The 72,089-nt window shown below is 39.2% G+C and overlaps 1 protein-coding gene across 1 annotated transcript; it reads left to right on the forward strand.

Moving 5' to 3' along the window:
- Positions 1–17,313: 17,313 nt before the first annotated feature.
- On the forward strand, positions 17,314–59,100 carry PCSK1 (proprotein convertase subtilisin/kexin type 1). Its single transcript, XM_040622068.1, has 14 exons — positions 17,314–17,493; positions 20,326–20,430; positions 23,669–23,779; positions 26,438–26,584; positions 27,891–27,967; positions 33,225–33,313; positions 36,387–36,559; positions 37,637–37,849; positions 40,303–40,403; positions 48,743–48,976; positions 51,400–51,557; positions 52,874–53,007; positions 54,693–54,854; positions 56,494–59,100. The coding sequence occupies exons 1-14, from the start codon at positions 17,314–17,316 to the stop codon at positions 56,869–56,871; spliced, it is 2,262 nt and encodes a 753-aa protein (XP_040478002.1). The 3' UTR covers positions 56,872–59,100.
- Positions 59,101–72,089: the final 12,989 nt, after the last annotated feature.

The raw sequence follows: 72,089 nt of genomic DNA on the forward strand, positions 1-72,089 counted from the left end.
TGCAATATCTTTCCATGTATTTAGGTCTTCTTCAATTTTTTTCATTAATGCCTTACAGTTTTCAATAGACAAGTCTTTCATCTCCTTGGTTGAATTTATTCTGAAGTATTTTATTCTTTTTGACACAATTGTAAATGGAATTGTTTTCTTGATTTCTCTGATAGTTCATTATTGGTATATAGAAATGCAACAGATTTTTGTGTATTGATTTTGTATCAACTTTACTGGATTCATTTATTAGTCCTAAGAGTTTTTTGATGGAGTCTTTAGGGTTTTCTATTATTATTATTATAATCCATTTCTGCAAATAGTAATAATTTAACTTCTTCCTTTCCAATAGAATGCCTTTTCCTCTTTCTTTCCCTCTCTCTTTCTCTTTCTTTTCTTTTCTTTCTTTCTTTTTTCCTTTTTTCTTTTTCCTTTCTTGCCGAATTGCTCTGGCTAGAACTTCCAATACCATGTCGAATAAAGGTGGTGACAGTAGGTATTCTTGTATTGTTCCTAATCTTAGAGGAAAGGCTTTCAGCTTTTCACTATTGAGAATGATATTAGCTATGGATTTGTCATATACAGCTTTTTTCTTATGTTGAGGTACCTTCCCTCTAAAACAACTTTGTTTGCAGATTTTATCATAAAGTGATGATGATTTTTATCGAATACTTTTTCTGCATCTATTGAGATGACCATATGATTTTTATCCTTAATGTTGTTAATATGGCATATCACATTGACTGATTTGCAAATGTTGCATCATTGGGATACATCCCACTTGATCATGTATATAATCTTTCTAATGCGTTGTTAATCTGGGTTGCTAATACTTTGTTGAGGATTTTTGCATCTATGTTTAGCATGGATGGACATTCACCTGTAATTTTCTTTTCTTGTGATGTCCTTACCTGGTATTGATATCAAGATCATGCTGGTCTCCTAAAATGAGTTTGAAAGAGTTCCCTTCTATTGTTTGGAAGAGTATAAGAAAGACTGGTATTAATTGTTCTTTGAATGTTTTGTAGAATTTACCAGTGAAGTCATCTTGGACGTTTTTTTGTTAGGTTTTTGATTACTGATTCAATCTCCTTACTAGTAATCAGTCTGTTCAGATTTTGTCTTTCATTATGATTTAGTCTTAGAAGATTGTATGTTTCCAGGAATTTATCCATTTCTTCTGGGTTATTCCATTTGTTGGCATATAATTGTTCATAATAACATTATGATCCTTTGTATTTTTGTGGTATCATTTGTAATGTTTCCCCTTTTATTTCTGATTTCATTTATTGTAGTCTTTTTTTTTTTGATGAGTCTGACTAAAGGTCTATCAATTTTATTTATCTTTTCAAAGAGCCAGCTCTTAGTTTCATTGATCTTTTATTTTAGTCTATTTCATTTATTTCCACTCTGATCTTTTTGTTTCCTTTCTCCTACTAACTTTGAGCTTTGTTTGTTTTTCTTTTTCTAGTTCCTTTAGCTATAAAGTTGGGTTGTTTATTTGAGACTTTTGTTGTTTGTTCAGGTAAGCATTTATTGCTACGAACTTACCCCTTAGAACTACCTTCCCCTACATCCCACAATTTTTGGTACGTTATATTCCATTTTTGTACTTCCATCAAGATATTTTTTTTTTTTTAAAGATTTTATTTATTTATTCGACAGGATAGAGACAGCCAGCCAGAGAGGGAACACAAGCAGGGGGAGCGGGAGAGGAAGAAGCAGGCTCATAGCCGAGGAGCCTGATGTGGGGCTCGATCCCATAACGCCAGGATCACGCCCTGAGCCGAAGGCAGACGCTTAACCGCTGTGCCACCCAGGCGCCCCTCCATCAAGATATTTTTGATTTCTCTTTTGGTTTCTTCTTTGACCCACTGTTTTTTTTTTTAGTGACATGATGTTTAATCTCCACATATTTGTGAATTTTCCAGTTTTGTTCATATAATTAACTACTTTTTTAAAGGATTTTACTAATTTACTTATTTTGAGAGAGAGAGAGATAAACAGAGNGGGAAAGAGAGAGAGCACATGCACAAGCAGGGGGAGGGGCAGAGGGAGAGAGAGAATCTCAAGCAGAGTCCACACTGAGTGTGGAGCCCAACGTGGGGCTCAATCCCACAATCCTGAGATCATGACCTGAGATGAAATCAAGAGTCGGTCTCCCAAGTGACTGAGCCACCCTGGTGTTCCCATATAATTATTTTCGAATTTCATACAATTGTGGTCAGAAAAGATGTTTTATATGATTTCAGTCCTCTTAAAATTATTAAGACTCATTTTGTGGCCCACATGTGATCTGCCTTGAAAAATGTTCCACGTGCACTTGAGAAGAATGTGTGTTGCTTCTGGATGTAATGTTCTGTGTGTATCTACTAAGTCCATCTGGTCTAAAGTGTCATTTAAGGCTGATGTTTCCTTGTTGATTTTCTGTCTGGATAATCTATCTATTGATGTAAGTGGGATATTACAATCCTCTACTATTATTGTATTTCTGTTTATTTCTCCTTCTAAATCTGTTAATATTGCTTTATATATTTAGGCGTTCCTATGTTGGATGCATAAATATTTACAAATGTTATAGCCTCTTATTGGACTGACCCATTTTTCATTATGTAACACCCATCTTAATCTCTTATTCCTGTCTTTGTTTTCAAGTCTATTTTGTCTACGTATAGCTACTCCAGTTTTCTTTTGGTTTCCATTTGCATGAGATATCTTTTTCCATCCCTTTACTTTTGGTCTGTACGTGTCCATACATCCGAAGCACGTCTCTTAGAGGCCGCATATAGTTGGATCTTTTTAAAATCCATTCAGCCACTCTATGCCTTTTGATTGGAGAATTTAGTCTTATTTACATTTAAAATAATTAATGATAGATATGTACTTACTGCCATTTTGTTAATTGTTTACTGGATGCTTTTTGTAGTTCCTCTCTGTTCCTTTCTTCTTCTCTAGCTCTCTTCTTTTGTGCTTTGAGCCTTTCTTTAGTGGTGTGTTTATATTCCTTTCTCCTTATCTTTTGTGTATCTACTATAGGTTTTTGCTTTGTGATTGCATATATTATACATAACAACTTATAGCTCTGACAGTCTAATTTATGTTGGAATCCTGAACAAAAAGAGATGCTAAAATGCAAAGGATTACTTGAATGTCTGTTTTAGAAGCAACCAGACTCCTGATTCCCCTCATCACTCTCCACTGGAAGGAAACCAATCATTTGCTACCCTAGCCAAAGACAGAAGGCTTCTTCCCCAGAGAGAGTAAAACAGGGATTCTCCAGGGATTCACAGTCAAAGTTAAAGGTGGAGGTTTCATATGGAACTAAGTGAGGTCTAAGGAATCCTGAGTTCTCCAGGCTTCTTTTCCCTCTGGCAGCCAACCCCTCTGCCTCCAGATTGAAGGTTAGCAAGTCTTCTCTGTAGGACCTGACTGACCCAAGAGGAAAGATTAAAAGACTCTGACTTACGAATTTTCTCAACTCAATTATTTGGCTAGACCATTCTACAGCAAAGCTTGCCACTGTCAGTACTCATTGAAATGATCACAACTTCTAACTGGCTTTTCCTCACCTTATTCTTTTTTTTTTTTTAAAGATTTTATTTATTTGACAGAGATAGAGACAGCCAGCGAGAGAGGGAACACAAGCAGGAGGAGTGGGAGAGGAAGAAGCAGGCTCACAGCAGAAGAGCCTGATGTGGGGCTCGATCCCATAACGCCGGGATCACGCCCTGAGCCGAAGGCAGACGCTTAACCGCTGTGCCACCCAGGCGCCCCTCCTCACCTTATTCTTAAACAAGGCCCAGCAACCAAGGATCACCAGAGATCAGAGGAATGACTTTGTTATGACAGAGGGAGCCGAAATCAAACGAGAAAAAACAACCTGATGGGTGGCACAGGGGGAGGAAAACGTCAAGAAAACAAAAAACCTGGTATGAATATTCTCAAACACATGGAAAAAAAAATATGGCAACCATAGGAGAAAAATAAAGGAACAAATAAAAAGGAATATTCCTAAGACAAACAAACAAAAAAGATCTCTTGGAAATAAACAATATGATGGCAAAAATGAAAATGAAAAAGTCAGTGGGAAGAATGGAATATGAATTAAGAAAAATTTCCAAGTAATAACAGCAAAAGAAAAAGGATTGTAAATGAGAGAGAAAAGAGAATTTTTATGTATTATAGACAATGATTTGATGAAATATTAGAGAGAAGAAAATTCAAATTATATAAACCAGCAGATTTTGTAGCATGAGATAAAATCAGGAAAGAATTTAATGTCTAAAACGTCTTTAAAAATACAGAAAAACAAGTACTAGAACTCTATTAGCAATCTTTCTAAATTAAACAAAATTTTATGCCTGGCAACAACAAAATTAAAACAAAAAAAATCTGTTACCTAAGGCTTATTGGCAAATCATGATCTCAGTGCACCTATTTTTGATGAGAACTGAAAAGGCTTAAACCAGAAATGCAGACCATTCAAAGAATACCCTCTTTCTGTAAATCTCCCCAGCTAGTCTTCACAAGCTCCAGGAAGGGTGGGGGGTGGTTTGAATAAACTTTTAACTCCTCTGGCTTCTCCTATGACTGCTGTGTTTCAGCCAAGAGACATTATTAACCAACAGACTTAACTTTTTTACCTTCATTCCTTGTATCGTCAAGATTCATTTGGAATGTCTGTGAGGTTCTGTATGTTATTAGGTGCTGAGAGTATTTTGACAAGATCAAGGATACTCTAGCAAAATAAAATGGAGAACTGAGACAATTAGGAAGAAATCCTAGAGCTAATATTTCACTTTCCCTAAAATATGCAGAAATGGAGACTCATATGTTCTTAGAATTCTCTGATTTTACTTCTAGCCTTAATCAATATCTATACCTCGCAGAGGGGTGCAGAGAGCAGGCAATTATCAAGTAAATCTGATTGATGTATATTCACAGTCATGCACTGATGCTCAATGGAATCACCTAGAACACTCCATGCCACACCAATTCAATCTTAATCTCTGGGTGTGCCAGCAGTGCTGTTTAAAAGCTCCTCAAATGATCCTAACGTGCAGTAGGAATTGACGACCACTGATAATCGAAACCATAATTGAGGCTAAAAGAACACTTGGAAGCCTGTGCTTGGCATTGGCTGTTTTTATTTCTTTAAAAGCCAGTTATTGCCAAATATCTACTTTTTTTTGAAGTTGCAGATATAATGCCCAAGTAGGTGACCATACTTTTTTAGTTTAAGTGGTTTCATATTTGGCCCTGGGCCCTCTTCTCTAGTTTCCCAGCACTTAGCCGACAAGCAGGTGGGGGTTGGGGTGGGAAGTGGGGACTGATAACATCTTTCTTGGAGTGCCTGGCTGACTTGAAGGGAAAGATATATGTAAGATTTCTGTTGGATTGCCAATAAAGTGACAATGAATAATGATTCTACGTCAAGTTATGCATCTTTATAGGAAAGACTTGAAAACTTACTGTCAGGGCATTACATTTGGGTCTAACATTAATAAGCTCTGGACACAAACATGGGCTGTTTTCCTCCTTGTGAGAGGGCTGGAGCCCTGCAGTGAAGTGTGAGCAAATGATCACTTCAACCTAATGATTGTCTTTCTAATTGGTTCCAGGGAAGTTATATATATATTTTTCCTTTGAGTAATTACTCTGTATTTTTCCCCCAGGTTCAGTGGCATTTTCTCTAAAGAGATAATAATAGAGCTAGCCTAATAGTGGAAAATAACCTCAGGCAGTCTATTTCAAATGCTTAAAAAAAAAAAAAAGAAAGAAAGAAAGAAAGAAAAGAAAAGAAGAAAAGGAGGATGAAGAGGTTATGATGACATGAGCACAACAGAGGAGGAGGTGGGGGGGGGTGGTGCTGGACCAACTCCAGTTACGGGCCTTTCATATGTTTCTCATGACCTCTCAGGGTATTTGCTAAAGTCTGCAGATTCCTAGGCCCCACACTATCCCCAAATCATGATGGAAAGACGGATGCTAGGAATGTGCATTTTAAACAAGCTCCCCAGGTGAGTTTTATGCATTATAAGCTGAAAATTATTGGCTGACCATAGGCTGGTACTAATGCCAGGGATGCTCTCCAATATATCCCATTTATTTTTTTAAGCTTCCAGCTTTCCAAAACAACAAAGGGCAATAATATTTTGAGATAATATAAACCCAGGGACACAGTGCTTCTGGGATTAATCCCAGACCACGGGCAGTTCTCTTTGATGTGAAGCCGATAAAGTGACAAGAGAAGACAGACCAGTAATCATGATGGTTAGCCTTTACTGAGCACGTGCCCTGTGCCAAACCCTGTTCTAAGTGATTGACATCAGGGTCACCTTCAGGTCTCATAAGTGGTTCTCAGTAATATTTTCCCAATTGCGCAGAGGAGGACGCTGAAGTTTCAGGGGAAGTAAATTATGCTAATTAACAATGCAAGCAAGGGGCAGAGGACTCACACCCGCCACCGCGCCAATTATGACACGTCAAACGGGTCCACGCAAACGGACAGAGGAGCACTGCCACCTGAACTGCAGCGTTAGCTCTGCCAGACGAACTATGCAAACTCGGGTGGCCTCCCTGCCTGCCACTTCGGTTATTTGTCTGTGAAATGAGAATGGGAACAATGACGGAGTGAGAAGCCAGTAGCTGTGAAATCTTTGTGAAAAGCATAAAGAACCATATGAACGTCTGTTATCACTATCTTCCTGTAATCATGGCTCGTGTGAGGCAGATCTAAACCTTCCCACACGAAGTTAGGAAATAAAAAGGAGGGAACTGTGTGACTATTCAATCACACAGACTCACAGGCTGGTTCTAATATCAGGAGGACAAGGTCAAGGGGTACATTTTTTAAAAATTTGTCTATTTTCTTTATGTGACTCGAGGTCTGATGGCCGCGCTCAAGGCTGACTGTTGGACACACTGACTCATGCTTGCACACAATACCCTTCTAGCATACTTGACAGCATTGAGTCAACAGACTATCTTATTTTTTTTAAGGTGCCATTTTTACAGAATGTGTTGAGAAGGAGCAACTCTCTAGGTCTTCCCATTACCTTGAACTCTGTCACTGTTTATCTTCCACCATGAAATCAAATGCCAAATGTTCAAAGAGGAAGGATCTGCTACCCAAAGTTGGTTGTGTGAGCTGTGGGGAAAGGACTTCCCTCTTCTGCATTTCAGTGAACTGGAGCTAATCAAATCTGTCCTGCTTCTCTCAGCAGGCTTACGAGAAAAATCAACCGAGAAATATGCAAGACTGTGATAGAAAGAAATAAAAGAGGAAGAGGAGCGTGCTGGAAACTAGTGAGTAGGAAAAGAGGAGGGAGCTATGAGAAGTGGGTGTCAGAGCGAGGCAGGCTTAAGCTCTGAGATCACCTCCCTATCCAATGTGCCACCACAACCCCACAACCCCCTCTCCACTTGAAAACTGCTTTTATAACGAACAGGTGTTTTCAGGGAGCTATTTTCTCAGTAAAAATAACTGTTATTATTTGCACTGGAAAATGTTGGAGGTATGTTCTATATAATAACTGCATCAAGAAAGTTCCTATTGTAGCCCCATTTTACAAATGAGGAAACTAAAGCAAAAAAGGGTTAAAGACACATCCAAACATCCCCAGCTGTTAAATGGCAGAACTGAGATTCGAACTCAGGCAATCCGGCCCCGGGGTCCGCTCTCACTTCTGTGCTTACTGCTTTTTGAAACAGTGTCCATCTAAGAGTTTGGGCCCAGTTTGTCAAATGCCGGTTTTCCAGTGAACTCTCAACTAACCTTACAAATGAAATTAAAGCCACTGCTTCTGCTGTGTCCAGCAACAGAACACAAGGAGAAGAGAGAGTGGATCGCCAGCCATGGCACCCCACAAAACATTTTCTCACACCCATTTTGCCCCCAGCTTTCCCATTGCCAAACTACCACATTCCCCCACAAAAAGGTGTGGCCCCACCCTTGGTCCCTGATTAGTCCGGAGGGCAGAGTCAGAAGAATGTAAATAGCCTTAAATTGACCTCTTTGTCTTGCTAACATCCTTCACATCCCCCAAGCTCATCTCTTTCCTAAGTTCGTGGCCTGGGAATGAACTCTCGCCACCTGTTAGTTTCTCGCTGGGATGTAACAACCCAGACCTGGTTAATTCATGTTTGCTTAAGATATTGGACCCACTGATCTTTGCTTCTTTCCTGTTATGATATGGACACAGCATGGCCAAGTCTGAATAGTATAGGAAAGAGTGTGCAGGTAGCTCTGGGGAAAGGGATGCAGACACAAATGTTCAGACGAGACAGACAGATACCATAACTGAATGGAGGAAGTCAGGCTTAAGAGAATATTGTCTTCTGGGCGACCTGGGTGGCTCGGTTGGTTAAACGTCAGCCTTTGGCTCAGGTCATGATCTCAAGGTCCTGGTATTGAGTCCCGCATGGCGGGGGGTGGGGGTGGGGGGTCCCTGCTCAGCGGTGAGTCTGCTTCTCCCTTCCCCTCTGCCTGCTCATCCTCTCTCTCTCTCATGCTCTCTCTCAAATAAATAAATAGAATCTTAAAAGAAAATAAGAGAGAATATTGTCTTCAAACACTTGGTTCTTTCTGCTGTTTTCTTATTTTCCCACTTTTGATAGAGTTAAGGATACCTGAACTTGACCATAAGAAAAAAAAGTGGAGGGTAAGCAGAGCTGCAGAATTGACACTTTGTCTGCTTGTATGAGAATGTTGGGGATTCCTATTGTTGTAAGGGAATTCAGACTTATATTTTCCAGATTTTTATGAGACATGTCTTGAGTTTGTCAGAAACCACTTTAGAATTTTAAAAGTACTGTGCTGCGGATTCTGCTTTCATGGATTTATTTTGCCCCTTCCAGGAGGTGGTGGTCAAAGAGGCCCAGGAGGGGAGAGTAGAGATAAGCAGCTGAGAATTGAGCGGTCTGGTCTGTGCTAGGGTGGGAAGCAGCTGAATTCTCCCCTCCCCCAGCACCAGACTGGTCTGCTTTAGGTTTTCTTTCTAGCAAGGCTACTGAGGGGCATGCACCAATGGACTGAACCTAACTTTACCTTTGCTTCTCATCTCCCTCCTGTGAATGTTGGAATTAATCTGCTTATCATTGAAATAAATGCGCTCACTTTAGAAAATCAGAACAAGGGATGCCTAGGTGGCTCAGTCGGTTAAGCCTTCAGCTCAGGTCATGATCTCAGGGTCCTGGGATGGAGCCCCGCATCAGGATCCCTGCTCAGTGGGGAGCCTGCTTCTCCCTCTGCTTGTGCTCTCTCTCTCTGACAAATAAATAAAATCTTAAAAAGAAAAGAAAAGAAAATCAGAACAAGAGGCTTTTCAGAGAGCTTTGAGAGAAAGGACAGATAATATAGTATATATCCTTTAAAAAAAAAAAGAAAATTAAGGCAATAAACTGGATGATCTTAACTATTCAAGAGATTCATAATGTTAGTAATTGAGTTTCTCTTAAGATGGGACATCAAGAGAAATTTAGGAATAGAAGTCAAGCACAGATATGTTTACCGTGAAATGGTAGCATGTCTCTTAATGACTGTAAGGGTATTTCTATTGTGTGCACCTATTATCTTTTAAACAAAGAAAATAAACTAGCTGTAAGAAGAAAACAAATAAATGCAATTCTTGAAGGATTGCACTGAAGCTATTGTAAACAAGCAAGGAAAAGCAAGCCTCAAACAATTGTCTCTGTAAAAGGGTGGGCCAGCCTTGATCCCAGATATGACAAGCAACACAACAAGACTGAGAAGCAATCTCCTGACGTGCAGAATGATAAATAGTTAGGGTCATAAACACAAATATCTATGGCAGTGAAATTATTTTTCTTTTATCTAAAAATAAAAATTTCGATATTATTAATATACGGTGGCTCTTCTCCTCATGACTTCAACGATTATTTTTGCAGTGATATATTCTTTCTCAAATAGTAATTTGATAGTGGAGAATAGCCTGGCCAATGCCACCTTGACCAAGTAATCAGAGATGGCGTCACGAGTAACTAGACATATGCATACCTGTGCCTCCTGATACAAGGCAGTGAGAAAGGCAAAACATGACTTCTTGCCAAAAAATGCATAACTCCAATCTAGTCATGAGAAAGCGTGAAGAAAGATACAGATTAGTTAATAGTATTGCATCAATATTAATGCCCTGGTTTAGCTGACTGTACCACAGGTAAGATGTAAACTTTTGAGAAAGCTGAATGAAGGATATATAAGAGCTCTGTGTACTATTTTTGCAACTTTTTGTGAACTTAAAATCATTTCAAATTAAAAATAAGAAAAAGAAATTATCTTTTTTTCATAACCCTACCCTGAAGTCCTCTTGAAATAATTTTAAAGGATTTAAATCTATTGTGATATTTATATTATTTTATCTAAATTAACCCAACATTGATATTTTAAAGTTTAAATGATGCTATAATGCATGAATTATAGGAGGGAGAATATTCAGGATGGAACAATAAGGATTGTCAATGCTTATTCTTTACTTATTTTCTGCTGAAGGGCATGATGATTGTTTATGTTCCCAAACACTCTGCCTTCTGTTGTTATAGGGACCTCCACCTTGCCCTTCCTTTGGGGAATTGGTCCTTTCTTACTGAAAACACATGATGTGGCTGCAAATCCTAGTGAAACTAATACAGTCCTCCCACTTTCAAAAACAAGCTTGGCTACATGGCCTACAGTTGGCCAATCAAATACTAGCACTTCCTGGCTACAGTGGTGGGTCCAGGGTGGACATATTGGTCAAGCCTAGCACCTAGAGTTTTTCTCTAGAAATTTTATATTGAGCATGGAAAAGAGATCCTCTTTTTCTCCTTGTATTATCAACTGGAAAGCTCCTGATCCCAGAAGCGCCAATAGTCATGTATTCACCCCATGGAAGAGCCTGAGAAATGAGAGCTACAAAGATGTAGAAACTGGGAAGTGAGGGAGAGAAAAAGAGAATGGAAGAAGGAAAGAGAGACACTCGCTAATGCTATTTAAGTCTCTGGGTATAGTGTCCTTGGCAGCTCTTTTTCATCCTTCAATTACACAAACCAATAAATTTCTTTTTTCCTGCTTAAGCTAGTTTCAGTTAGGATACACCTCTTTGTCTTTTGAAACCAAAATAATTTTGATTCCTATAAGATGACTTTTGTTTTGATAGATGACAATGTTATATGTATCAGGTGATGCTGTTTATATTACTACTAGTTGGGGCTGATTCAAGATGAGGAGGCAGGTAGTATGGGTAAATTTCAATTCAAGAATAAATTCATTCTAAAAGGGAGGAACCTGAACGTGGTGTCAGAGATTACTGTGCAATATTAGAAAGCAGAACAAGGATGAGTACTAAAAGACTGGAGATGGTCAAAAATTCTCAGTTTCAAGAATAAAAAGAAGGAAAATGCCACGAATGAGATCTGCAGACTACCATTAATTTCAGAACAAATTATTAAAATTTTGGTTTCTATTACTCACAAAATAAATATTGATCACTGGCCCCTAGCATGACATAGAGCAAGTCATACTAATGACAGCAAGACTTAGTCCTAGAGTCACCGTATATCTGGACTTCAGCATGTCATGTGACAAGGTCCTTCTGCTATCCTTTTGAACAGTCACTAGTAAGGTAAATTAGTAACTGTTTCTAATGCATAATAATTATTAAGTCAGTCAACTTGCAGGGAAGTTCCTGGTGGCTCTATCTTCAGTCCTGTCTTTGCAAATCTTTTTATTAATAGCCTGAATGAAGGCACCAATGTGACTGACTATATTTGTATATAGCATAAAGCTAGGGGAGAGTAACTGGATGATGAAATCCAGATTCAAAATACCTTGAGAGGCTGAAATGAGTGTTACACTTAGACCCCTGCCTCCATACAGATAACAAAACCACAAAAACTGTACAAGTCTGGGTGAAGATGTGACTTAGAAGCACATGTGACTATGAATAAAAATCCTAGTCAACTCTGAGTTCAATAAGAAAAAAATACAGCTGCCTCAATTTTAGGCTATAGAGGCAGAAGGATAGTTTCCAAAAAGAGGTGAGATTCTTGCCCTAATTGGCATGGATTTAGCCAACTATACTACATTACATTTCAAATGCCATATTTCAAAAATATATACAAAAGGATCCTGTCCAGACAGCACCAACCAGGACGCAAAATCATTAAAAAGACTGAGGATGTTTAACCTAGAGTAGAAAAATCTTAGGCAAGACATAATCTGTCTTCAAAGTCTGAAGAGCTGTCATATATAAAAGAGATTGAGACTTATCAGTGTAGTACTATAGGGCAAAATTAGCATGCTTGACTGGAAGTAGGTAATGAGGGAAGATTTATGTCATTATAAGGAAGGACTCTGTAACCACTTGAGCCAATTCAAACTAAAGAAAGGACTGTTTTGGGAGACCATGAATTATCTCACTCTTGACAGGAATATTCCCAAGGAATGTCATATACTGGGGTGAGTGGGCGGGCTTAACTAGATCAATGCTTCTCAAACTTCAATTGCATATGAATCACCAAGGACTTATTAAAAATGCAAATTCTGATTTAGTAGTTCTGGGATGGGGGCTGAGAGATCGAATTTCTAACAAGCTCCAAAATAATGTCTATCATGCTGGTATGTGGACCACACTCTGAGAACCAAGGAACCAGATAACTTTTAAGATCACATTTCACTACTGGGAGTCTATAATTCTCATAGAAAAATGCACTTCAGAAGCCTTGAAAGCAGTTATATCTTGGACTTTCCATATGAAAATGTCAGTATTTGAGAGCATAAAGGAAGCAGGAACATGCTTAAAATGGAAGCAGGAATACTCCAAAACTCAGTCAGTAAATGTATGTTTTAAATGAACTGTTCTAAAGAAAGAAAAATTGTTGATAAATACTTGTATGTGACTACGTTTAATTATCTACTTTCACTAGAAACAACCATTTTTAATAATTGGGATTAATAGCACTTATTTCTTCAATTTTAATAATTCAATTCTATATTAAAGTCAAAATTGTCTGGTTTATTCAACAAAAGTCCTTCGTAATTATTCATCCACCTCAAATCAAAGTCTTTCAGTGTACAGACTTTGCTTTTTCTCTTATCTCCATTTCTGTAGATCAGAGCTTTCCAAATGGTGGAATTAATAGACGTCTCTCAAGATATTTGTCTTCTCAACCATTGAGAAGGCCAGGCAAATAGCTTTATCCTGGGTTCCTGGGTAAAAGACCCAACTAGATTGGCATTTAGGCAGTCATGAGTATGACTAATTGGTGTGGCCTCAGGGCAGTGAGTTGGACCTAGCTGAGTGTCTATCACCTTGCTATCTACGTCAGCAACTTGCGGAAAGCATGTCCCTTTTCATCATGAGAAAGGGATTTGTGGATTCGCTCAAGGAGTTCATATTCTAAGTGCTTAATTAGCATAACATGCCTACCAAAATTTGGCCATAGGAGAATAGATAATGAGAAAGAAAGTCAGGAGCTCCTGGTAGGTGTATCTTTAGGTATCTTCCCATATGTTAAATACTTTTACCCATTCGTGGCAATGTAGATGCAGGGTAACATCTCTAAAGAACATGTATTTTCTAATTTAGAATTTCAATATCATTTTGTAATACTTGACATATAAAATTTAGGTTAATTTTAGATATATATAGCATCCCCATGAAATTCCAAGGGTAAATTCGGAAAGGAAATAAGTGAAAGAATTGCTATAAAATCAAATGTTGAAAAATTTTTAATGGTTGTAAAAGTTGTTGCAAAATTTTTAATCTCTACTTGTGCAAATACAATTTTTTTGTGGACAGCAGCTATAAATCTGAAAAAATCATTGTTAAAGTGTTTTGATTAGAAATGCTATGTAAGCTTTCAAACACAAAAACTGAGACAAAAAGTTATATTGATGGAAGTATATTCATATTTCTAAATTTAAGGTTATATATGTTCCATTTTATATCTTTAAATATTCTATTTTATTTTCTTAACAAAACTGTATCATATGAAGACAATGCAGCAAATCTCTCTACAGAATCCCATACACATGGCCCCAAATTTCCTCTAGTTTACCCCAGTTTGCCATACAAATATTGCTATTTTCTATGTTGGGAAACACTGCAATAGGTAGATTTGCTTCTATAATATGTTATTTTACCAAGTATCTTCAACTTCAATTACATACTAATTAATTACAGACTTGTCCTAATGTATAGTTACTGTTACTCAAAGGAGACAAGTATACATAACAACTAAAAAAAATGTTAAGCCTATATTTCCTTACTCCTCCTATGCTGCTTGAAAATAAATATTGGGATATTGTTCTGAAGGGTTAACAATATTCTTTTTCTTGACCTGAATGGTTACACAATGTTCACTTTGTGATAAATCATTGCTCACATTGTTTTATGCCCTTTAGTGTACATATTTTATTTCATAGTAAAAAAAGTTTTAAAAAAATTTGTTTTCTAATACCAAAAAGATATGGTGATTACTGATCTCTGAGTATATTCTTACTTCCTGCTTATACTAGCCTTGCTTTTATTACTCTCCAAGAAAACTTAATAAATAATTAACCTTATTCCTCTGCAGTTGGGAGCGGTCATGAAAGGCATAACACTCACTTGATAATTCAGAATAGGAACACAGTTTTCTTCGGTTTTTGAATTATCCTGTTTTCTATATAAGTTAATCAGATGAATCTAATGCTGTTCAAACCAACTTAATTGTGATAATTGGCTCTTTTACTTCGTGGTATAAAATATAACACTGATGGGCCTGGAGGTTATTACCATGATGCACATAGCAGAATAGGGCTAGCCCTTGATACGACAAAGATGACTTCTATATCTATTTGCATCTTTAGCTTTGGCAGACATTCATTTCTTCTGCATCCCAGAAATTGTGGCAAATAAGGTCCATAAGATAAATTGAGACAATTTCAAAATAAATCACTGAGATAATATGTATAGTTTGGATGGGAATATCCTGCTTTTGCTCTGAGAGTTAAGTTTACTCTATTAGACATGTCAACCAAATGTTTACTCCAAGTTTGTACTGTGCTCCATTTAACACAAATGCCTCATTAATGAGACACTCATTGCCAACACTCTGCCAAACTGATTTACTTGAACGATAATAAGAAAGGGGCAAATCTATTCCTGGTCTAACCATACCTATATTTATTAAATATGTACCAGGAGTTTCTTTGCCTTGCTAGCACACAGTTAGCATCTGTCTGCTGTGAGAATGAAATACCCTAGAGAGCTTGAGGACACAACTCGGGCTGAGACATGAAAGGGAAAAAAAGGAAGCTCACCCAGCCATCAACACTCACACATGTGAATTTACAGAGCAGACAGAAGAGCTATTAATCTGAGCCTATTCCACAATATCTCATGTGAGAGTTACACATTATTATTATACACTTAACTGGATCACATGGCTTATTAACCCTGACATTTGTTTTTGTTAAAAAGCTTTATGTTTAAAGAAATTATCAGTCTACATTTCTGCAAACATGAAAGCAAATGAAGAATTAGCACTATTCAGTGTCATCCTCCACCAAGTCTTATTTGCTTCCTGTATAGAATATCTCTTGCTTCCTTTCTCCTCAATCTCCTATGCCTTCTTTCCATTCTTATCCTTTTTCTTCTTTCTCTATAATAGGCTGCGCCCCCCCGTGGTCGGAAGCTTAAAAAAAAAAAAAAAAGAGGGGAAGGAAGGAAGGAAAAGGTAAAAAGAAGAAAGAAAAGAGAAGAAAAGAAAAACCTTTCACAGACAAGACTTTTTTAAGCCTCCGCAATTTCACTTTTGGGATGAGTCCAACACGTTCCTGGGAGCTCAACGCAAGTAGTCACGATCAGGAACCTAACCACAGTTCCCCCCTGCAGTTAATTTCCTATTTTTTTTTTTTTCTGTTTTAAAGAGGGGAAAGACACAGAACAAATGAGAAATAACTTGGTGCTGGCTAGTTGCAAAAAGAGCAGTTTCTGAGACTCAAACGGAAGGGCAGCTCTGGCCATGGCCGCGTGTGGCGCTGTCCATTGTTTGGTGCTGAATACTACGCACTGGGGCTTTTCCAGACAGATTTCACCCCCTCAGGATCGAGATAGGCTCAGTCAGCCAAGATAGACTGAACCCATTTTCGAGGTCTGTGTGGGGGTGGGCGGAGATGCGAGGCGGCATTTAGACTTTTGCTAATTCTCTTTTCATGAAGAAAAATTCTTCTACAGAGTGACACTATGCATTTTATGGAAAAATAATAGCACAGCTTCAGCTCAAAACTAAAGTGAAGAAAAAAAATGCAAAGTTCAGAGTTAATAAAACCTGCTCTTTCTCTCCCTGAGTTAACACAACAGTGTTTGGATCCCTAGACCCCCCTGTTGATAGTTAAAGAAAAAAATTTTCTTTTTTAAAAAATCATGTGATTATTTTTCAGGTAAGCACAGTAAAGGGGGGGTGACACTAGGCTTTGCAATATCTAGAAAAGAATTTTAGATATTGTTTTATTAAGTTGAGAAACTGAGGAGAGGATGAACTAAACTTGTTTTTTTAAAGGTGGTTTCAATGTTAGTTAAAAATGCATTTTTAAAATTACTGCTTTAACAATGTTTTCCAGGCATGCTTATTTTCTTAGGCAATTTAGATCAGAATCTGGGCAATAGAAGCTTCCCTCCTCTCTGCTCTACCAGCCTCTGCCCGATTTCAGACTTAAGACCCCTGCTCTTCATAGCAGGTGCTGATCTCCACAGGGCTATTATAACGCTTCACCCCTTTCCTGCCCCCGCCCCCGAGATAATTAAGAAAATGTAAAGAAAATGGACAGGAGGGAGGCAAAGTGTACTGTAACTCCCAGCCTTTGGTTCTTGGTAGTAATATTCAAATAGGGGCACTTCTTTTTGAGAAATGAAGATGTTTCTCATGGCTACAGAATTTACAGTCAGTGAGGGAGCAGACTTAACTGATATCAGGAAACGGTTCCTTCCTTTCCTTAATCCTTCCCTGCTTATTTTAGCCGCTTCTCCACCCCGCCGGGAATACCATCCAGATCTTAGTCCAGGTAGATCTGACGTCAAGAGATGGCTTTCGTCGATTTGACGTGTAAACACTCATTTCCATTCCGGCTTGGAAGGGCTGGGGCTCCACTCAGCCGGGAGACCAAAGAGCGCTCGCCACCGCCCAGCCTCTCCTCGCGCGCCTCCTATCTCAGCAGAGTCACCGGGAGCGAGAAGTGGTCCAGAGTCCTAGGGCGAAAAGGGCTAGTGTTTCTGGCTTTTCTCCTTTCTTGCTTCTTCCCCCCATCTCCTTCCGACTTGTGTGCAAGCGAGTGTGTGAGCCATGGAGAGAAGAGCCTGGACTCTGCAGTGTACTGCTTTCGCTCTCTTTTGCGCTTGGTGTGCACTGAACAGTGTAAAAGCGAAGAGGCAGTTTGTGAATGAATGGGCGGCAGAAATCCCCGGGGGACCGGAGGCAGCTTCGGCCATAGCGGAGGAGCTGGGCTATGACCTTCTGGGCCAGGTAAGAGTTTGCACTTTTCAGAAACTTTCTGGGGCCCACAGGGACTAGCGGGACTGACGCGCGATCTCCCAAGTGGGAGCCCGAGGTTGCACTCTCCTGAGCCCAGTGGCAAAGAGCAGAAGCTTCTGCAGCTCTCGCCCCTGGCGCGCTTGGAGAAAGGAGGCTTGCATTATTTATTGTTTGGGCTGGAAGCAGCCAGGCAGAACGAAGCCGCTGCAGCTGGGTAAAGCTTATTCTTGCTGTCGTCCGCTTTGGCATTTAAATCCATTCCCGCGTGGTTTGGGAGAAAAAACCCTCCACGCTTGTACACCGAACTTGAGATACACGCAGGCTCTTACCAACCAAGCGCCCCCGGGAGAGGCAGTGCGCTCTGTCCCCTGGGACTCAGCTGGTCTCTGCGTCAGGAGCCGGCTGTTTCCTTTTTTTTTTTTTTCCCCTTCAATATGGCAGCATCAGATCTAAGTCCTGATGCAAGGGGTCAAACGGGCTCCGTGATGTCCGCCCCCAGCCTTTCGGGCACGCCCAGGGCATTGGAAGAGCGCCAGAGGCCGGGACTCACGACCCAGAGGCTGGGGGCCAGCGGAGCGGCTTGGGAAGACGGCGGGAGAAAAGGTGGGTGAAAGACGCGGGACCAACTCCCCTGGCCTCTACCGGGAGGTGCGGGTCTTCACCGGGAACTTGCAAAGTCTCAGCTTCACAACTTTGCTGGGTCAGTCCCCCTGAAGGGTCAAGCTGCCGAAATGACTGTGGGGCAAGGTTTTCTTTCTTTCTTGTTCTTCAGCCAAACGCCTAATAGCTTCCCGGAGGGTTTCAGCTTGTGATAAAAACTTGCCTGTCCAAGGGAGAGCTGGTTTAATAGATAGCTGGGGGGAGGGTAAGGGCGCTAAAGCATTACTAGAGTGACAGCTTAGGTGTGCGATTCCTGGGGGAACCCCAGGGCGGTGTGATTTCTAATCTAAGCTTTCCTTTTCCTTGGCTCGGAATCAAGCCCTCGCCCCTTGCCTTGGAACTGTGCCTCAAAGCGGGGGAGGAGGGAGTTGTAAAACATTTTGGCGCGTTTTTTCTGGAGGTGGTTGTAGAGATGCCGCTGAAGTCACGGATGAGTAATCGGCGTGGGCGTTGGCGATTCCATAGATCGAATCCGCTGGGGAATACGCCTCTCCTTGCTAGAGGCTTCATTCCCCAACTTCATGAACCAAATTGTCTTTAAAATGCCCAGGAGAAAAGTCAATACGCAGATTCACTTCTCTGTGTCCCAGAAGCCGACCAAGACTTTTTGCTTTTGCCCAGATTTTGTTCTGTGCCAGGCTCCGTGTTAGGGGCTGAGGAGTAATAGGAGGAAAAGAAACTTTCAAGGAATCAAGAATCCAGCAGAGACTGGTTTAGTAACAAATAATTGGAATTGCATGTACTTGGTGTAATAGAAGTTGCACCTGGAGTCTCAATATTTGTTCATTGAGGGATTGAAGAGGGACAGGAATTGATAACAGCCCAGTGGAGGAAACATTTGCAAAGGGTTTAGGAAGAAGAGTCAAGGTCGCCAGGAGAACATGGTGAGATTGTAGAAGGTGCTCCAGGCATAGAAAATAGATTGTAAGAAACAAGGAAGATACATAGAAAGCAGCTTGGAAGAAAGTGCAGGGAATTGTTGGGATCTAAAGAGAGTGTGAGCAGTAAGTGGAATTGTATTGGTAGCTTCTGTGGGCATCATGGAAATCTTGTGTGTCCTATGGGGGAATACCTGGGGACTTAATCCTATATCCTTTAGGCAGCCAAACAGTACTGGTAACTGTGTGGAAAGAGACTGGGTAAGAGAGAAAAATATCCCCTTTTTCTTTTCTCACCTGTTAGACCCAGACATATTTCCAAACCTGGACCATTCATTATGGGAATTGCTTTCAAAATCACAAATCCCAAACCAAAAAGCAATAAATCAGTATTCTTAGTAGGATCTTCAAAGAAGGGATGGAATGTTCACAAGAAGCTATAAGAAATAGTGTGTGTGTGTGTGTGTAAATCTATATTTACATATGATTTACATATGTTATATTTTCTCTAGCCATTTCTAGCTAAAATGGCATTACTAACAAACATTTTTAAAATAATAATTCTTTGGAAAAGATTGATAGTACTTTCTTGATTCTGTTTTATTTCTCCTTTTGTTTATAGTAATTTAGCATCACTACCCTGAGCTCCTGAAGGCCTCAGGATAAAGATAGAATTAGAGAGGTGACCAGAAGCAAAATCCATTGATAGCAGAGGAAGAGCTAGGCAGTGATGATCTTTTCTTAGGGTTACTTTTCCCTCTCCCCAGCTCCATGTATGGAAAGCCTTGAACTAGTGGAAAGTCAAATGGTCTCTACTAGTAGCTTATAACAATTATCACTATAGATTCAGTGGCTGGCTGTGTTTTGTAACAATGACAAATCATTTTAGCTGAATGTAACCCTGACTGTATAGAGTACCCAAAGGGTTTGCCAGCTTTCCACAAATTATTCTTCTCTGACCGGATAAATTTGATAAAGTGGATTTTTTAAAAAGAAATGTCTACCTACAGAATATTGTCACACAGAAACAAATTTTATTCCTCTGAAATTTGTGAAAAAGAGGTATCACTGGCCCCCAAGCATACAGTGAGCCCAAGTGATAATATTTTAAGCTCAACTTACTCAATACAGTGACAAGAGAGCGAAGGCTTCTATCAGTGTCTTCCTCAAAAAGAATAAAAATTGGCTTAATAAAAATTGCCTGTCTCTAAGTTACATGGGTTTCAATCTAGCCCATATATACTTATTTTGGATAAAGTGGATTTTTATTTTTTTTCTTTTATAGATTGGATCACTTGAAAATCATTACTTATTCAAACATAAAAACCATCCCCGAAGGTCTCGAAGGAGTGCCTTTCATATTACTAAGAGATTATCTGATGATGATCGTGTAAGTGTTATGCATTTGTCTTCAAACCAGTAACCTGACTTATCTGCTTTATGATTTCCAACATGAGCAAAAAGCACTTTGCAAATATGATTATTTTTTATGTGGTCACAATTATCTGTATTGTTTCCTGTTATTTCTATAGGGTTATAATTGCACATAATAATAACTGGATTGGATTGGGTAGACTGAGTTAAATAAATTTTATATATAATATGTATAAAAATATATGTTTAAAATACTAGCTCACAAATCCAGCTGAAGAGTATGAAAATGAGTACTGAAAATTAAATTTCAGCTCTAATAAAAATATTTGCCGGTACAATTAGTTAACAACCTTTTGTTATATGCCTATTATTTACTGAGCACTTTAATGTCCAATGTGAGGATGCCAAAGAAATTTAACATGTGAACACTAATTTTAATAAATTTCAGCAAAACTGAAAACACATTTTGCCATTTCTGTTTGGTTTGGTTATATGGGAAACTAGTGTTATTGAGCGAGTTTTAAATCCATGTGTTTATGAGCCAAATGTTTCCATAAGTATTGTATTGTTTCACTGAAAGCATTTGATCTCTTTTTATCCTGGTTTGTATACATATTCAGTGATTAGGCAAGAGCAGGAAAGGTCTAGAATGAATACAGGTAAATAGTGTGAGGACAATTTGAATATATATCTAGTGTACCTATTGATTTTTGAAGTCTGTTTTCAAGATCAGCAAACATATCAATACAAATGGTGACTAATACTGGGAGTACTGAAATTTGTATACACAATGTTGCCTTTTCTCAAGAATGTGCCATACTGGTAGAAATTTTTCCGGGCTGGCCTGTTTTCTGTTATCATGATTTCTATTGCCTAGAACACTCCAGAGAATTATGGAAGCTTTATGAGAGATAGAATACATCCTTTCAACTTGCTAGAAAGAAAATATAAGTGACGGAAAGGTGATAAAACTATTGAAAGTACATGGAATTTATAAACCCTGTGAAATAATTTGCTATTTATTTTATTTTTTCTGAAACTGATAGAATTTTAAAAGGGAGAATAAAAAGGCAAATTATCAGGGTACGGAATGACTGGGTCTGGGTTACCAGCAACCACACCTAGGCAAAGAACACTACATCAGGACCATGGACAGCGAACCAGCACTCCTAAGCCTATTCCCAGCTTTTACTCGGGCTAATGGCTAGATGTGTGGGACCAAACGGAGACCAAATCAGAGGCCCAACATTACTTGAAAAGTTCCTTGTCCAGGGAAGTCTTCCTTTTGCCATCCCAAAGCAGATGACTCATTGAATGGACTGTGAAAAGTAGGACAACTTCCAAAACTCTGGCTAGGCTTAGTCCTTGAGCAAAGCAAGAAAGAGATTTCCTTGTCTGCCTAAATGCATGCCTGACATTAATGCACAAGGAAGTCAAATTGACCTCCTTTCTCATCTTCACAGAAGAAAATTGGACAGAGTGGAGCAATACCTGTTATTACTGCAAGTATCTCACTAAAGTGAACAAATGACCCAGTTGTATTCTTTAGATATTTCTTTAATAATTGACTTTGGAGCAAAAATCTCAAGTGATAATGAAGAAAGGCTAAGAGTTTATTCTCAAACATACCTTCATCATAAAAAGGAGTCCATATAATCTTATGAAAAATTATCCCCAGAATAACTTTATTTTAGAAAAAAATCCTAGCACCCATAGAAGCTAGCAGTGGAAAACTGGATGAGATGATCTTTAATGCTCTTCCCAAATCAGAAAGATTATTTACATTAAGTACATGATACCTTATATAAGTAAAAGAAAGATATCACTAATTTCCTCTGCTGCATTTGGTCTGCTATTATAGAGATTAATATGGGATTTGGAGTTAATGACATTAATCATAACACTGTTTCCAACAATTGAATCTGATCAGATGGCAGAGTGCCTCTTCTTATATTCCATTTTTTAAAAATTGTTTTTGATTTTCATTTTATTGCTCTTTTTTTGATGGGGGATGATATTCTTTCAAAATAGCCTTCTGAAATGCAGCAATAGGCTATCTTTACTAGTCTGTTAATGAAATCTCCAACTGTAAGTGACTCTCTCTTTCAAAGATTAGTACTTGTTCCCTAGCAGCCAGCTTCCAAAGACCAACTCAGATGACAGGCAGTATATTCCAAGCATTGAGGTATTTTAAGCCAAAACAATTAAGCTTGAACATACAGGCTCTTTAAAAATAAATTATAGTGACTAATGTCTAGCTTTCAAGTCCCTCCCAATATTTATAATAGGTTTGCCATAGATTTTCTAATTCAAAATTCAGGACAGTCTTAGTGGATGGTTTTATCCTTTAGCAACAAATTATTTTTTAGTTTTTATTTTTGGATCTGACTCATGAGTATTCTCACGTTAACAACATCCCACCAGACACTGGACTATCATCATGTGTACGAGAGAGAGAATATGTTTCGGGTAGGAAACAGTCATGTTGCCCAGCGAAATAAGAGCATGGTATTATTTCATAATGAATATAACCACAAGGCAGTCCCTCACCCACTCAGGGTCTCAAACATAATAGGATTATGCCATAAATGTGGGAAAGGTAATTTTTGTATTGTCAGATCTCTGCATAATACATGAGACTAAATTAATGGTAACTGTGCATGGTCAGTAGTGCTCATTCATCACCTGGATCTGTTTCTCATATTAAATATTCTTAAGCAGGAGCTTAAAGCACAGGGAGCCAGAGTTTCAGATTCACAAAGACACAGCACCTTTCTTGTCTGGCATAACATTTGTAATTTCTACGTTTTGCGTGTAAAGAAAGAGAAATTAAGCTGTAAGAGCACCATAACAGCAGTCTCTGGAATCTCTTAGCTTGTTGACTCATTCCATGAAAATGGACAAATTTTCAGCTACAAAACCCTAAGACCACAATAAAAAAAAATCGGTATTATGGTCCATTTGCTGATGAAAGCAGGCTGAACGTTTACTTCCACTGGAATCATAGTGTAAATAATTTGAGGGAATCATCACTTCACTGACTCCTTCTCCTCCCCCTAAAGGTAGAGTTTACTGTAATAGAGGAAATGTTCATCTCCCCAGTGGGCAATCCCTTCTTCTCACTGAGCTGCCAGTTTGATCTGCAGTCAAACAAAAACTCTGATGGGGAGGGTACTGGGGCTAGTTAGAGGGAAGATGGTTACACAGGGATGACTATCTGACTGCTGATTTTCTTGCTATAAAACTCCTTGTAGGTAATATGGGCTGAACAACAGTATGAAAAAGAGAGAAGTAAACGTTCAGTTTTAAGAGACTCAGCACTAAATCTCTTCAATGATCCAATGTGGAATCAGCAGTGGTACTTGGTAAGTACTTACAGAAGGACTGTATAGGGCCTGGGCCATATATTTTGTTACATCAGCAAAATAGATTTTTTTTTAATGATAGACAATTCAGTAGAGGGCTATGTTACCTATGGAGATTAGGGCTGACGGGAGATCCATGATCTGGATCTCCTGTTTTACCAGATGGAAGTGTCTGAAACACAGATCTTTAGCTGTTATGAGAGGAAGGATTGTTACTTTCTTCTCTTAAACTTATCTGGAGCAAATGCAGAAGAATCATGTCTTGCAAGTTAAGAGTTAAGAGTTCCAAAACATTAATCATGGCAAAAATCACATCGGTCAAAGATACTCTTGAGAACCTTTAAATCATCCAAAGGATACCATGAACATGATTCAGTATATACAGCCCTGAGTGGCAATTCTTACATGCTAAGAAGTGAGAATTTCTGAACCAAGCTAAAGGAAGAAACACAAGGAGAGACGAAAGACATCTACATGCAGATGTCTAGACTTGCAAACTGTTTTACTTTAAAGATACCAAATCCTCATTGGTATGTGGGCGTTGAGTAGAGAAATTTTTTTTTTTTAAGATTTTATTATTTGACAGAGACAGAGACAGCCAGTGAGAGAGGGAACACAAGCAGGGGGAGTGGAAGAGGAAGAAGCAGGCTCATAGCGGAAGAGCCTGATGTGGGGCTCGATCCCAGATCACCGGGATCACGCCCTGAACCGAAGGCAGACGCTTAACCGCTGTGCCACCCAGACGCCCCGAGTAGAGAAATTTTTAAAAAGATTTTATTTATTTATTTATTTATTTAATTTATTTATTCATTCATTCATTCATTCATTCATCCATCCATTCATTCATTCATTCATTCAAAAGAGAGAGTGAGTACAAGAGGGGAGGAGGGTCAGATTGAGAGGGAAGGGAGCCTGACATGGGGCCTAATCCCAGGACCCTGAGATCATGACCTGAGCTGAAGGCAGAGGCTTAACTGACTGAGCCACCCAGTTGTCCCTGAGTAGAGAAATTTTAGGTGCCCCTTTTTGCCTGCAGAGTGTTCTCCCTTCCATTTTAATATTAAGCCTCTATGTCAGTAATAGATATTGATAGAAGTGGTTTTTTGTTGAGAATACTATAAAAGCTAAGTTTTCACGACAACCATAGGCTAAGGCTTAGACATCTTTGTTGTACAAAGGATGGGAAAAGGGATCAATTCCTCTTAACATTCTCTTAACCTAGGCAATACGTGTTCATTGCAGAAGAGACTCATTAACATTTGTGTATTGACTGCATGTCAAATACTATTCCAAGCGTTTGATATGAATGAACTCATTTAGTTCTCACATCATATTGTAGATATAATGATTATACCTATTTAGCAGATGAAGAGACAGAGACATGGGCAATAGTACCTTGCTAAAGTCATCTGATTATCAGCGGTAGGACCATAATTCATGGTTCCAGAGGTCATACTCTTAAATACCATGCTGTGTGATTGTTCTTGCAACTGATACAGAGGTCTTCTCTGGCTTTGGCCAAAAATCTATGTGTAGTTCCAATCTCCTGTGATTTAGCTTCATGTTGGCCTACTAAGTTCTTTTAAGAGGTTTCCCCTACTGCAGTGCCTTGGTGGCTCAATCTGTTGAGCACCCAACTTTTGGTTTCAGCTCAGGTTAAGATCTTATGGGTTGTGGGATCAGCCCCATCTTGGGCTGTATGCCCAGTGGAGAGTCTGCTTGGAGATTCTCTCTCTCTGCTCCTCCCCCCCCCCCTTGCATGTGCTCTCTCTAAAGCGAATGAAAACATCTTTAAAAAAAAAAAAAAGAGTTTTTCCCAACTTCTTTCTTAGGCGAATCAGCCAGGGGGAAATTCATTCATTGACACTTTTGGCTGTTATTATTTATAAATTTCTTACTGTCCCTTTCACCAGAAACCTGGCACTTTTCTAAAGCATCTCCCTCAAATGCATCTCCCTCAAATGCTTAGAAATGTGCTCATCTCTTTATTCCCTTGCTGTACAGCTCTTCTCACTTATAGTCCCATGCACTGTAACTATCAGAAAATTTATCTGAAAAAGAAAACTCCAAATCACCTCGCATAGATACTTACTCTCTAAATCACTCATACTTGGAAAAAAAATACATCACTCGTACTTGGAAACAAGCAGTTAAATTGCAAGTTCTGGTGAGACAGCAGCCTCCTGGGCATTCCAGGTTCTGCTTTTAGAAAAGTTATTAAAACATCCATGAATGACTATGAACCAGACAATATAAAGTAGGTTCAGTGTGGCAAGGGTGGCTCATGATTTGGGGAGAGATGGAAACATGGGACACCAAATAAAACTTTGGTAGATACAAAAGCTTAAGCATGTCATTATAAATGAATGAAACTTAGGGATAAACTTCATCTCAGAAGCTATGTAGCTCAGTGAGAAGGGGCAAGGAGTGATTCATCCTTTCAAGTGATTTTCCACTGGAACAACTGGGAAAAGAACAGTCCTCTGATGATTCACTTGGCTCTACCATCAACTTCGTTTTTTATTTCACCTAATTGCCTTCTTCTAAAAAGTAGAGTAACCCTAGGGAAAAAAAGATGGGTCTCCAGACTTGAGCTTCAGTTCTCATTTTGCAGCAAGTAAATCATGATTTCACCAATTCTTTGTTTTTCTTTATCAGCAAGATACTAGGATGACTGCAGCCCTGCCCAAGCTGGATCTCCATGTGATACCTGTTTGGCAAAAAGGCATCACAGGCAAAGGAGTTGTTATTACAGTACTGGACGATGGCTTGGAGTGGAATCACACAGACATCTATGAAAATTATGTGAGTCTGGGCCCTCCCATGACTGCAACTTAGGGAGAAGTCAACACAGACACAGAGTTAAGGCTTTCCTTTTCTCAGGTGGAAGACTGCTCTGACATTGGCCCCGAGAATTATGGGCCAAGGTTTTGTTCTTTCCCTCACCCTCCTGCCAGCACATGTGAACTTTTTTTTGTATCAGTGGGCACTGAAAGAATTCAGTAGAGCCAAGGATTTTACAAAGGCTTGTGTGTTGAGGAAGTGGGGAGGCACTTATACCAACTAAATTATTAAAAGCCATTCAGACTCTACATCGCTCAGTATTGGGGGCATTAAAGCCATCAAATCAAGAATACTGCCTGAGATTATTTTTGTAGTCTTCTTCCTCACATCCTTTATAGGTGTAATATCTCTGACATTGTGAAGTTATGTGAATAAGATTCCTTCCATGCAAATTCAAAAGGTACACCACAGAGTGTAAAAATGGCAAGCTGAGAAAAGAAACGTTTATTATGAATGGAAAATAAGTAAATGAAAACTACTTAATTGTCTTTTAAGTACTACGTGATATCTTAGGCCTTTAGATCAGTGTTTCATCTTTAAGATTGTCCCTTGTCTTTCTCTCATCATTCCAAATTCCCCAGCTAGAGAGCAAAGGGAAAGGGAAGCAAAAGAAGAGATAAAAAGTTTAGTAGAAAGTAGGAGTTATTGAAAGATATGGAAAATGTAGAGAAGAGGCCATAGTGGTAACAGAATTTCTATGTGGGAGGTGTTTTAGCAATCTGTTTGGAAAAGGAGGTGCGACCTAGAAACTTGTCTTACATTTCAAGCACGCTCCCTTTAATTAAATTACGTTTATTTAGTGTAACTGGGAAGGCTGAAGATCACTGTGGACCTGAGCCCCATCCCACAGTCACCTATTTCCACCCATAATCGTAAGGGAGATGAGTGTCCAAGTATCGCTAACTAGCTCTAGAGATTAGTTAAGTCATTCAACCTCTCTGGGTCTCAGTTTTCTTACTTAAAAAATGAGGTAGTCAAACTAAGTAAACTCTGATTCCTTCTGGTCCTAATATCCTATGAGCTTCAGAGAGTTATATAGGTTTGGTAACATTCACTGAGAATTGGGCGCTTGCTCACTCTTCTGTGTACATCATTTATGCCTGGTTTATGGGTATAATAAATGATCAGCAACTGGGCCAGAAACTCTCAAATGCAGATTTCTGAGCTATTAGCCAGGATGGAGGGGGTAGGGGCAGAAGGCTTGGGAAGTGCTACTTTTTTTTTTTTTTTTAATGATGCTACAGGGTTATTTCTATTGTCTCTTTAGGATCCAGAGGCTAGTTATGATTTTAACGATAATGACCATGATCCATTTCCCCGTTATGATCCCACAAATGAGAACAAGTGAGTAAATGTGGATTTGGGGGGAATATGTACTTTAAAATGCTTTTACCTGATTTGAGAAAATTACACTATACATACGATCCACATTTCAGCTCTCAGAAAAGTTTTCATGCACACCATTCATACCATAGTATTTTGTTGCTTTTAAAACAGAAACCAGTGCTTCTATTTTTATATTTCTTTTGGCTTACAGGACCATATTTCAATTCGAATTTCTTCTTATGTTATGAAATGCTCCCCTCGAATGGCACAGAATAGTCATAGCTTTAGAAAGAATGTTTGGGTCATAAAGAGTAAAATCTTCCAGCTCATCCTCTCCAACCCCAATTCCTCTATGAATCCCTTCCTATTAGCAACATATTTGATGTTAGTTGTGGAAATAAAAATAGATGACAAAGATAATAAATCCTCATGACTTCTTTTGATGACCACAGCCATGCTCACCAGTTCCCTCAGAAAAGTATGGCCAGATACCAGACAAGAGAGATGTACTCTGAGGCCTGGCCCTCAAATCCAACACATTTTCTGGGGGCATTGGAAGACTCAGTAATCTCTCCCAGAGTTTCTTCAAGGTATTATAAAGCTAAAGGAAGAGAAAAAGAGTATCTTCTGACTCATAAAATAATTCTCTCTAGCAACCACAATGTGATGAAGGAGGCCAAGAGCCAGAACTGACAAAGCAAGAGGCCAAATAAAGAGCCAGAGGCAAGAGACTTCTTAACCTTTTTTCCTAGCCACAAAGAAACTTCACCCTCTAGCCACATGACCTCAAGTGTCTATACCCATGTGAGAAGTCTTTTGCAGTATCTCTCATAACTTCAAGAAGACTTCCATACTTTCTTCTTCATTTGCTCTACCCAGAAGAGACTTGCCCCAAAATAGATCAAAGCCAAGGCAAAATTAGGGCTTATTGCTACAATTGGGATGGAAAGATTCTATATAAAGAGGTTACATTTTCTGTCCATATGGCTTTCTTTCTCTCAGACTATTACCCAGCTTGGGTCAATTGAATTCTCTCCTGCTTGCTCTCTTTCTCCCTCTTTCCCTCTTCCTTTCTCTCATATTCTCACTCAGAATTCCCATGTGACTGGTGCAGTAATGTTGACCTAAAGTTCTTTCTTTGGATGGTTCCCCCCTCCAGAAGGAAAAACACCAGGAAGAGAGCTGAGGCTCATGCACTTAGCCTCAACTTCTGGGTGTATATTTCCTCACTGGGGAGAAAGGGAGGCTTGAGGAGGGTTCCAAGATACTGCTTCTTTCAGTACCGGTTACTTCTAGGGTTTATTTCTTAAAGGGGTTAACTACAAACAATGCCTAAAAGTTAGAATATTCCAGTACTAGTACAATGGGAACCACCAGGGGGTACCTTGGAGGAAAGCAGGATATCTCAGGAACTTATGGCGGGAGCCCCAGACAAATTTTCAGCCACAGTTCTAAGAGCAGTGCAGGGCCAGGAGGAACATGTGCTCTTTTGGAACACGACCTTGTTGTCCTGGCTGGTAGTCCTGGCTTCACCAACTCTCAGTATAGAAGGTGACCTTGAGGAAATCACTTACTCTCTCTGCCTCTGTTTTTCATTTTGTCCCCTAAAATGGGTGATGAGGCACTTGCTCTTTACCCTCCTGAACGGAAATTCCTAAGGAAATGGGCAATAAGTTCTTGGAAGAAAGGGGCACTTTATTCTAAGAAGTTAGAACAAAGTAAAAATGGCAACTCTCATTCTACCCCCTTGGTCAAGACCAAAAGAGAAATCTGCTCTCAGCCAAGTGGGTGCAGCTGAAGAGACTTATAGCTGGAGGTGGCAGCCTTCTTCCCAGGCAGTGTCCTCTAGGTCTGGTCCCAGGATCCAGTGTGGATGATAAATTATGTGGTGGCTGCATGATAGCTGAAAACTTGGTAAAATGATATTCTCTAGAACTTCTCTCCTCATGAGAAGGAGGGACTCTGATTTCCCTTTTCGTTCCCCCCTAAAGGGGGAGTCTTATATGTAGTATTCATAATACTGGATAGCCAATTCAATAGCCACATTTTCCCCAATTCACAGAGCTCCAAAGCTTTCAGAGAAGTAGCCCATATAATGGTACTTCTTTTGTGCCTGAAAACCCTGAGTTTCCAGAGCACAGCCTGCCATGGAGCTCCCACATAGCCTAGAGTTAGTGTGACACAGCCAAACAGTTATGAATCCAGGCTTTGTCACTAGGTTTAGGTTAAAGTATTAGCTCTGCCACTTAATAGCTGGGTGACCTTGTACAAATTATCTAACTGCTTTTGTGCCTCAGTTTTATCATCTATTTAAAAGGGATAATAACAGTAGCTACTTTGTTGGGTTATTGTGGGGATAAAATGAGTTTACATATGTAATTGGCTTGGATAGTGTTCTGGAACATAGAAAAAGTTGTGTTTGCTATGATGTTGATGATGGTGATCAAGCCTTCTCATTTAGCAACTAAGATAGACCTCCTTTCAGTAAGAAACCAACATGACAAGAACAATATCATCTGAGAGGAGTAGAGACAGAGACAAGTCAATTTTCTGAGCCAATTCAGAATCTGCTCTTTGAAAATTACACAATTAGTAACTACCTCTCAGGGTCCTCTTGAAGCATCCCTATCATTTATCAAAATGTATAATGAAAAATAGAGTTGCCCTTCTAGCATGTTGTCAGAAATAAATCTCTTAGGTTTAGAAAATGAATGGCTCCATTTCGTCTTGGACTTTATAGCAGTTAGAGACCTATTATCTCCCAATTCCAAGGGCATTATCTCTCCAAACTATCTGTGTTGCTGCTGTTCTTTATTACTATGGAAATGAGATTAATAGAAGCTGCATTTGAATTCTCCTCTGCAAATCAAAAGAGGAATCACTATATAGTAAAATCTCAAAAGTGCAGGTAACTCTTACTATTAAGCTGGCATGAATCTATATTCAGAATTTCAATACCAATTACAGATTATTTTTCTGGTTAAATAACATGTGTGACAAGGGTATTTTAACTAGGATAATAGTAGTCTTTAAACTATCTTGTGGAATAATTTTTCAAAAAATCAATTTGTTTAAATGCCAGTTACTACCATTGTTCTAAGATAATAAAGGGTTCTTTTATCTCAGAGCCTAATTTAAAGAAAGAAAAAAAGCTACAGGTCTACAAAGAATGACATAGTACCACTTTGATAAAGCCTTCCATTTTTCTCAAGGTGTGGAGGTGGGAAGTGAGGGTAAGAGGAGGGAAAAATATCAATCCTTTTCTTACCATGATCCTACTGCACTTTTCAAGAAAATAATTTTCAGTATGTAAGGAGAGATAAATCATAGGTGCTGTCCCATTGCATCATTCTTAGGACAGAGGTGCTGTGCTGGGGATTTCTGCCAACAGTTTGATTCTATTGGCTCAGGCTGGAGATTCTGCTAACCTGGCCCTATCTCCCGTAAATGGAAATACAGGTGGTGGTGACTTCTAGGAACACACTTTCCAGAGGGTGACAACTCAGTTTCTCCTTCTATAAAAGCAAAGAGAGTTAATCCGTCAAAGAGGCATGAGGTTCCTTCTAGGTGTTCAATGTGCACACAATTCTCAGAGAACGGGTGTGTTGGTCGGGGCAGCTTTAGTTGCAAGTGAGAGAATCCTAATTCAAAGATGAAGTAAAATGGGGATTAAAAAAAAAAAATCACCCAAGGGATGGTCTAGCTTCACGCATTCCAAGATTCAGGAGCTCAAATAATATGCTATTAGGACCCCAATCACTATCTCCATCTTTTAGCTGCTTGCCTCCAATTAGCTTCATTCTCAAAAAATCAATCAATCAATTGATCAATCTTGCCTGGCAGCAAGATCCACATGGCTCACATGGAACTTAAAGCTGTAGATTCTAGAGAAAGAATAGAATTCTCTTCCACAGAATATGCAACAACCCTTTAAAGCTGTCAGGGAAGAGGAGGCTCATGATAGAATCACAAGGAATAAGGGAAATCTACTTCCCTAAAGGAGAAAATGCTAGGAGAGGGGAAAAAAAAAAAAGCAGCAGATGTCTGCTGCATTAGGAAAGACCTTGAATTAAAGATAATGATATTGTTCTGACTTAGGATTCCTCTCCAGTATTAACGTGAAGAAACAGAAACATCATTTAGTAAAAGGAGACCGAGAAATCATCTTTGGTACTTTAGGAAAAAAAAAAAAAAAGAGCAGTGAAAGAGAATTATTTTGGCTAGTCAATTTAGAATTTGTATATTCCCTGCTGGGCTAAATTAATACATGTCTTGTGTAGTAATGTCTAAAACTAGGTGCCTGACAGTGTTGCTCAGAGCTAAGTCTTCCTGTCTTTCCTATGTCAGCTCCTCCAAAGCACCAACAGCCTCTACACTACTCCCAGGTGCTTCCACAATGGGATGAATCAATTCACATTAGTTGACTTATTGACTCTCCCGAGGTCGGGGGTGGTGGGAAAAGATTATTATCCTCAGATATTCAGAACTGATGCTTTAATGGTAGACTCGGCTCCGTTTTAGAGATGGACTTTTCCCTACAGATACTCTGAAATTATCAATTACCCTCTTTGCCTGATGAGAAAACCAGTCTTGTTCAGGCTTCTGGCCCCGATCAGAGTTGCAAGACAACCCTGGTTTCCCAATTAGCCAGTAGAGTCCTGTTCAAATCTCAAACTCCCCTTGGTACCAGAAAACCCTCAGTTGCTTTAGTTTGGTGGAGGATGGTTAAAGGAGGGGAAGAGGGCTTGAGAGGAGAATTCGGTTCTATTTATCTTAGACTTGACGAGGTCCAGTCTATTTATCTAGACTAGGACTGGTCCAGGATAACCTACTCCAAGGAAGTCACTAGACAGGGAGTGAGGAGAAACCTCACCAAAACGTATGGAGCAGAAGCCACTTCTTTGAAACGGCTTCCAGAAGTGTCAGAGGTGCTCATGACAGTATCCATAGCTAACACTTCCCAAGCTCTTACATTATACCAGCTGCCATTCTAAGTGCTCTCTGTGCAGCATCTCATGTGTTGCCACGAAACTTGGGAGGACAAATAACTTACCCAAGGTCACATCACTAGGGAGTGTCAGAGGCTGGAATGTGAATCACATACTTTGGCTCCAGTAACTATATCATCTGATACCTACACTTCATCTAATACTGATGGGCAGGAAACTGGCCACAAGGCTGACAAAAAGTTAGTATGGCCATGTACCATGGATTCATGTGCAAACGACACTTTGCCCTCATTTATGTTTTATAACTCCTATTTTTAAATCTTCAGACATGGGACCAGATGTGCAGGAGAAATTGCCATGCAAGCAAATAATCACAAGTGTGGGGTCGGAGTTGCATACAATTCCAAAGTTGGAGGTAAAGCAGAGGGTTGCTCCTGGACTTTTGCACTTCAATTTGACTCTCGCATCACCTGGTGTGAATGAGGGGGGGAAGGGGGCTTTCAACAACCAGAGGAAGAAATGAATTCCATGTAAAATATGCTGCAGGATTTAAGTGTGATTTGCAAATAAATCAATGGATCTGGATTCCAAAAAAATGATAGCTGAATATGGCCTACACATCTTTGTGGAGAGAAAAATAGAAATGTTGAAACGCTTTTGAACCAAATCTAATTTTCTCTGTGTGCTAATTTACAAGGGTTCGTTATTGAGTGCTTGCTAAGGGAACAGAAGGAGGAGGTAAATTTAGGCAAAAACTTTCCCTGCCTCTCAATTCTGTCATTCTTCATTTCATAGCAAATAACTGTCTTAAGAAAATAAAAGAATACATACTGCTTACATGAAGAAGCCAAAGGTTATCTTCGACAGCATGGATTTAGAATCTAGTTGTTTCAGTCAGTGTCTTTGTGGGGAAACGTGGTAAGTTCCATGCGGGCAATTTAATAGAGGAACTATTTACAAAACTTAAGGGAAATTATCACCATATTGTACACCTGAAACTAATATAACACTGTATGTTAACTAATTGGAATTAAAATAAAAACTAAAAAAAAAGAGTAAAGGGAAACCAACAAGGGCTAACAAATGAAAACAGATGTTATCACCTTTAGGCCCAAAGGAGCAAGGGGAAGGAGAGATCAACAGCAACTGGAGAAAGTTGGGGCCATTGGAGAGAACCACTGGACAGGAGCTGTGGCCCTGGGTAAAACAACAGGGCTTCCTCTAGGCAAGGAGGATCCCGGGGAATGAGTACCTCACTCTCCTCTCTTCCCCCACCCTCCTGCTGCAGAGAACCCATTGATGCAATCCACGTTCTTGTGAGGACGGGTAGACAGTGGACCGGCAAGGGCTCACAGAGAAGATAATCATTGTCTTTCCTCTTTTCACTATTCCTACCTTGGGTTTTCAGTTATGCTTTGAATTTAGTTTGTTTTCCAAGCTACAACAAAAAAGATCAACTGTAGAATGTGCCAATGACAGTAAAGTTCCTTTAAACTCTGCAAAAGGATACCTTGAGTTTGATTATGACTTCCTTTTAAGAAATCCAATAAATACCCATCATGGTACATATGATGAATCTCTCCCTAATACATCACACTATCACGTGTTGTGTCATTCCTGATCCCTCTGATACTAGCATTGTCAAAATGCTGTGTGTTTCCCCCCCTTTTTAAAGTGTTATGTTAATTTTTTTAAAAATGAAGGCAGAAGCACAAATCAGGCAATCACCTAGAGAAATACTTCACTTTTTAAGTCACGGTGAACTACCTAGCTATAGTTTGTGAGAGAATCTTCTGATCCCTTCATTTATAGAGAAGTAATCAGAAGCAAGATTCCCAAGGTAACAGCTAGTTTGTGGCAATGCAAAACTAAAACACAAGACTTCTGATTCCAAGCCTCCTGAGATTTTTTTCCCCATTATTCCACCCTTTGATGGTCTAGCCCCAAGTGCATTTTTTTAATAACGCTTCACTTATTAGGCACCACTGACTCTAAAACACATTATAGGTTATACTCTAAGTTAACAGGGTGGATTTGGGTGCCAAATTTCTGGGATTCAAGTCCCAGCTCCCCAGTTTCAAGTTGTGTGGTCCCGAGCAAGTCATTGTCCCTCTCTGGACTTATGGTCCACCTGTAAATGGGGAAAATTATGGCATCTGCCTCAAATTGTTGTCCTAAAGATACAGGAATCCATATGTTTAAGGCCTTAGCAAGGTAGCTGCATATAGTATATCCTCCGTGCACATAAGCTGCTACCTTTCCCATTTTAAAATTGAAGAAACTGAGGCACAAGAGGTTAAGTGGCTTGCCCAAGATCACACAGCTAGCAAGCAGAGCTGGGATTTTTTCTTTTTCCCGAAATGAATTTTTTTTTTTTTAAAGATTTTATTTATTTGACAAAGATAGAGACAGCCAGCGAGAGAGGGAACACAAGCAGGGGGAGTGGGAGAGGAAGAAGCAGGCTCATAGCGGAGGAGCCTGATGTGGGGCTCGATCCCGTAACGCTGGGATCACGCCCTGAGCCGAAGGCAGACGCTTAACCACTGTGCCACCCAGGCGCGCCTCCCGAAATAAATTTTTAACCAATTTTGTTTCAGTCAATATGACTTTCACTGATTATGTTAATTACATGCTCTTTTCCCTGTGCTCTGTAGTAAATATTAGCGCACACATGTAAGGCTGGGCACTCTACTACATAATCTGCCTGAAGCCAGGAGCAACCAGGGAGCTGCCCGTATCTGTCTAAATTACTTTTGCCTTCCTGGCTCTTGAATACATGAGTCTGATGACGGGTGACAGCCTGTCAGAAAGTACAAAGAGCGACCACATCTGCCTTCTCCTAATGAAAAATGATTCCCCCTCAGGAGCAAAATCCATGGCAGTGATTTCCTCCTTGAGATTATTTAGAAGAAAAGGAAACATGTTCCTTGAAAATGTTTCTCAGCAAACACATAAAAGAATGGCCTCTGGGTTATTTTTAATTAGTGTTTAGAAACGAGTTAGTTTCCTATTGTGGGTAGGTCTTTTCAAGCTACACAGTGTCCCATACAGAATCCTTCATATGGCACAGACTGGGCAACGGTCTATTCGTGGGATAGTCATTAACAGACAGGTCAAAGGAGGGCTGTTTGATGCCTCTTTCTGAAAGCTGTCCTGTCATTTTCAGGTTATTGGGGTAGCGAAGGGAGGGGAGACATTTTGTAATCAGTAACAATCATGGTCACTGCTTAGTGCATATAGTTATCTCTAAACGGCAGATATGGAAGCTTAGGGAGACAGTGACTTGTATCTTCCTTCTGTGCTCATAGCGGCCTGGTTCATGGGCACTTGAGACATCCAGCGGTTACCCTGTTTTTAACTTTTTTGAGAGTCTTCTATAAAATGAATATTAAAAAAATAAAAATAAAATGAATATTAAGAGCATCGTACCATTCTACACGTACACGCTGACATCCACTCATGTATTTTTTGTTCGATTTACTGTTCAGGCATAAGAATGCTGGATGGCATTGTGACAGATGCTATTGAAGCCAGCTCAATTGGATTCAATCCCGGACATGTGGACATTTACAGTGCCAGCTGGGGCCCTAATGATGACGGCAAAACTGTGGAGGGGCCTGGCCGACTGGCCCAGAAGGCTTTTGAATATGGTGTCAAGCAGGTAAGATGCTTAACACAGACCCAACTGAAATGAAACCTGGCCACTTGGATATGAAGGAAAGGGAAGAACACTTAGCTTATATGGAAAGAGATGGCTTTGAATTTCTTGTCGTTGCTTACAATTTGAAAGCATTTAGAGAGCCAAATCATTCTTCAGAGGGGTGGAAGTTAAGTGTTAAGAGAGTTTCCCGATTTGGGTCTGACATTCAACAGAGATTCTTTACTCTTAGAATATTTACTTTAAAAAAATACTCTGGAAATAAAATTTTTAAAAATTAAAAAATAAACGAAAGTAAATCAGACAAAAAAATAAATAAATAAAAAATAAGAAATACTCTGGATATGTCCTTTCTCATTTTCCTGCTGCTTTTGGATTTTGACGGTAGGGAAACTACTACCCAGACTTCTTTCAAATCTCTGGAAACGCATCCTTAAATATAGCTATGTGCTACCTCCCATTTTGTACATGCCTGGTGTGGACTTGTGCCTGGATGGTTTGCTCTGTTTCCTGCACTCCTACCAGGATTCTAAGGCCTCGTTCTGCACAGGATCAAACAAAAGTAGAAACTTTGCAGAGCACAGACTGAGAAGTCATAGAAAGGGTAGCCTTGACGAGTTGCATTCAATTGAAGAGTCCCTTTTAATGCAGCTGCAAAACAGATCTGAATAATGCCTGATTTTGTCATTCTATCAGTCAGCCAGAAGATGCAAGCAGAAAGAGAGGAAGTTCAAAGATTCAAACACGGTGACATAAGCCAAGGGAAGAGTGCACAAATATGAGCAAGTGCGAAAGGCCAGAGTGTGAGTCTGCACGCTCAGGAAAAGAAAAAAAGCACTCACTCAGACCCATGCCAGAGAGGGCCCAGAGGAAGGAAGACTGGCAGAGTCACAGCCCAGGGGCTTCTCAAATGCAGTCTCATGAGGCTTCCCACAGGGAGGCTGGAGGACCGGGAGTTGAAACTGACTCCATCTAACTTATCTCTGAGAACCTCATGCATGAATTTGTGGGGAATTTCACCGGGGTGTGACAGCGATCCCAAAAGATGACAGATGTGATATAGTCTGGCTTTTCCTTTAGGGGAGACAAGGAAAGGGCTCCATCTTCGTGTGGGCTTCTGGGAACGGGGGGCGTCAGGGCGATAACTGTGACTGTGACGGCTACACGGACAGCATCTACACCATCTCCATCAGCAGCGCCTCACAGCAAGGCTTGTCCCCCTGGTACGCTGAGAAGTGCTCCTCCACCCTGGCCACCTCGTACAGCAGCGGGGATTACACGGACCAGCGAATCGTACGTTGCTTTTGTCTGACTCCTCTGCTTAGATAGGAGAGCGTGGCTTGTGTTCAACAAGATCCTTCGGTCAGTACCCTTGGTAAAATTGATTGGCTTAAGCTTGAGGACTCAGTCGGAAAGACTCGCGCTGTACTCACCTGAAAGGCGGGCGCATATTGGGAAGTTTTCTCTCTCAAGGAAAATGACGCCTCTGCCTAGATGATGTTGCCTGTCATTTAAGCCACTAAGTTGTCATTACATACAGCCCAGAATCCAAATGTCTGTTCTGCTTGTGTGACGCCTCCCTGAAAATAGCCTTAAAGGAGCTTTCAGGGTTGAAGGGCTTTACCACCCTTGTCCTTGTTGATCCTTTAATAGCAGGGATCTGGTCTGACTTGCCCTTTAGCAGATGATAAAAATACAGAGCATACACTAGCTCCATCTCCTAAGAACGGATGACCTGCAGGAAAATAACAGTCTAAATTTCCCCCGAGATGAACTTCTCAGCATCTGAATAAACAGCTCGGGCAGGTTAGATGCTCAGAGAGTGTCTCCAGCCCACACTTGGCTGTGCCGTCCCTTCCGTGAGTCAGACTGCCAAGGGCGATTATTGGATTTCCCTTCAAGGGCACAATGATGAAGGGCCATTTGGGGGCTCTGAGAACAAAGAGAGGTACGTTTAATTCTAAAATGTATGGCCCCAAATTTAACTCCTGATACAGAAAGAACCAGATGGCTAAGGCATGTAGATGGTAATCTCAGTGGAATCATAGGTCACGATCCAATTAGAGTGTGGGTGAAGCCCATAACAATTAGACATTGGAATGTGTGTAAAATTCCTATGAATGGCATCTCAAAAAAACTGTCAGTACTCTTTTTTCATACAGGATCACTATTCTGGAATAGTGGAATATCTGGAATAGCCATTTCTGCAACTTACTCTAGTTTCCACGGTAAAACCCTAGGAGCACTGGCCTCCCTCTCTTGCCCTTGTATTCAATTACTCAAATAATAGACGGTGATGTTCTCCCCAGGAATTGCTTACAGCCGGCCTATTTGATAGCCTTTGAAAGAGGCCTATCAGACATGTGTGCCCCTTGTGTTCAGAGCCCCTGGCTCTTGTTGTCCCTGGGGGTATCTAGAGTTGCTTTTCAGAAAATGGCCTGGTAGGCATTTCAGTCAGCATTTCACAGACTGGCCCTCAGCTGAGCTACTGTGTTCTGAAGCTGGAGGAAGTTTCCATCTTTGTAAAGATCTCTCCTTAGGTAAATCAGCCAGAGGAGAGACAGCTGGTGGATTCTATTTGAGACGTTGGCAATAACAGAGCCTTTGTCTTACGCAAAGCCTGGCCTCAGCTCAGTCAGCTCTGGGGGCCTACGTGCGTCAGTAGGGAAAAAGGGCAGTCTTGCTTCCGCAACCCTCTAAGAAGCAGTGCCACCATAACTTGCGAAACTCAGCGACTCCAAGTGGGAAGCCAAAGGAGGTGATAATAGAACAAATTATTTTTTTACACCTCCCTCCCACACATAGAAATCTCTAGCTAAAAATGATAATGCGGGAGCCCGGGTGGGTGTCTTGTTAGTAATCCTTTGGCCTCACTACTTGCTCAGCCAGCACCACTGTGGTCCTTAAGGCAGCCCGATTGGAAGTCTTTTTGGTTTCTTCCCTTCAGTCTCGGCAACCTCTTCATTAAGCTAAAATTAGCCCGGGTAATTCCTTACGTGCAGTAACATTGTGTAAGAATGCTTTCACAGACAGGCTCTCATTTCGGCTTCAGAACACGAGTCAGGAAATGTCAACCTGATTCTACAGATGGGGAAACTGAGTGACGTGCCCATGGGACAATCTGAAACCAGATCAGAGTCTAGCACATTTTTCAGTTGAAAAACACCATTTTCACCAAAGTGCGAATATGGACACTAAGTCAGGGCCATCAAATTATGTCAACAGTGAACGCAAACTACACACTGAACACATTTTGTGCAAGTAGCTCAAGTGGCCCAAATCAGGTGGCTTCTCATCCTTGTGCCGAAGAGACAGTCAAATGTCAATCTGAAGGCAAAAGGGAATTTTGCATGAGGCAGAATTTCTAAATATGCCAGACTAAACACAATGGACCTGATGATTAATGGGCCAGCATGATTCACAGTGATTTTGAAACTGTCCCTTCTTCACAGACAGCCTTTCGTTTGGGAATCTCAGAAGAGAAAATATTCATAGTGGGAGTACTTCATCCCCAGAAACGGCAGCCTGATGCCAGAATTATAGACAAGTTGCATATAGAGGAGAGTGAACTAAAATACCCGCAGATGGCAAACATCCGCCCGTGGTTTAGAGGAGGAAGGAGGGAGGAAAATCAGCTGAGTTTCCCGATCAGAGCAGATGCAGCCATGGGTAGGGTTAACCCCCAGGGACAGGGGCACACGCCTCACATGTTCTCCCGCATTTCTTTCCCTCCGGATGCTACCCAGACAAGCGCCGACCTGCACAATGACTGCACAGAGACCCACACGGGCACCTCGGCCTCGGCACCCCTGGCTGCTGGCATCTTCGCTCTGGCGCTGGAAGCAAAGTAAGGCCCAGGAAACTTGTAGTCACCCTTGCTGCCTCTCCTTAACAACGTATCTTGTTTTCTGATTTATGGTTACAATAGAAAACTTAGGAAACTATAAAAAATAATCACAAAAATAAGCTCGCTTCCTGTTAACGTCTCAGTGTAGATTTAACACACACATATCTTACAAAATTGGGACCTTTGTATACACATTGTCATTTTTTAAAATCTACCCTATAATCTTTTAAGAGCATGTTCTCATGGCTAAATCAGTGTTCCCTGACCTTTATAAATTCATGCTTTCCTCCCAATTTTTCTCCCACTCAGCTGAAAGGCCTTTTCACTTCTGTTTCTTCTCACCAGGAAAGACTTTGTGCAGATAACTTCCTGTGGGTAGTATTGGGAACAACAACCTTATAGAACCCCCCCCCCCCCACCGATTATATAAGCCCAGTCCTCAAGCTGATCTAACATATCAGGGGACATGAGAATTAAATCTTTTTGTAGTATCCCGTTACGTAAATGCAAATTAGATTAAAGTCATCGAATTATGTTTAGGTACCCACTCTTGTCCATAAATATTGGTTGTCATCTCTGGTAATTTCCTCAAGACAAACAGCCCTGATTAGAATTTCTGGGTCAAAGGGTGTGCATGTTTTAATGATTTGGTACTCACTGACAAGTTACTGTTCAGAAAGATTATATCATTTTATTTTCCCACCAACACTGTATGTGTGAAAGCACCAGCTTCCTTACCAAAGTTACTCTTATCATCTTTTAAATGTTTGCTATTTTGATAGGGGAAAATGGCATCTCAACTTTATAAGCTTTCATTTCTCTAGCAATGAAGCTCAGTATCTTCTATTCTTTGGCCATTTGTCATCTGTGATTGCTCTTTTATGACCTTGATTTTGTTTTATGGCCTTAGTTTAGAGAAGCTATTAATGCTTGGTTAGTTTGACATTTACCTTTTAATTTTATTTATATGTAATTTTTATTGCAAAGAAGTTAGTATGTATATAGTTACATTTGCCCGTGCTTTTCTTTAAGGTGGTTTCCTTTGCTTTCATGCTCAGAAAAATATTTACAAGCCCAAATTCATTAACATTTATTTATATGTCTTTTATTATGGTTCCTTTACCATATGTAAGTTCTAAATTTCCCTGGAATTTCAGTGTATGATGTTAAAAAGGGATTTAACAGGATATTTAACAGTATTTTGCTCCTCATATTGGTTACCCCATAGTCCACCTCTTAATACAGAGGGGAAAAAAATCTAACGGCTGCACACTTTGGAGCCACAGCTTTTTATTTGTCCTTGTTTCTGCTTTCTGGTAGTAAGAACACTTTAAACATCAAGTCAGGTGCTACGGTTGCATGATAGGGGAAGTGGTTAAATTTGTAAGTTACTGTTATCCTTCCCAATAAGCAGCTTATCCTAGAAGAATATCTATATTCTCTAGAGAGAGAACAAAGCTTTCTCCTCATGTCATATTCAGTAGACGAGGTTCACAATAGCAGAAAATAGAACACCTCAGCTTCTGCCACAGCTGGAAAAACCCCCAAATTGCTAAGTCTTTGTTCTGGAGAGTCCAGAGTAGATTCAAGAGCCCTGTGCCACCTTTGGAGTTGTAGTTTGGTCCTGGTATCTCAGCTAGGAGATGGCCACAGTGGCTAAGAAAGACAGGCCTAGCGAGGTTTGTACCAAGAGTTTACCTACTTGGAGGGGTTGGGAAGATGTCTGGTAAGGGAAGAGCAAATCCCAGCGCTCAGTCAGAAACAGGGACACTGGAGGCTCTGAGGCCCAGCAGAAGAGCCATGTTCAGAATGTGAGTTCACTTGTGACAGGAAGGGAATGGATAGGGGGTGGAGTCTGTGAATACAAGGGAAGATGGCATCAGCAGATCCTTGAATTTGGATTCAAGGAAAAATAATCTAAGCACTCAAAAGTGCAAGGAACACATGGCTTCAAGTTTGAGGCATATCATTAGCTGTGTGACCTTAGGCAAGTTAATCTCCAATTGAGGGCTTAATTTACCATCTAGAGAATGGAGGGGTTGGATCAGACCATTTTTTTCAAACCTCTTCCCTTTATAAGATTCTCTGATTTGAAATTGAAGGTATCAGCAAATAAAGGTCATCCAACATTAATTGTTGAGTTTGGTGGTGAAAAGTCCAGAGTAGAAGAAAATAAGTTTCAATGAAGGCAAGCAGTTTCACTTAGGTGGTAAAATAGTCTTATGATATTTATGATTTGAGGATATAAGCTGTTAGTTCCAAGGAGCTATTAAAAAATCCTTAAAATTTTAAGTCTTCTTTACCCAACACCTATCAGATACATATAAATATAACTAGCCAGGCCCAAGCCATCCTTGTCTAGTGACCAGTATAATAGAAACACCTGTCTCACTGATCAGTTGTAATATTAATTTTGTGTAAGAACTGAAAATTTAAAATTGTAGCCTCTGGTTTCTAAAATTTCAAACTTTTTTCTGTGCAAGGAGAAAATGATCTAAGAATGATCTAGCCTCATTAACTTCAGTTAATTTTTAATATGTTAGTTTTAAAGCAGGAGCTTCATGAATTGCTCTGAGATAACATAGATGAGTCTCTGGCAGGTCAGGAACTTCTTTGAAACTAGGTGCAGAATTGCTTGTGTGTTTATGACATTTTTCTGAAGGAATGGTTTGTAAGGTCTATCAGATTCTCACACTGTTCACGATTTAAGAGAGATTAAGAATCCATGATCTCCCTGGTACATACAATAAGAATTCAATTCCTTTTTGATTCAATCATCAGTAAGATGGACATAATCTAGCTTACATTTCATATACTGTCTGCCAAAGTACATGGAAATTCTTCAAGTGTCTGTTCTCAAATAGGCCGTTTTCTGAACTCTAGTCAATTGTCTATACGGAGATGATTATTTCAGAAACTCTGAAAGCCAGTATTTCTACGAGTGCCCCTAGATAATCAAGATTGGGAGAAATCATTTAACCAAGTGCTGCTCAAGGAACAACTATGGAGACTGAAGAACAGCGGTGGGCTAAATTTATCAAGAAAAAGAACATTCAGGATTTGTAAGGTTTTTCCTATGGGCTGGACACCGCGCTAACCTCTTTGTGCACGATACTAGTTCAAATCCTTACAACAACCTTGTGAAAAAGAAATTATTAGTTGCATTTTATAAAAGAAGAAATTGAGGCTTAGAGAGGTTGAGGAATGTAACTAAGATCCCACAAAGAGATGCACAATCAGGTCTGTGTGACCTCAAACCTGTGCCCCGAGCTAGGGTATCTCACCGCTTCCCACAGCACTGCAAGGGGGAGGAGATGCTGAAGGGCGGTCTATCATCCCCTCCAAGAAAGGGGCCTTAAGAAACTCGATCCTGATAGAGGACTGCCGCAACTCATGTGCTCCTGAGTTTTTCATAAAAGGTTCCTTGTCACAGGCAGATTACTTTGCACGCTATTTTAAAGACGACACGGCTAGAATGCCGGGGAATGGGAAGAGGAGAAGGAAGGAGAAAGAATGGTAGGTGGCTCAGATATGTTTAGATATGTTTAGAGGAATACTTTCCCTTCCTGGAGGAGTGGTTTCTTTTTTTTTTTTTTTTTTTTTAAAGATTTTATTTATTTATGTGACAGAGACAGCCAGCAAGAGAGGGTACAGAGCAGGCGAGTGAGAGAGGAAGAAGCAGGCTCCCAGCAGAGGAGCCCGATGTGGGACTCGATCCCCGAACGCCGGGATCACGCCCTGAGCAGAAGGCAGACGCTTTAACGACTGCGCTACCCAGGCGCCCCTGGAGGAGTGGTTTCTGAACACCTGCTAATCAGTCACCTTAGGAGTTTAATTAGTAGACAGACTCCCAAATCCTAGTGCCAGCCACTCAGATTCGTAAGTGTCTGGTATGTGGCTTAGGAATCCTCGTTTTTAACAAGTATCCCAGCCAGTTTTAATGCTGGTAGTACCTTCCCTATATTTTGAGAAATAACTGCTGTTAAAAAGGTTTTCCTGTAATCTCATCCAGCTGTGGTTGTAGAGATGCTCGATAGGGTAGTTAATTGGCATATTCTATATATTTATAGATATATATAATGAGAGATAGGAATTCCTTAGACTAATGACTCTGGCACCATTATTGTTAAGCAGTCAGTGTACTTAAGAAAGATAGCAGGCAATAACCCCAGTCTTCTGAGGAGAGAGCAAAGGAATCAGAATAATTTTTAATAGAGAGCAAAATTCTGAAGTAAAACATTAAATCCCTTTACACCTCTGGAGGTATTAAACATACAGATGAACCAATCTTCCGTTTTCATGAAAGGCTAGAGGAAGGGAAATAGAATTTCAATACGGCATAAAACCTTTGGATAAAGCACATCAAAGAAATCCTTGACTCAGAATTGTGCAATGTTGGAAAGTCTCCAGGTTAGAAAATCTTGAATATCTGGGCTTACTTACACGTGTTCAGACGCTAAACCAGGTAACCCGTAAGATTTTTCACATTAGAATTTTGTCTCCAGTTTACTTTACCTACGCTAATTAGAAGCAAGGCTTAATTTCAATGTTTAATTCCATAACCCTTATTTTCTATAAACATATCCTTGATTAGCAACCTAATGCAGGTTTAAAAAATTTAATTATTGTGGATGCTGTTGGGCACTAATTAACAAAGGAAGGCTGTCAGGAATGAGATGCACTATTGTTAGCAGCTCCTTTTCATTTTTGAAATGCAATCACACAAATGAAGAATAGCTCTGTTAGGAAAACAAGCTTAATTTTCCTACTTGCATGGCAATGAAGCTTCCTTGAATATTTTGCAAAGAATAGGTAAAAGAAAATAAAAATAATAAAACCTGCAACTAAATATAAAGTAAATGTTCTGCTACAGAAGGTCTATGCTTTGTGTTTGATGATTATAACCCTACCTTCTTATACCTCCCTAATACACTTCCTCTTCCCAGCTTCCATATACACCCCTGCTCACACTGATGGTCCAAATGGGAAATTGATGTTTCCCATTGACCACGTTGATAAGAGGCTTTTACCTAAAACTTCCTTTAAAAAACTGGAAGCAAGAAGTTCAATAAAATGCTTCATAAAACAGAATTAGTTTCTATATTGAGAGAATAGCTATTTCTGCTAAGCTAGTTAATTATTCCTTAATGTGGGTTGGCCAACATGGAAACACAATCTAAATGAGGTATTTATGATACTGGGCAGATAGGAGGCCTGAATTGCAAAGAATTCTGAAGATTATCAAACTCAACCCTCTCGTCTGACAGAGGAGTCCCCTCAGGCCCAGGGGAATGAAGTGACTTGCTTAAGATCACATAGGTCTTTGGTAGTAAGATATGGTTTGATGTGCTTTCTATTACTCCCTAGTCTGACCTCATGATTTGAAATAACTTCTAATTGTCTGAATTGGCTATATGCCTGTGTCCTTTCTTCCAACTCTTATTATTTTAGCTCTGACAGAGAATCGGCTAGACAGTTCTTTGAAATATAAAAATCATGCCCCACCCTCAGATATTTTGATTCAATAGGTTTAGGGTGGGATTTAGGAATTGTCACTATTTACAAGTGAAACAGGTAATTATGATGCAAATGGCCCGGGACCCATAAGAATCACTGACCTATAGTCTCTATGCACTCCATCAGTCACTCGCCAGGGCTAATACATTCGTCAGGAGCTGAGATGAAAGAGAGAGAGAGAACTAAGCTGCCAGGTATCAGAATAGCCTATTAAAGCAATAAATCAGAAATCAAAGAGTTAAGGCTTTAATTGTTTACTACAATGTTTTAAGCAAGAGTCAAAAATCAGAGAAAATGCGGACTCCCCATTCCATTTTCCCCCATGGAAGAGTGCACCAGTTGAGGAGGGGGTTAAGTAGCACAGACATGGGGTTCTGTCATTGTTGAGGGAGCCCCAGCCTAAGGCCCTGATAGTTTTATTGACTCTGGGGTGGGCGTGGGGCAAGAGTGAAGCCTAAGAGGAAGGTACTGGGTACTGAGTCAGAGTGGGTGAACGTGTCTTCAAGGTTTCCTCCTCCTTCCCCCACAAGGCGGCCTTGGGAGAGGCAGACATGTAAAGAAGACCTCTGCTCACCACCTAGGATAAGGAGATCTAGGAATGAAGGCACAAGGGGTGGGAATATAAATAGGGGAAGAGCTTGACCGGGTAGGGGGCCTAAGTCCTTGATGCCAACTCCTTCCAGAGACCACAATGCATGGGCTGAGCACCCAGACTGGTGGGGGGAGGGCAGTTTCCCCATAAAGCCTGCCAGGCAGAGTCTTTGTCATGCCTCTAAAGAAACCTGAAAATCACGTGTGGGATTTTAACTAGGAACCAGACTCCTCAATGTTTAAGAATGTACGCTGCCTCTTTTCTTGTCACCAGGGGATTGCTTAACCAGTACATTTGGGGCTCTGGGGAAAGATAGCAAATTGAGCCAGATTCCCCTGATGGTTGTTACACAACTTAGTGCTAAGATGGAAAACCTAAAGACTACACACTGGGTATTTATTAAATAATACTTGAGTGGCTTGATAGAAACAACACAAAGCTAAGGAAAAACTTGTGATCTTGAAAGAATCTAATGACTAATAGCAATAAGTTTTAAAATTAATGGGGCCACCAAACCCTTAGGCACATTCAGTCATTCAACCAACCAATGTTTAACTCAGCATCTACCCTGGGCCTGGCATTCTTCTGAATGGTACCCACTGGAGAATTAGATAAAAATCCCAGCCCTCCTTACAGCTCATTCTAGCACGGGAGACAGACATCAATAATATACAAAACAAATGAATTGTACAGTATGTTAGAAGGTGATAAGTACTATAAAAGAAAAAAAAAACAGGATAAGGGAGCTCAGGAGTTTGTGAGGAGAATTGAAATTTTAAATACAGTGATCTGGGAAGGCTGCATCTTCATTTTAATAGGCCCAACATTCCCATGTATCTCTGATGTATCTTATATTGCTGATAAATTAATCTTTCAAAACTTTTGATCATACCATTTCCTCGCTCAAAAATCCTTGATTCCCCATTGCCCAAAGGATAAAATACAAGCTCCTTTTCCTGGCGTGCAAGGTCCTCACCATCGGGCTCAGTACTTTATCATGTCTTCCCTGCTCCCACCAACCAGACTATTCACTGTACTCCAGCCTGCACTTCCCCCTTGTAGGTTTTGTCCTCTTGCCCCATCCCTCTTCCATCTCTCTACTTCCTGACGTTCTACCCAATCTTCAAAGTTCAAACACAACACTTCCTTCCAGCAAAGCTTTCCCGCATCTTCCATCCCTAGAGTTCCTCCTCTCAATTTCTGTAATACATGACGCCATAAATACGGCATTCAGCAGGCACATTATAGTTATACAAGTTATACAATTATACAGTTCCTTTGCTGGATTGTAAGCTTCTTAAAGACAAGGAACACCTCCTTTGATATCCCCAAAGTATTCAGCATAGTACCTTGCAAAAGTGATCTCAAATAGCGAAGAGTTTCTTGACAATTTTTTATTTTATTTTATTTTAAAGATTTTTAAAATTTATTTGAGAGACTGAGCGAGAGATAAAGAGTGAGCTTACACACAAGCTAGGGAAGAGGAAGAGGGAGAGGGAGAAGCAGACTTCCCGTTGAGCAAGGAGCCCGATGTGGGACTCGATCCCAGGACCTTGGGATCATGACCTGAGCCAAAGGCAGATGCTTAACGGACTGAGCCACCCAGGCGCCCCAGTTTGTTTGTCTTAAATTTTAATTCCAGCGTAGTTAATATATAGTCTTATATGAGTTTCAGGTGTAAAATATAATGATTCAACAGTTCCATATGTTATTCAGTGCTCATCAAGATAAGCGTACTCTTAATTTTGATATATAAGGAAAAGAGGCAAAAGTATTTAAAGATAGGTAACCAGACTGTGTCTTTAAAATCTGAGTCTTCCTAAGAAGAATTCAAGGCCTCATCTGTGGGTACTTAATGTTGAAAGAGCCAAGGCTGTTAATAGACAGCAGAGGACTGAAGACATCAAGGAAGTATTGTCATTTAAAATTTTGTTCCACTTAAATTTAAGTCATTAAAAATCAGGGACCAAATCCTACATTTTTACTATTGAAGGCCAAATTTTACTCATAGTAGGAGCTTAACTTAGATGGGAGAAGTTTTCATTCAGTACTGTATTTTAAATTCTGAATGAAAAAACATTCCAAAAGAAATACATACCAGAATTACATAAGTATACCGGTAAAAGGCACTTCATTATCTGTAAATAGAAGATGCTTGTTTTTAACACTTACTTTTACAAGGAAACATCATTTTGTCCCTGAAAAATATTCTGGGTCACTTCCCCTCCAGTCCAAATCTCACTTGGCGAGACATGCAACACTTGGTTGTCTGGACCTCTGAGTATGACCCACTGGACAATAACCCTGGATGGAAAAAGAATGGAGCAGGCTTGATGGTGAATAGTCGATTTGGATTTGGGTTGCTAAATGCCAAAGCTCTGGTGGATTTAGCTGATCCCAGGACCTGGACCAGTGTGCCTGAGAAGAAAGAGTGTGTGGTAAAGGACAATGACTTTGAGCCGAGGTAAGTGTCTTCAGGAATTTTAAAGAAATGTGTGCTCAAGTATTTGATGATAATGTTTGTCACGCTGCCTAATTTTTTTCTCACCTACGCTTCTGAAGTAGATGGAGATAGCCTTTGCCATAGTTCCCTGTGGGTCCATGGGAATCACCATGAGCTTGGAAATCTGCAAATCATGTTAGCATATTACCATTTTCCATTTCCTGGTCTACCTTTGTTCAGTTTAAGATGTATCACTGTTTTGTTTATCGCTAAGGAAAATCACTGCCAATTAAACTATTACCAACCACCAGTTTTAAGATTCATCCCAAATTCAAAGATGTTAAGGTAATTTTTTCTCAAAATGCATATTAGAATTGATTAAATGCAGTACTTTCCAACCAGTATTATCCAAAACCTATTTCCAGAAGAGCCTCACTTTGTGCCACAGTACTATGTGATTCATGATTTCTCTTCTGTGAAGTGTCCTCTACCACACTGCTTTTACAGAGACTATATCCAGCCTACCAGGTCTGGCCACAGAAGCAGAATCCAGAATAACTGTTTTAATTCTATCAAGGCAACCATGATTCTACTAAAGACCCACTCACACAAAATATCTGAGAGCGGGAGCTCTAGAGAACATTCATTAAGGAGATAATATCATTTCTTAAGAGGGTTGATTGGACTAATAATGGACCAGTTTTTGATGGGTCCAAGGCAAAACTGCCCGAATTCAATTCCACAGCAAATAACATTGTATTCTTATATCTGTGTTCCTTACCATTTTCTTTTATCTTATTTCGGTAACAACACTTAACATGAGATCTATTCTCTTCATTTTTACGTGTACAACACATTATTGTTGATTCTAAGTACCATTGTTTTATAGCTGATCTCTAGAACTTATTCATCTTGCTTAACTAAAATTTTATGCCCATTGATTAGTAACTCTCCATTTTCCCCTTCCCCTAGCCCCACTAAACCACAATTCCACTTTTTGAATCTATGAATTTGACTATATTAGATATCTCATGGAATTATGCAGTATTTCTCTCTGTGACTTGTTTATTTCACTTAACGTAATGTCTTCAAGGTTTATCCATATTGTTGCATATTGCACAATATCCTTTTTTTAAAGCTAATATTCCATTGTGTGTATATACCACATTTTCTCTATCCTTTCATCTGTTGATAGACATTTAGGTTGCTTCCACATCTTGACCATTGTGAATAGTGCTGCAATGAAGATGAAATCTCTTCAAGATCCTGTTTTCAATTATTTTGGATAAATATCCAGAGGTGGGATTGCTGGATCATATGGTAGTACTCTTTTTAATTTTTTCCATAGTGGCTGCACCACTTTGCATTCCCACCAATTTTTCAACGGTTCAAATTCCTCCACATCTTCTCCAACACTTGTTGTCTTTTGCTTTTTTTGGTAACAGCCATCCCAACAGGTGTTTGGATTTGCATTTTCCTGATGATTAGTGAAGTTGAAAATTTTTTCATATGCCTGTCGGCCATTGGTATGTCTTTTTTAGAGAAATGTCTATTTAAGTACTTGGCTCATTTTTTAGTCAGGTTATTAATTTTTTTTTGCTATTGAGCTGTAGGAGTTCCATATATATTTTATAAATTAACCCTTTATCAGATATATGGTTTGCATTATTTTGTCCTGTTTTATAGGTTGTCTTTTCATTTTGGGTGATGGTTTCCTTTACTATGCAGAAGATTTTTAGCTTGATGTATTCCTACTTGTTTTGGTTGCCTGTGCTTTTGGTGTCTTAACCATGAAATCACTGCCAAGACCAATGTCATGAAGATTCTTCCCGATGTTTTCTTCTAGACTTAGAATTTCAGGTCTTATGTTTAAGTCTTAACTCCAATTTGAGTTGATTTTTGTGTATGACATTAGATATGCATCTGATTTCATTATTTTGCATGTGGATATCCAGTTTTCCCAGCAACCTTTGCTGAAGAGACTCCCCTTTCCCCATTGAGTATTCTTGGCATCCTTGTTGAAGATTAGTTGACCATATATGCATGGGTTTAACTCTAAGTTCTCTATTCTCTTACATTGGTCTGTATGTTTGTCTTTATGCCAGTACCATACTGTTTTGATTACTGTAGTTTTGAAATATATTTTGAAATGAGGAAGTGTAATGTCTCCAGCTTTGTTCTTCTTTTTCAGGGTTGCTTTGGCTCTTGGTAGTCTTTTGTGATCCATAAAAATTGTAGAATTTTTTTTTATTTCTGTAAAAACCTTACCATTTTTTATACTTTAAAATTTGTTTATAGCTACTACTGAATTGGATTCTATTCATTAATAGGGAGAGACAACAAGCTTAGCTGAGTATCTAGTCAAGACTAATGTGTATATATTTGCCTAAAATACAAAGAAGAAAAGATGTACTTTATTCAGTGATTTTTAAAAATGTATTTAGAGCCCTGAAAGGTAATGGAGAAGTTATCATTGAAATTCCAACAAGAGCTTGTGAAGGACAAGAAAACGCCATCAAGTCCCTGGAACATGTGCAATTTGAAGCAACGATTGAATATTCCCGAAGAGGAGACCTTCATGTTACACTCACTTCTGCTGCTGGTAAGCTTTTTAAAAACTTCTCAAGTTTATTCTAAATCATTTGTTTAAATGTTTAAGAGTATATTGAATGATTTTAAATCAATGCTTTTCTTATGACTGAGTTTCCCAGATGTTTTTCAGGACTTAAAAAATTATGCTTATTTTTCATTTTTCTTAGCATCAGAACTCTGCCTGCTCATTGCCACTTGTCCTTTGATAAGCAGAGAAAGAGGTCTATTCAAATAATATCAGTTAATAAACCTTTCTGGAGTTACACATTTTCAAACTGTTTTCATTTTCCCAGGCCACTGGTCTATCATTCATTTCTTATAGGTAACACATTAGTGAAAGTTACTCTGATAGTTAAGTAATAACACTGACAGATATGTCAGACACATCCTAGGAATCAACTGAAAAATTAGGAATTCTGATCCATGAAAGAGGACTGAGAAAACTTAACAAATATTCCATGATGGTATCATAAAGGCCATATGAACAGGCAAGTGCCCTTTCCTGAGAAAGTACTAACTCAGATGAGATCATGGATGGGGAAGAGCTTGTGAACCATAAACTATAATCCAACCAGGAAATGCTTCCTAATCCTCTTTTATGTTTTAGTAGGATTCACCTGACTAAATTTGATTGCTCTAGGCGATGTATGAAGAAGGATGAGCTCTCTTTATCATCTCCTTCCAGGATATAAACTTCCTAGAGGTTTGGACTAGGCTGTGTTAATTTTGGAGTTATGCTTTCTAGATTTATTGGAGCTGGCCTGAAATATGGGTGGAATGTTTTCTCATTGGTGGCCCTAGAGTTAACGTGACCCTTTCACTTAGATCTATAGAGAGTTTGAATTAGAAAATTTAGAGTTAACAACTACTACTAGTTTCTATATGAGAAGAGATGATTAAATTGATATAGCTTTATTTTTTAATGTCTACACTAAATTATAGGCTCAGGCATCAGTTAAATTTTCAAGATTTCCTCTTAAATTTCAAAATGATAGTTCCACTTAAATGCATTTTAGGTCTTTGACTCTACCATTTATAAATGTAGTTCTATGAGTTCTCCTTATTCAAATAAACCTTAATCAATATACTCATTCAATATTTTGCCAAAATATTTATTGAGAACTTGTTATATGCCAGCAAATATGATAATTGCTATGGATAAAAACTTTCTTTAATGAACATCTCTATCCTGGTCTTATACAGAAAGGGAAAATTAGGAGGGCTAATCTCTCCCATTTTTCATTTTCAGTTAGCAGATGCTAGAGTATATTCTATTCTCAGAGTTGATAGGACATTCATTAATTGATGTTTGTTGCATGAAAATAGGGACCAGCACTGTACTGTTGGCTGAAAGAGAGCGGGATACATCTCCTAACGGCTTTAAGAATTGGGACTTCATGTCTGTTCACACGTGGGGAGAGAATCCCATAGGCACTTGGACTTTGCGAATTACAGACATGGTAAGTATAAATGAAAAGATATAGGAACACAAGCTCACTTCTAAACATTTTAAAGTACTTTTAACGCTGGTATCATCTAATCAAGGCCCTAAGGAGCTCTGGTCACTCCCTAGTGAAGTAAGGAAAAGGTGTAATGTTTCAGTCTCTACCCACTTGGCTTTATAGCTTGATTGAATTGATTGATTACATAAATAAATAAGCCATACTATAAGAAAGAAAAGAAGATACATTGGTTAATGATGTCACAGTGTGACAAATCTAAGTGTTTCAATGTCAGAATGCAGCCAGCCACATGACCTGCTCAGCCACCAGAATCACCCGTACTCACAAAGACGGTTAAACGCTACAACAGCTTTGCTTTGACATTTTGCTGGGGTCACAGGAAGAAACTCTTACCAATATTTACTGCAGTGGCTATTTACTTGTTAGACAAGATATCTTATTTAATATGACTTCTTTGGTTTGTTTTGTTTCAGTTATGAAACAAACTGAAAAGCATTTCTCATTTCTCTTTCACTCTGTTTACTAACACTCTTTGGTATCTTTCTAAAATTGTAACTCACAGTGACAAAAATAGAGTAAGGAGTGTCTGAACAAAAAGCCAAAAACATCTGAATTATCTACTTTTGCATCATTTCTCCAGTATTTTCTGCAGGCTGAGCACATAAATGAATAGGGCTCTGGGTCTGAGCTTTCCCAAGATAGAAGTGTTACAAGAATCAGCACCAGATTTCAAAGTCTAGATAATTATTTAAAAAGAATTCAGGAATTATTTAAATTCCTGAAGATTTCCATTAAATTCGTATAAATTCTATAATCATTGTTTCCTTTTTCTTTCAGAATAGCTCTCTGTTCTTAGGAAGTGGTCCTATTCTTGAACTTGACCTCTGGTCTTTAACTCAATTTTTTTTTAAGGTTTATTTATTTATTTTAGAGAGAGTGAGGGAGCAAGCAGGAGTGGGAGGGGCAGAGGGAGAGGAAGAGAGAATCACAAACACACTCCTCACTGAACACAGAGCCCTTCGCAGGACTTCATCTCACCACCCTGAGATCCTGATCTGAGCCAAAACCCAGAGTCAGTTGCTTAACCTAACCGACTGTGCTACCCAGGCTCCCCTAACTCAATTTTTAAGAAAACTAAGAAAATCTGTTTATCAAGATGAAACTATTTTATATCAAGTCTATAAAATCTGACTCTACACTTTCAGATTTTCTTTAGATATTTTACATTTCAGCATATTATTTTTAGCATAAGTGTTGAGCTTCTGAAAATGATTACTCTTCCCATAAATATACAGTTTTTAAGGGCTGGTTAATATTGAAGTCTATTCATAATACTCCATAGAGGCCCCCCCCCCCCTGGAATGTTTCTACAAGTTGATAATTATTAAATATAATTCTTTTTATAGAAGGTACAGTCGACTTTCCAAGAACAGAATAGGAAAGAACATCCATATAAAGAGTTTTGCTTTTTTAATCAAATGAAGCACATAATCAGGCTTTAAATCCTTGACCCTATAAAATGCCATTTTCATGGCAACAGTGAATCCAGTGACTTGCTTCTTTGTACGTAGTGTTCTACCTATGGGATGTGCTGAATTTTTACATTAGATTTTATAGATATTTCTAAGGAGTTGATGTTTCTCAGAACACACCCTAAAATTATGTGTATGCTTCTTCATTAGTCTGGAAGAATGCAAAATGAAGGAAGAATTGTCAACTGGAAGCTGATTTTGCATGGGACCTCGTCTCAGCCAGAACACATGAAACAGCCTCGTGTGTACACGTCCTATAACACCGTTCAGAATGACAGAAGAGGGGTGGAGAAGATGGTGGATCCGGGGGAGGTCTGTGTGGCTCTGTTCTTGAGTGTTCTTGGCACGCTCTTTCTTTGAACCATAGTCGACAATGTAGTGAGGGGAGCTGGATCTAACGTTCAGGCAGGGAGTGAGTCAAACATGGGTAGGGAGGAAAGGGAACGGAGTGCTGAATTGTTTTCTGTAAAACCCTAATGTTTTTTAAGTTTATTCTTTTGTCCAGAATTTAGAAATTAAAATTACTGAATTCAAAATTATGAAATTCTCTAGCATGGCTTTTCTCCATTTATGACATAACAAATTGTAAAGATAGCTCTCCTTATGCTCGATCACTCATGCCTCACGTCTGTATTACACTTAGTTTTCAAGTATTTTTTTTTATGTTGTCTCATTTCATCAATGATCCCTGTAGCCTAGAGAAGATAGGCATTAGTATGTTCATTTTCCAGAAAGAAAACCAAGACTCAAGTGACCCAGTCCTGTAGGCTTCTCTTTACTACTTCTTTAACTGACATTTCTTGGCAGCTCCAAGGGAAGCCACCGAATCACAGTTTCTCTGAAAAAAATTCATAGGATAGCTAGTCAGTCATTCCCATTCCTGTATCTCAGCCCACTGAGCTTGCTGGCTTCTCCCTTATCAGACAGTGGGCAGGCACCCCATTTTCTTTAGCTCTTAATCCCCCAGCATCTAGCACAGTGCCTCAGATGTAGGAGGTGGGTTATCAGAATTCCCAGAATGAGCTTTCCTGACGTCTGACTCAGCGATGGCTATTTTGGAAGAGACAAAGACATAATATTTAAGAAACTTATAAACTAGCTGTGTGAAGCCCTCAGCTCCAATTCTGGCTCCATTTATATTCTGCAAAGTAGCTTCCCCCCACCCCAAGGGCCTTCTCTTTACAATCCCAGAGGCAAGAGACTTTGTGGGTATTTCTCCCTCCAAGATTCTTTAAGGGCTAATAATACCCGGTAGTTGTGAAAATGTTGAGATACTTCCACAATGGTTGACAAAGAGCTTCTTCTCTGCCATCTCCAGTTCTGCCCTACCTGGTTCATCACCCTAATCTCTCCCAAGACCTCTTTTTTAAAACTCAGGGCCTGAAAGGGTAGCTCCTGACAGACTAAGGGGCCACCAGGAAACTTCCACATGAAACACTGTTAGTGCCTTCTGTGTGAGTTATTCAGTATTTTAATATCAGCTTCTTCCCAAAACATGGGCAGGGAGGAAAGGGAGTGGGAATGGTCAACTGTTTACTTTCCTTAAGATGAAACCATAGTATTCTTTAAATTTTTTTTCTTTCATCCAGAATTTATAAATTTAAATTAATGAATTCAAATTTATTAAATTCCCCAAAATGAATTCTACTATAACAGGCTGACAAGTGAAGGAGAGAAATGCATCATCTCATTCAGTCTTCAAAACCACCAGAAATGAAAGTATTCTTGTTCCCATTTTATAGGTGAAGTTCAGGGAGATGAAACAGGTGTTGGGGTACACCAGTAAATATAAAAATGAGGACCAAACCCCAAGTTAGTATGTTTCTAAGTCTTATGCCCTCTCTGCTTCCCCAACGGTCTCCCAAGGAGTAGGCAGTAGGCATGGGCTGCATCTGGCTTGCTTGGCTCTAACGAGAAATCTTCCTTTTATCGGTGGCATTCTGTGTTTTAGGAGGAGCCCACACAAGAGAACCTGAAAAAGAACCCCCTTGTGTCAAAAAGTCACAGTGGCAGCAGTTCAGAGGGCAGAAGGGATGAGCTGGTGGAGGCAGCCCCATCAGAGGCTATGCTGAGACTCCTACAAAGTGCTTTCAGCAAAAACTCAACCCCAAAGCAATCACCAAAGAAGTCTCCAAGTGCAAAGCTCCACATCCCTTATGAAAATTTCTATGAAGCCCTGGAAAAGCTGAACAAGCCTTCCCAGCTTAAAGACTCTGAGGACAGTCTATACAACGACTATGTTGATGTTTTCTATAACACGAAACCTTACAAGCACAGAGATGACCGGCTGCTGCAGGCTCTGGTGGACATTCTGAGGGAAGAAAATTGACATCAGTGTGTGGTCCTGAGTTGGAAATATTCATGCTTCCTCCTTCCGCTTAGATTTTGCCTGTGTCTGAAGTGTTTGTTTTTACCATTGGTTCTTATGCTTATAATATCCTTCTGTGGAACTCTTGCTTTTGCTCCCCAAACTAGACATGTGAAAGGGATGAGCTCAGGTTGAAAATCCCAATTCCTGAATTGATCATGACTCCTTCAAAACACATCTTCCCCGCGTGCACAGATGAACTGTTTTGTTCTTTGTGGAACCACAGTTCATTTCGCTTGTGGTCCTCACACCACACTAGAATGCCTCCTTGAGCCCTCCCATTTCATTTCTCAAAAGAAAAGGCATCCCCTGGACCAGAGATTAATTTGAAGTAATCTGCAAAGAACGAGAGCAGAGAAAACTGCTCCTGTAACTGGTTTCCTGTCTTTGCTACATGGTTCTTTGAATTGTGATGCCCAACAGGGTTTAGAAAGTTTCTAATGAAAGAGTTCACAATTAGACCCATACCCTTGGCTTTTCTACCCCCTAGTACTTACTCATTCAGGGAGCGGCCATTTGGTCATTTGGGGGAGAAGTTGAGTCATTGAGATCCAGAAACAGTCCTTGAAATCTGTGCTACCTGGTACGAGCAGTTTTAGAATTTTTTTTTTTTTTTTTTTTTTTTGCTTGGTGTGCCGTGTAGAGGCCTCTGTGACTCTAAAGGTGACCAGGACTAGTGTGTGCTCTGGTCTTCCTCCGTTTCCCCTTATGAAGGTTTTCGTTACCTATTTCCTTTTTCAGCCACAAGCTGAATACTGAGAGAACCGATTCATATTACTTTCTTAGAATAAAACTTATACTTGGGACTTGGCAAATTCCTAGTCATATTTGGCAAATTCCTAGTCATATTTTTTTAACAATACTAACAGGAAACCACTCATGACACAGAGAACCAATGTAAACAGGAAAATATAATGCGGAGAGTCAAGGGGAGATTATGTTTGTTTTTTAAATTGTATTCATTCAAACAGGTTTTTCTGGATCTTCAAAACTGAGGGTTCATTCCTTGCAACTAAAGGCTCTTTCCCAGTCTTACAGCTGATAGTATTCTAATATTTAACAAATTGCTTCCAGGATTCAACTCAAGAGGGCACAAACTGGCAGTCCACAGGCCCCATTTTGTCCTTCAGGTAGAGTTTCTTTGGCATGCCAAATGATTTCAAAAATGAGTGATCACTGGAAAATATGAAATTTCACATAAAACTTGATTCTCAGTCCCATGTTTCTTCCTGGCAACAGTTGGCTGGCACTGAAGAGCAGCTGCCCCGCTAGATTTGAGTGCTGGGTCCCGGAGGTGCCCTACTCCATGTTGCTCACAGTGGCTACCTTACTGGTCAGCACCCAACAAGCATTTCATTTTTCCCATAGCTGCATGAAACAACACATACAAAGTGTAAAGGTATTCAGAAAAAAAAATCATCTACTTCTTTCAGGTAGGATCTGTATAATCAATAACTATGAGACCTTGCCATGATCTGGTTAATTGATAGGTGGGAAAAAATGGTATTTGAGACCCCTGAAAGTACCTCTGAAATCTAGTTTGATATATTTGTCTCATCTTGCCTCCCCTGGATGCCATTTATACTGAATTCATTAACTGTCAACCCCTAGCTTCCCAATTTCTATGCACTCACAAAGGCTCCAGTCACCTACAATGCCAGCATTCTCCCGTTGCGTTTGCTGTTTGTAATTCTACCGTAAAGTTGCAACTTCAGAATGCCACACATGAACTAGACCAGAAAGAGAACTCTAGAGTCTGTCACTTGCTATGGTTTGAAGTGTGCTGGGTAAGACCAAGTTTCACCTCCTAGCCTACCATTTGTATTTATGCACAACAGAAGTATTTGCAGAGAAATCCCATGATGCTTTTAGGATGTTCTCCTAAAACAACTGCAGTAGCACTCTATCCTTAGAAGTTTCACATGTTGTTTGATACAGAGTGTCGGACAGAATTTTGAAAATTGCAGCACATCAAAAAGTATTAAAGCCAAAAAGGACCAGAGAGTTATTAGATAAGTTGTCAACTAAAAAAAAAAAACAAAGCTAAGGCCCAGAGAGTCCAATGAATGGTGATAAACAAAAACTCATCTTTTTTCCCCTTTCCTACTCTCATGCTCACTGTATGAAGCTTTCTTTTTTATCCTTCTAACAGAATCTTCTCCTGGTTAAAACCCCAACCAACTCATTGGATTGTAGCCAAAGGTTCACTCTAGAGAAGCTTTAATATTTAAATAAAGTCATGTTTGAATGTTTCCAACCTGGAGTGTATTGTTCAGGCATAAAATATTTTTGTCAGTCTTTCTTAGTGCCTGTGTGGATTTTTGTGAAAATGTAAAAGAGGAAACTTATATAATATTTCCCTTGGAATTTTAAACTCTATTTTCTTTACAGGTATTTATAACGTACCGATGCTTTTATCAGAATTTTAAAAGGCATAATAAATTATATTAAAGAACCAAAAATTTCCTGAGAATAAGAAAGTTTCATCCAATAAAATATTTTTGAAAGGCATGTTCCTCTGTCAGTGAAAAAAAAGTATAATATGTATGTGTTGTGATATTAAAAGTGACATTTGTCTAATAGCCTAATACAATGTGTAGCTGAGTTTAACGTGTGTGGTCTTAGCATTTTTAAGGGAACTCTCACATTATACACTTGATGTATTAACCAGAATATGTAAAGTATGCTTATACATCAGAAGAATAAATGGTTTCTAAGTCAAAAAGAAAAAAGCTCATGTTTCCAACAAAAACAAGATCTCCTTCTCTTACCGTGTTTCCCAAATTAACTGTAAAAAAAAGAAAAGTTGAAGGTTTATATTAAAATGCTAATTCCTTTTGAGAAAAATGGGCTTTCTCAAAAGCAATTTAAGAATCTACCTTAATAAGCATGTTTTATTTTTCTTCATACCTCAGTCTTTTACTTTTTTCACAACATCCACATTTGTATGACCGAGCCTTCACCGAAGTGTTGAGGAAGAAAAGAAAAACAAAAACTAAAGGGACTATGTGAGAGAGAAAGGACTTGCAACAGTTCATCAGAAATGACTTCTTCAAAGGCCAGATACAGTAGCTTGACATTCAACTCTCCCCGGAAGCCACTTCATCAAAAATTTCCAACTTCCAACTTTGTTCTCCCATCCTCAGGCCCACATTCCCCTCTTGCTTCAAATCTCCATCACTGGAATGTCCACCCCGCTACTTCAGAATCTGACCTCTTCCTCTCGGGGGTGGGGGGTGGGGGGGTGGGGGGGGTGGAGTTGTTTTTTCCCCCCAGACTCCATTCCTTTCTCCTGAATCATAAATACTCGGTCAAACTAGAATAATTTTTCAAGAATTCCAGAAAACCTGTTCGATCTGGCTTTTGTCCTTGAAATCCAGCCATCTTCAAAGTCTACGCACTAGGAGGGCTGAAGATAACTCTCTATTTTCTTTTAAATACCCATGAGGTAACTTTTAGATTAGCCATGTGTAGACTGCAAGTACAAATCCAAACACATACTAAGATAAATGTTAATCCTTAAATACAATTTCAAATCCATAAGGAAGAAGAGTAATGTTTTCCAAACCACCTCCTAATTTTGCAAGGCTATAGGACTAATACACATGATGATGATGATTATTTACTCTACCCCGCAGCCTCTGTGGACTGAGTGTAGTTTCCTGGGCCATCTATGTTGAGCTTGACCCTGTGATTTGTTTTGGCTGATGGATACGATGCAAGCAAAGACCTTTAATGTGCTTGCACAGTTTGGCTTGGCTCTTGCTTTTGTGTTCTAGTGCTTTGAGAAGAGTATATGCCCCAGAGAATTACTGCCCCTACAGCCTGTTTACAGAACAAACGTATATGCAGCAGATCCACATTATGGAACCAAATCCAGCCAACTCACAGCAAGAAACAGCGCTGTCCAGGTGAGGGCTGCCTAAATAAGTTGAACTTGTCACCATGGCAACTTAAGAGAATGAGAATAAACACCTGTTGTAAGCAACTGAGTCTTGAGGTAGTTTGCCATGCAGGCTTACTTTGCCAACAAAACTGACTAATACAATAAAAGTTCCATTTGTTCATTCTACTACCAATGCCATCCATCCATTTCAAATTGTGCCTTCTTGAGCCTAGAGCACACACACACAACAGAGTTAATATTAAATCATACACCTCTTAATGCTGATCCCACAGCTAAACAAAGACCTTGCCCTAACCTTGAAATTTTCATTTTTTAAAAGGTATGCCTTAGCTTAGTTCATCCTGAAATCAGAACTAAGATCATGAATAACTTTTGTATGGGTAATTTATTTAGGAGGTAATAGTAGAGAGCAGAAGCAACTCACACATACCTGAGAGTTGCATGAAGTGACACTGATCAGCCCAGGACTTCCCGAAGACTAGAACTGATGTTTCAACTGATAATGGCATTGGTAGAAGATAATTCAGAACAGATCTATGCTCTCCTTACTCTCCCATCCCTACCCCATCCAATGTCTTGATACTTCCATTGTTCTCAGAAGTTAGATGTAACCCTAGGGCAAGGAAAGAAAACTTGATTTGCTCAGATCAAGTTTATACTACTTATTAGAAAGGCAATGCTTAAAAGAAACAAAGATCTCTTATTTAAAAAAATGAAGTAATTTTTGCTCACCTAGGTTTTGACTTGCAATCTGTGTATTTGTACGGTCTGTATTACCTGAATATTGCTACATATAGGTATGATGAAGGCATTACTCTATCGTCTGACAAGGAACTGACTATAGTTATTAGTCATGGCATGTCTGAGGGAAGCAGAAATCACATTCCTGGTTTCTTTTCTTTTTTTTTAAAGATTTTATTTATTTATGACAGAGAGAGGAGAGAGAGAGAGAGAGTGAGCATGAGCAAGGGGGAGGGACAGAGGGAGAAACAGACTCCCTGCTGGGCAGGGAGTCCAACTCGGGGCTCGATCTCAGGACCCTGAGATCATGACCTGAGCTGAAGGCAGACGCTTAACTGACTGAACCACCCCGGCGCCCCACTTTCCTGGTTTCTATGCTGAGCCTCTACCAGGTGTGGTACCAGGAAGTACTAGGTACTTCCACACAATCTGCAGCCCGGAACTTCACAAAACCCTTCCACTCTCCTCCACGTCTACATACCCTCTACCTTCACCTAAACCCGTACTGCAAGTATCTTCATTGAATATTTACCTGAAGAGGGCGACACAAGCTCAAAAGGAGCTCTTGCTCATTGAAGAGGGTAGGAGAAATCTCAGATTTGTTCCTGAAGGGTTGTTGTGACCGTTCCCTTCTACATTCCATTCCTTTATCTTTGTCCCTAGGAGCCCCAGTGACAGGGGTGGGGTTTCAAACTGAGCAAGGTAGCCTTCAGGTGTTGCCTTAAATCCTTTACAGTTCCTTGTTGCATCATCACTTCTTTTCCAGACACCACCAGGGCCCAGCCTGAAACTCGTTCTTGGAGAGGGTCTAGCACTCTCCCTACTTCATGCACAATTTCCAGTTTATAGCAGGTGTCACGTGGGTGTTCCACAGTAGTGTGCCAGTTTGTTTTGGAAGATGCAGTGCTTTTTGGATAGAAATTTTGAGCCAAATTTTTTAAGGGGCTTGAAGTGAAAGAGAAATGCATGGACTATTTCAAGTTATCTTACCAGAGAAAACCAGAATGAAGAATGTTATCTTTCCCAACAGAGCCCTTATAGGTGGATCAAGCCCACCTTGTATCTATGAACATTCACTCCATGGCTCTGATCATTCCTTACGAGCATCTACTAAACATAAATGAATGGTCCTGAATCTGCTGCCACTTTGTTAATGATATTCTTTTTACTTACAGAAACCAAAAGGCCATCAACCTTAAGCTTATCAATTAGTTGCTGTAAATGATATTGTTCTAATCATTAAAGGGCCGCCAAAAATTCCGAAAATGTAACACCAACACAAAGTGGCCAGAGGTGTGGGCTCTAGAGCCAGTTACAAGTGAATCTGAATCCTGGCTCTCCCGTCTCCCTGTTGTGTGCCCTTGAGCAGGTTACTTCATCTCTCTGGGCCTTATTTCCTCATCTATAACAAAGAAGTCTACCACTTAAAGGTTTGCTATTAGGATTCAATAAGATAATGCAGATAAATAATTTAGTGCGGCTCCCGGACCTAGTAAAAGTTCAATAAATGTTAGTTTTTATTATTAGTGAGACTGATGCTCTTATTGTGGTGTCGTGAAAAGGAAATGGACTTTAGAGCCAAACAGATTCGAATTTGTAGCTCTTATCTACACATTCAATACAGAAGAAAGTATTGGAATCAATGAAAAAGACAGGAATACCATAAATTGTCACCAGTCAAGATGGTGTTGCCTGGGGAACTGTCATTCCAATGCAAACCTTCTTCTCCCACTGGAGTCCCTTTAATTGTAGCCAACGTAAAGCAGACTGCTATGACAAGAAAGCGCTCAGAGTGACAGCCGGCACTAAAAGAGCAGTTGCCCTAGGCCAGGGAAAGCCTGAGCTGACAAGTAAAGAGCAAGGAGGTATTAAGAAGAGGAAATCATTTGTTTAATTTTGTCTTACGTCCAATCTTTTTTTTGTGTGTGTAATAAGTTGGAGTGCCAGTTTTCAAATATAAACATTTTATCCAGCACTGAGAAGTATTGATATTAAAAACAATGAAAAGCAATGAATTCTTAACTATATTCATAGCACAGTACATTTTCTAACTGAATTCTCTTAAGGATTATAAAACAAATAGGAGATAAATAATGTTATTGTTCCTGTATTGTAGATAAGAAAGTTGAGGTAATGAGAGGTAATGTGGTTTGTTCAAGGTCACACAGATACTCGGTGGTAGAGTTGAGATTTTAACTTGGCAGTTATTCCAGAAACCAGGTTGTATACCTTGTATTAGCAAGATACAAAGGTGACATAACATCTTAAAAGATATTGAGAGTATGAGAATCAAATGAGCACTGTGTGTCATATACTAGTAATTCTTTTCTGCTATTTGAAATAGAAATAACTTCTATTACATTACCACTACAATGTATTAAACACATATACTGTATATTTTTACAAAGATGAGTTAATTCATGAGAATAAGATCTACTATTTCTAATGTTTGTATTATTCTGCAAGTGGAGTTCTTTTATAGATATAGAAACTGAGACCCAGAGAGGTTAAGTCACCTGCCCAAAGTCACATGGATAAGCCAAGGATTTTAAAACTAGCCTATCTGACCCCAGTGTTTCACTATGCTAAACTGCTTTTAGCTTTGTATCTAAGTTATTTGAACTGATGTCCTTAATAGGCAATCTCATGCTTCCAGAAACAACTGGATAGATTTTATATTGTTTCTTTATCAGCAATTTTAGAAACCCCAATAAATTAAAAAGTGATACAGGGAGTTGTCCTTGTCAGTCATCACTCCTTGACCTATTTCGAAATAAACCAAAGTTCTCTTAGGGGAGCAACAGGCCAGCCCAATAGCTCAGGCATCCTTTGACTCAAAAATCAACTTCGTATGACTTTATATGTAGTGCAGACCAAGAGCTACCAAACCATATTGAGAATTAGGACATTACAGTCTAGGCACAAACTCTCAGAGTTTTCTCCTATGTTGGGGCCTTTTATTTCCCTTCCCATTCCTTGGCCTTCCTACGTTGATGCGAATTTGCCCTTTGTTTCCCCAAAGTGTGCTCTGCAGCATACTGATCAGTAGGGTCTGTGTGCATGTACGTGTGAGTGTGTGTGTGAGTGTGTGTGTGTGTAGAAAAAGAATTTCTTAGTCATGTACATTTGTAAAATGCTAAATTAAAAACTGAGATTTTCATATTTCTTCATTGTATTTTTCAGAAGTCCTTTTAATATACTAGAGCCTATTGTAACTCTCCAAGATGTGGATGCATTTCTCCAGACAGAATCACTTTTTCCCGGACTATCTTCCAGGACCAGTGTTAGCTCTCATGGGTAGACATTATCTTCCAGCTTTCTTCAGTTAATAATTTCCCAGTTTGATTCTGAGTTCCACCAGAAATAAGGCTTATGATCTCCATGTGCCTGATCATTTCTGAGAGCTCACAGCTCATGCCTTCTCCTCCCCTCAGAGCAAAATGCTGCAGTGCCAGTCAGCTGACAGAAAACAGGTGCCAACCGTTGGCAAGAAATGAGTCAGAACCCTTCAACTTATAACCGAGGGACAGCTGCAACTCATCTCTTGAGGGAAGACTATTGAGATGTGGAGTAAAAAGAGGTAAACTACCAGTCACTTGTGTCCATAATATACAGAGTGGCCACCGTCCCAATTTTGTTGAGGACAGCTCAGCTTATCTCTGTGTCTGAACATTAATTAGTATTTCAAAAGTATCTTGTTGGACAATAATTATATCCTGTTAGTAATGCATAGGTATGGATGGCCTTCTTGACTTGCCGATAATGAATTTACCTAAATTGTTTTCTACCCACTATAATCAAAGAGTCTCCAAATTAGAAAGCATTTATCTGTTTTCTACTTAATTTCCACACTTGAGAGTCAATGCTCAGAAGGATTCTGAACAAAGTATTGTCCCTTTGTAAAAAGGAATACAGAAAAGAAAGCCTCTCCTTCTTCAGACCTTGGTACATCTGGATACACTGTCCTGGACCTTGCCAGCTCTCTAGAAACCTTCCCGTATCTAGTAAATACATTTCTAGAGGAGCTCCCTAATTCCACAAGCTTTGGGTCTCACAAAACCTGGATCTGCCTCCTACTCATCTTTCAGATCTAAGTCACCAAGTCTATAAACTCTGTCTTTACTCACTTATCTGTATCTCCAATGCCACTATCCTGGTCCACACTACCATCTTCTTTCACCAAAGTTCTCAGTGGTCTCCTTTCATACTGTGATGTTTCTAAATTGTGTATCTTATTACATCACTCTCTTCTTTAAAACCCACTGCACTTAGGAAAAGACCAACATTGACCTGGTTTGGAAGCCCTGAAAGTTGCAGCCCTAACCTGTCTCTATAGCTTCATGTCATCTTACTGTCTAACTCACTCTTTGGGTAGAGCACACTGGCCTTTTTTCTTGTACTCCAATGTCCCAAAGAAGTCTTGGGGACATGCTGTTCTGCAAGAAATGCTCTTTCTCCACTTCCTCTCTAGTTAATTCTTTTCTACTTGCCCTTCAGAACTCAATTTAAAAAATCCCTTCATTTGGGAAGCCTTCCTGATCAGTATGCCAGATTAAATCAGAACCTCTGACATATGCTCCTATAGAGCATTCATCACAAAGATGATCACATATCTCATTGTTTAGCTTCTGTCCCTCTGGTTGTAATGTAAGTTCCACTAACATCTCTCATGTTAACTGCTCTATCCTCAAAGTGTCTTAAGAAGGTGGATACTCAAATACTTAGGGAACATTTATTGAGCATTTGGTTTATCTGCAGGGCAATGGTATGCTTTGAAAATTAGGAACTAAGGAACCAAATCCACAGTTCTCAAGCAGCATGGATAACTAGTGCTAGCATCCCTTCCAAGAGATGCAGCATAGGTACTGGCTCCAAGGTGAGTCAAACGGAGGTGGTTTCAGTTCTGATTCTGTGACTTACTACCTGGGTGACACTGGATGAGTCTTCCTCTCCAAGTCTCAGCTCATTCATCCATAAAATGGTGAGAGTAATTACACTTACTTCATAAGGTTGGTTGTTTGCTTATTGGCACATACTTGTTAAACATCTACCATATGTCAGGCACCCTGAGACAGACTAGAAATAGAGTAACTGTGCTACATGGACATAGCCTCCACCTTCATGGACATGTTTTTTATCCATCTTTGCATCCTGAGCACTACTAGCACAATGCCTGGTATATAATAGTTTAATATGCAATTGTTGACTTATCTAATTGAGTTTATTTTCAAATCCATTTAGTGTACAGTTGAAATGAAATTGCCAGTGAGTAAAAGTAGAGAAGAAGCGTAGCTGATATTCATGGAGGACTCAATAGTTGGCAGGCAGAATACTGAGCATGGTTCGTGCATTGTTTCACTTAATCTTCATTCAGTGACATAGATCCACATATTATCCTCATTTTTTAGAAAGGGAAATAGAACACACTAAAGTCACTTGATCAAGGTCAAGCAAATGGTAAAGACACATTTGAACACAGGTAACTTCACTATATTGATAGCACCCTTCAGTTATATTAAACTCTAGCTGAGAATCCAGAGTCCCAGGGAGAAAGGAAATGAGAAGAGAAATTTAAAGCTCACAAAGGCAAACACCGACATCAAAAAATCAGCAGGAAGATATCTTTCTTTTCTTTCTCTGACTATTTTCATCCAGCTGCTTACTTATCAAGATCTTGTACAACTCTTTTGTTTTTATGTTCCACATTAGGTAATAAGAGACTTAACTATGTTAGACTATGTTTTATCCAACTTTACATTACAGGATTCATGCTTCAACTGATAACATAAGAATGCCACATAATTCACGTATTTTGATAAGGAAGTGCACTTAAAACCAAATTATAGTCTGCTGATCACTCCTCATACTGATTTCAAAGAATCCTGCTGAAATCACATAATAAAAGGTAGACAAAGAAAAAAGTCATATGGCAGATGCATTAAACACAAGGAAGTCAGACGATGAGTATCTGAGATCCAAAAAGTGTGCATGTGACATGGCAGAGCAAACAGCCTCCCTAGGAGACCAACACCCATTCACTGTCACAGGTCAGTAACCAAACCCAGGAGTCATCTGTGCACATGAACAAAGTATTAAATGGACTTTTAAAGCTTTGGTTTTCTTTTTGACTTCTCTTAGTCATTTATGTGACTGTTATTGGTCATTACACCCAATTTTACATTGAAATCAGGAGGTCATCCTAATCCACTGCTGAATATATTAACTTGCTTGGTATAGCCTCATGGTATTCACATGCAAAATTGCCCAGGAAACATTTATTAGGGTAATGGTTCCTATGGTTTTTTGAAACCAAGTCCCTTGTACATTCATTATTAAGCATCCCAAAGAGTTTTTGTTGATACATTACCTCGATTGGAAAAATTAAAAGTGAGAAAATCTATTTATTAATTTTTAAGTTACAATAATAAACCCACTGCAAATTAAATAACATTTGTATGAAAAATAACTTCCAAACCAAAAAGTGACAAGAATGGCATTATTTTATATTTTTGCAAATCTCTTTAATGTCTGGCTTAATTAAAAATAAAGTTAGACTTTGTTATCTACTTCAGCATTCAATCTGCTACAAAATGATGTTTTGGTTGAAGTATATGAAGAAAATGTAACCTCACATAGGCATTACTGAAAAAGGAAGGAGTAGAGTTGTAGATACTCCTTTTTGATACTACAGCAAGACTCAAGAAGTAGTTGCTTAAAGGGTAGATATATTGAAGACTCTGAAATCATATCAACAAACTTTTTACACTCTCTTAAACTAAAGTCTAATGGTCTCTCTTGAAATTCGAATAGCATTTTTACAAATGCATAATTCTATAACACCATGCATTGTTATTTGGGAAACACTGAATCAATGAACAAGCAGATTTCCAAACTCTGACATTTCATCACACTATATTTAAAAGCACACTAGTTAATATCATCGCCAATCTCAGACAAGTCTTCAGGTATTAAGAATTTGTCAAACACATTAGAGTAGATACAAGTTTTCTAAAATTTTAATTTCCTCTGAAAGTTTGAATTTTATCATTAGCAACAAAGTCTGCCAATTGTTTTCTTTGGAAGGACAGGCTCCCTCTAATCATTTGCAATAACATTTCTGTCACATATCCAGGTCAGAGTAAGTAACCACATTTTGTCTGTTGGACCCTTTTTTTTTTTTTTTTTGAGTAAAAATAGTATGCTGTGAAAATAAAACAAAACAAAACCCAGTAGTTCAACTTGCATCTCAAACAATTGCACAAATCGTGTCTTCATGACAAGGTGATAATTTGGTATACAGCATAGTGCCTTATATAGATTTCCCATTTTGTCAACTGAACTATTAAAAAGGTACATATTCAAGTATCAGTATTTTAGTGTTTCACCAGAGTATTCTTGAGTGCCATTGTCTTTTTTTCTTCTTGTTTTGTTTTTAAACTATGAATGTGTGATGGTGAAACATACAATGACTATTAGTACAGTTTAGTGCCACTGCCTTGAATCTTGCTGTTGTGTTGACCATCAGTGAAAATGTCAACAAAGTGAAAAAGGCAACTAACGTAAAGATTATTATGAAAAGAGTTGTCGCTTTGCAGATACCCTTAAGGGTGTCAAGAGTTTTGGGACTGCCAGGTGTCTGTAGACTATACTTTGAGAGGACTCCTAGAATTTCCAGTACTATGCTGAAAAGAAGTAGTGAGAGTGGGCACCCTTGTCTTGTTCCTGATCCTAAAGGAAAAGCTTTCAACATTTCACCATTGAGTATGCTGTTAGCTGTGGGCTTTTTACAGTTGGTCTTTCTTATGTTGAGGTACAGTCCTTCTATACTCAATTTGTTGAGTTTTTTTTTTTTTCCACGAAAGAATGTTGAAATTTGGTAAAAGATTTTTCTGCATCTATTGAAATCATATAATTTTGATCTTTTGCTCTTTCAATCTATTCATGAGATATACCATGTTTATTGATTTGCATATGTTTAACCATCATTGCATCCCAGGGATAAATCTCACTTGATCATGGTGTGTGATCTTTTTAATGTACTGTTGAGTTTGGTTTGCCAGTATTTTGTTGAAATATTGGCAGAAACAAAGCTAGAGCATCACACTTCCTGGTTTGAAACTATACTACAAAGCCATAGTAATCAAAACAATATAGTACTAGCATAAAAACAGATACACAGACCAATAGAATAGGATTCAGAGCTCAGAAATAAACCCAAAAATATACAGTCAACTTATACTCTTGGAGGCCAAGAATACTCAATGGGGAAAACAGTCTCTTCAATGTTTTTGGGAAAACTGGGTATTCACATGCAAAAGGATGGAAGTGGACTCTTATACCACTCACAAAAATTAATCTGAGATGAATTAAAGACTTAAATCTAAGATCCAAAGCCATAAAACTCCTGGAAAAAAAAAAACTAAGTAAAAAGCTTTCTGACATTGGTCTTGACAAGGATTTTTAGGATAGGACACCAAAAGCTCAAGCAACAAAAATATAAATCAACAAGTGGACTACATTAAACTAAAAAGCTTCTGCACAGCCAGATAAATGATCAACAAAATGTAAAGGCAAACTGAAGAATAGTAGAAAATATTTACAAATCACATACCTGCTAAGGGGTTAATATCCAAAATATATAAGAAACTCATATAACTCAATTGCAAAGAACCAAATATCTGAATGAAAAATGGACAAAGGAACTGAATAGACATTTTTCCAAAGAAGACATATAAATGGCCAACAGGTATATGATAAGGTGCTCAACATCACTAATCATCTGTGAAATGCAAATCAAAACCACTATGAGATAACACCTCACACCTGTTAGAATGGGTATTAACGAAAGACAAGAAATGACAAGTGTTGGTGAAAATGTGGAAAAAAGAATCCTTGTATACTGTTAGTGGGAATGTAAATTGGTATAGCCACTATGGAAAATAGTATGGGGCTTCCATTAAAAAATTAAAAATAGAACTATCATATGATCCATCAATTCCACTTCTGGGTATATATCTGAATAAAATGAAATCACTGTCTTGAGGATATATCTGTACTCTCATGTTCCCTGCAACATAAGTATCCACTAGCAGATGAATGGATAAAGAAAGATGATATACATAGATTCAGCCAGTGTTATTCAGCCAAAAAAGAAGGAAATTCTGCCATTTTTTTGATATTGACATTTTAATAGATCCACTTGACAAATATAAAATCATGGAATATTATAAATGTTCCCTCCTTAAAAACACAGAGAATGCACAAAAGTCTTTATCATTAAAATCTTCTGTCCTCTTAATTGTTCCTAGATTTCTAATGGTGTGGACTCATTCAAGCATAGTTTGCGTTTTACACAAACATATGGCCTTAATCCATTATTCCACTTCACTTTAAGATTAGGATACCTAGGAAGACCAAGTAGCCAAATACTCTATGTCAACAAGATTCCTGGCACCCATGTACTAAACTGTGATTCTTGATCATTCTTCGATTACCATCATATCTAAGCAATGTTGCATCAATAATATAAACAAGCCATAACACTTGGAGTTATGGTTATCATCTGAATATTCTGTTTCAATGATGGTACAATGGACTAAATGTTACTGTGTCCCCCAAATTCACATGCTGAAATCCTAAGCCCCAATGTGTTAGCATTAGGAGGTATGGGCTTTCAGAGGTAATGAGGTCATGAGAGTGGGGCCCTCATGAATGGGATTAGTGCCCTTATAAAAGAGACCCCAGAGAGCTCCCTAACCCTCTTTTCCACCATGTGGGGATACAATGAGAATTCTGCAATCCAGAAGAGGGCTCTCACTGAACCCAACCATATTGACACCCTCATCTCAGACTTCCATTCTCAAGAATTGTCAGAAATAAATTTTCATTGTCATGAGACACCCAGTCTATGGTTATTTGCTATAGCAACCCCAACTGCCTAAGACAGGAATTGCTACCAAAAAGTGAGGGTGCTACTGTAACAAAGGCCTAAAAATGTAGAAGTAGCTGTGGAACTGGGTATTGGGTAGAAGCTGGAAGAGTTTTGGGGTGCATGTTGAAATATGGATGTTGAGGGTGATTCTGGTGAGATCTCAGAAAGAGAAGACCTGAAAGCAAAGCTATCATCTTTCTAGATACATAAATAATCTTGTAGAGAATGTTGGTAGTAATATGGATGGCAAAGGTCATTCTCTTGAAATTTTCAGTGAAAATGAGAAACATGTCAAGGCAAGGAATAACAAGGAAATTCTGCCATTTGTGAGGATATGGATGAACTTTGAGGCATTGTGCTAAGTGAAGTAAGTCAGAGGCAGGGGGCCAGTGAGGGCGGCGGTTAAAGTGGTGCAGAGGTACAAACTTCCAGTTATAAGACAGTAAGTTCTGGGGATCTAATGTACAACATGGCGACTATAGTAAGTAATACTGTATTTCTAGACTTAAAAACTGCTAAAAGTAGATATTAGAAGTTCTCAACACATGAGCATGCACATGTGCACACACACAAAGACAACTATGTGAGGTGATGGATGTA

Source organism: Ursus maritimus, unplaced genomic scaffold (assembly GCF_017311325.1).
Source record: "Ursus maritimus isolate PB19 unplaced genomic scaffold, ASM1731132v1 scaffold_5, whole genome shotgun sequence".
Taxonomy (NCBI): domain Eukaryota; kingdom Metazoa; phylum Chordata; class Mammalia; order Carnivora; family Ursidae; genus Ursus; species Ursus maritimus.

Excerpts from the sequence above, each read along its gene's own strand:
- PCSK1 (XM_040622068.1), top strand. The coding sequence starts at position 17,314 with ATGGAGAGAAGAGCCTGGACTCTGCAGTGTACTGCTTTCGCTCTCTTT. Across the intron at positions 33,314-36,386 it reads ATACAATTCCAAAGTTGGAG|GCATAAGAATGCTGGATGGC; the intron begins GTAAAGCAGAGG and ends TTTACTGTTCAG. Across the intron at positions 54,855-56,493 it reads AGATGGTGGATCCGGGGGAG|GAGGAGCCCACACAAGAGAA; the intron begins GTCTGTGTGGCT and ends TCTGTGTTTTAG.